Source organism: Buteo buteo, chromosome 26 (genome assembly GCF_964188355.1).
Source record: "Buteo buteo chromosome 26, bButBut1.hap1.1, whole genome shotgun sequence".
NCBI classification, from domain to species: Eukaryota; Metazoa; Chordata; class Aves; order Accipitriformes; family Accipitridae; genus Buteo; species Buteo buteo.
Window position 1 is genome coordinate 7,683,216 of NC_134196.1, and position 72,089 is coordinate 7,755,304.

Here is a 72,089-nt window from a genome sequence, read left to right on the forward strand (position 1 = left end):
CATAACACAGTTTTGACAGTTTAATGAAAGTACCAGTGTTACAAGCAAGGAGCACTTTTAGTGTGTCACATCAACACCTTTAAATTTCCTTTGAACTGGAGAAAATCTTGCACCAAAGTAATGTCTAGCACTGAACTTTTCGGTCTAGACCGTAGGTTATTACTTTGTGCAAAGACTTCTGGGTTTGTAATGAGAATTCATTTGCTCCCTACCTATCAACTAAAAGAGGAAAAATAATTACCTTTGATGTGTACATATTGGTCAATAAATCTGCTTCTAACGCTTTCATTTCCTCTTCTGAATCTGGGAATAAACCAGAAACATATGCTTATTGTTTCATCATAAATCATGGACATTTCAATTCAGCATACAGAATTTAGATATATCAATGAATTCTGAAAAACAAACAAACATGAAAAAAAGCAACTTAAGAACACAGCAAAGTGATCTAGAGAGACTGTAAGGAGTCTTCAGGTAACAGCAACATTATGTTAAAATGGATACTTACTACCTTTTTAAAGCATGATCAAGCTTATTGAAGTGAATGAAATGATTCATTAATCTCAGTTCACTGCTAGACAGGCCCACTAATCTGCAGCCCTTTCAGTAAACAACACTGCTGCAAGATTCTTCATTCAAAATCAGTATGATTTTCATAATCACTATTTGTCACCTCTGCTTACTTTGGAAGATTTTGGATATTTATTTTCAAACAATATTTATTTAAGTAGCAGCTAAGTATTTAGGTGAATGGCAGTTATGATTACTTGACAAGATTTAGTCTTGATTATTCTTGGTTAAATTACGAGTATTTTTACTGATATGAGGGAATTGAGCTTGACCAGTTTGTGATACAAGCTCTTGACAATACATATACCAAAAGAAAGTATTCTGACTGAAAGTCTTAGGATTTTCTTTACTAATTTAATTGACCTTTGATAGCTCAGCAGACTTGCAAGACCTGTGATTTGGTGAATAGGGTAAAAATTGCTGTAGAAAGAGAAAACACCCACAAACTTTTCTGCTTTGTGCTGCACAGAATGACAAGGAAAAATCTGATGTCTTGAAAATGTAGCAGCAATCACAGCTCAAAGATGAGATGTATACAGAAATCAGTTAAGTCTTCAGGTGAAATAAAGTTCCACACGGCTTTTAGCTTTCCTGGAATACCAGCAGTCCAGAGCCAAACAATATGGTTACTTATATTTAAAACCAAACTAAACAAAAATCTACACCATATTCATATAAGTGATATCTTACTTCCATTAAAATGATCAATGCTGTCGGTATGTAACACCCTACCACAGAATCTGTGGATAGATTCTGCCTATGCCTTCACTTCAGGGATCATCACCAGGTTGTCACTACCATTCACAGAACACGAGACTGTAAGGGACCCTTTATACAAATATGTGCTAATCAGTCACAGATTTCTGCTAGCACAGGAAACCAACCATTATAATGCTCTTAAAAATCAATCATGTTCAATCTTAGTAACAAGATCTCACCACCACCACCACTATGTTTCTTCTCTGGGGCATTCTTCCAAACTATCCATGGTTAGTCACCGTCTTCTAATTTCAAGCCTAATTTATTTCTAGTTACAAATTTATTAATGGTTTGTATATAACTTCCTTCACTATAAATTATACATTTCTATTTGTAATATTTACCAAACTCATGTATTTTTTGAGAGCAATCACAGCCCTTCCCAGCTTAGATTTTTAGGGTGTGCTTACAGAGTGATTAGCAAACAAATGCAAGCTCACTGTGCCTTTTGGACACAAACCATTCCCCTGGAAATCCCATAAATACTTCATTGAAAGGCTATGCCCAGAGCTATTAGACTCTCATCTAGTCTCCTCTCTTGTAATAGCCTTGTATTCCCCAGCCCATCAGAGCAGCCCTCCTCTGTGCCTGATGTGATCTCAAGGCAGCACAGCATAGTACAGTTTGGATCAGAAGCCTCAGTACTTAACCACCTTAATGCTTACCATTAGCTACAGAAAGTAGCTCTCTTACACATTTTTTCATTTTGTTTGTCTTTCATGGCTGAAAAACTTTAGTATCTCATTAAAAAAAATTAGGTCAAATAATATGACCAAGTCTTTTATCTCCTCAGACGTCTCCAACAGCTGTGCTTCTGTTAAAAGGAGCTTTTAATAGGAACTTCTGTTATTTCCTAAGCTGCTGCATTTTGTACTGTTGCACTGCTGCTCTTTTCTATTATTCAGGTCATCAAACACTTCTGGGCGTTATGCCGATCTTCCTTTGTAGTGATGCTCCTGTTCACCTTTGCGTTACCAGCACACTACATTCATTCATTCATTCATTCCTACTTTTTGCATTGAAGTTGTTATTGAAAATATTCAATAAGACTGGTTTGTAGATCAGTATTACAGCAAGTCACCAGCAACTAATCTCCAACTTAATGCCTTTCAGCCCTTTCAGTGCTACTCATTATCAGTGTTACCTAATCTCTTAACCGTTTTACCATTAGCCAAAGTTCTGCCGGCAGCACAGGATCACCTCAGCTGAATTTCTACTAATGATAGCAGCAGCTCCTGTGAATGGGTGAGATGCATGACAGCATCATGATTTTTTATGTCCTGGGTTGTACCAGCTGAGGACAATGAAGGTTGTGGTGTCTGGTTAGCCCCTGGTTTTTAGATTCTATAGAGGATGGAAGATAGCTTCCACACCATCGAGGCTGGAAGATAGCTGCAGACGTTGAAGATAAATAGGTATTGAGATATTATTATTTCTCATTTTGATTGAGGAAAGAAGTCTGGAGGATATTATTTAGGAGGCTGGTCAAGTTTCCTCGAGTGAAGAATAAAGCAAGGCTTGGAGGAGGAGAAGGGAGCACGTCCAGGTAATTCAGGAATGAAAGAGACAGATGAGGAATAAAAGCATAAAAAGAGCAGACTCTCAGAAAGCAGTGTATAAAAAGTCTGGTTACACATTATTGTTCAAATCAGGACATTCACACAGTTTGATGTCCTCTTGATTCACTTCTTATTGACAAGAAATATAGCTTCTATTCAGATATTCATGTTCTACAGGAACAGTTACAATCTACAGGTACACACTTTCCCCTGAGGGCAAACATTTTCAAAAGAAAAGTAAAATGAATGATTGTTTTCTTTATGACATTAACTGTCCATAGTAGTTCAAACTGATTTGGCCCCTCCACACAAGCTTCTCCATGGCATCTCTCATTTAAATATAATTTCAAATTTTCAATGAAATAAACCATTATGTCAGTTAACACATACAATTTTGTTTCTGTTTTTTTTTTTTTTAATAAGCCTATTTTAATTTCCACTGAAGTTTTTTACTTTAATGGGCTTTCATTCAGGCTCTACAAACAGTTGAATTTGAAACTGCCTCACTGAAAATACTAGCCAAGTATTTGTTTAAAAAGCTTCAAATATACAGGGAGAAAATAGGAAATATTAAACCTTGTCACTAAGATTACCAGTTCTCTATGATATACAAAATGACTATGTTTAAACTGTGATAAATTGCAGGTATTACGTGTTCTACATTTTTCTTCTGCAGGGGAATACAAATTGGAAACTTTCATCTAAAGTGAGAATTAGGAATTCTGAGTCCTGCTGAATACAGAAGGTGAATAAATGAAGCTACTTGTAGATTTACTCTGTAAATTTTGTGGCGTTAAAAATTCAAGTAATTTGCAAGTTAGTCAAGATTGGATTTTGAAGCCCATTCTGCTTCATGTTTGTGTGCGTACACCTGTCTCATCGCCACCATACCTATTTTTGGTCATAAACTTAGGGCATAAATGACACACACTTAGCTGTGTCATTTTGCAAAGGAGCAGGCAATGCATTTTAATGTATGGTCCTCTTGGAGCAGAAATGCGCTTACATTTAACCTTCCTATTGTGTGCCCTCCACCTGATTCAGCATTTTTTGGTCGTAATTTCAGATCAGATGCTAGCACTTTTTCCCCCCGAATACAAAAATTGCACTTCTGTCAGTAAAAAGTGACTAAAGCGCATTTATACCCGTGTTGATTGGGATCACGGCAGCCACGCACGCGAGTTGCGGAAACTACAATTGCCGTGACGGTTTGGAAATACCTGGTATGCAATCAATCACCAACGCGGCAGCGTAATCAGGCAGACGGTCTGCACTGATTCATCTTTGCAACGCCTAGTCTCCGCTAACCGCCATGGCAGGATGCTGCCCGGGGGAGCGGTTCCTCCGAAGGCAGAAAGTTACGGGACTCCTACAAAACCCCGTTCCCCGGGGCCAGCTCCTCGGCGCACCGCCGCCTAAGAGTCGCGGTGGCCCGAAACGACTTCACCTCCTTTCCGCGGATCCGGGCGTCCGCGGGACTTGGGCGGCGGGCGGCCAGCGCTCAGCCCGCTCTGGGGGGGGACGGGACTTACCTGAGCAGAGGCTGCAGGAGGCCAAAGCCAGCAGCACCACGCACACCAGCTGGGCTCTCATCCTTGCCGCGCCTCCCTCTAGAAAGTAAAGTCCATAAATCCTGGGGAGAGACGGAGAGACAGACAGACAGACAGACACAGAGACCCCCCCCCGCCGCGCCCCCCTCAGCACGCTCGCTGGCACCAAGACGGGGGGACCCGGACCCTTCCCCAACTATATAAGCCGCGGGGTGATGTCACGGCGGTGCCGCCATCGCCTCCTGATGAAGTTCCCTCCCTCACCCCCCCCGGGTGCCCCCTCCCCGCCCGGTAGCGCTGACGCCACTCGCCGCCTGACGCACGCGGAGCCCCGCGGGGCGCGCGCCGGTGGGGCGGGGCCGGGCGGTTCCCCCCCCCCCCAGGGAGCTGTCCCCATAAATAATTCTTTATTAGTAGTAGTATTTAAATAATAATAATGGGGGGGGGGAAAGTTAGCGGAGTTGCTCGGCTCCCTGGGTTTGGGGGGGGAATCGGTAGCGGCACTCCGCGGAACGCCGGCTTCTGTTTTACCTTGTCCTACCTGCAGCCTGGGGGAAAAAAATACGGGGAGAGAATAACACACGGGTCACGGGTGTCCTACCGAGCAGGGACACGGGTGTTAAACTGGGGATGGGTGGGGGGGGACGGACATCGGGCATGGGTAGCAGAAAAAAAAGAAAGAAAGAAAAAAAAAGAAAAAAGAAAAGGAAAAAAAGAAAATAAAAAAAAAAAAGTCGCCTGTGGGGGAGAGAGTGAGCTGGAGGAAGATAACGGGAAAGTCACTTGATAGAGGTTTTTCACAGATGCGCAAAAAATTGTGACACCCGCCCCGGCGAGAGTCCCCATTACTCGCTCAGAGCGCTTGCCCTACGCCGGCGGCTCTGGTTTCCCTTCACGTGTACTTTTCCGGGTTGAATTTTACAACAGGTAGCTTTCCTCAAGGACCAGCAAAGACCGGGCTCCGCGAACAGCATCCAGAGCTCCAGAGCCAGTAAAAGCTGAGGAAATGCCCCAAAAGCGGAGGGCAGAGCAGGGTAAACTTCAACGTGGGAGTATGGACGTGTGTGTAAAGCTGAGGACTCGCATCAGCCTCCATCGCTCTCCTGCTTTTACTGTGCTTTTTTTTCCCTCAGATACAGACAAATGCTCCATCTGTTGAACGCAGATACTACAATGCGGAACATTCTGAGCTCTGTGAATACGCTGAAGGACGGATACACATGCCACCCATAGCAAGAAGGCACTCCGCGAATGGGAGATGCTGCCAGAGTGGAGGTTTTCTTCACTGCAGAAAAGTTTCCTTTAAAATGCAAAGAGCAGTGGCGGGTGCTGCTTCCCTCCTGCCCCCCCGTGCCTATCTGTGAGGCTGAATAGATGCCGCAGATGAGAAAACAGGCAGAATTTTCAAAATCCTGCCACGAGGAACACCCGGTGAGAAAAGTTTAATTGACTGAATTCCTTCTTCCCTGAATCAACTTTTGCAAGCATAACAAAATTGAAATGTGAATGTTGTTTTGGCTTATGGTCAAATAAATATACGCAGAAATAAAGGTGGGTGCATTCCGGTGGTATTAGATGTTTTAAGAACACGGATTTTTGCATACAGTTGGGAACACATATTTCTATCCTACTAAGAGAGAATTTAAAAACAAACAAACAAACAAACAAACCCCCCAAAACACCCTTATCACATTGTATGGGCTGTGCTAGTCTGCCAGAAAGTTTCAGCTATCGCTCATCTGCCTTAGCACGGAGGTTAGATGAGATAGCCTCTCACACTCCCCTCTAGTCCTATTTTCTATTATTTCCGTGATGTGGAAAGACCAATCTGCAGCTGATTTTGCTCTGTGGGTGTTCTGCAGTTCAGAAAGCTCTATGAATGAGAATCATATTTCATAGATATTTTCCAGTGCCTACTCTCTGTCACAAATTTCTTCAATAGTGTAATTGCCCATATTCTTATGTAACTGGAATTTATAGGAATGAAGTTTTATTTTTTCCTCAGGAAGAGAGTAATTGCCATTTTTCCTGCCATTGAAATCTGTGATCACCTAATTGTTCCTTTTTTTTTTTTTTTGTATGCTGAGATACTAATGATTAGTGATTTCAAGAGGATGAATGTATTGTGTGTTATGGACCATAATCTTTTTTATCATTGCTCTGGTTTCACCTTTTCCCCACCCACCCCACCACTACCACCCCCTCCCGGAAAATGACAAGGCAGAAACATCAGTGTTAAAAATCTTCTTTGCTTTCTTATCACACTGAATGTTCTTGACATATTATCTTCAAGTCCCCAGGATCAGGCACAACTGAGCTTGGACAATTATAGTTTTTTCTCAGTAGAACTGAACTGTCTTCTGTGTCTCAGATGCTCCTTTACTTACTTTTTCTACCTCTTTCCTACATCTGTAGCTTCTACTGCTCCATTAAGAATTGCATACTAGAAATTTTAACCCTTTCAACAATTAATTCCCTAAATCACCTTGTCTTCCTCAAGTTATCTTCATATCACATTTCTCCTAATCAGAAACGTGCTGCAGAGAAGCTTTTATAAGAAAAAAACCCTCTTTGAAGATCTGTCCCTCTCTTTCTCTCCCTCTCTCTTTTTAAATATTCCTCAGCTAAAGAAAACATTTATAACTATTCATTAGTGGGAGTCAGCTTGGGAAACTCAGTTTATCTTTACTTGCCCTCAACATGTGATTTAAACAGCCTGTCCAGGCCTACAAATCGGGTCTATTCACAACTGTGAGGCATCTGAAAATAATGAAACAATCAGGCAAATGGCAGATTCATGAAAGAACAGATCCATGAACCTCCATTTACTTTGTCACTGGAACATAAAACTACCATCATAACATATGGATGACACCAAACACAAAAGCTGTAATCACCAGACAGACGGAGAAAACCATTCTGTTAATGATCCTGCAGTAGAAGGTACTGGAGACTATAATAAGGAACAGTCGATGTTCCAGTTAGCAGACTTATGCCTTGAGAACAGAAATAAACACAGTGAGAATGAATGGAAGGCAATTCAAGCTGTTCAATCTTGTCATTAAATATATTAATGTCTGAGAATTTTTTTGTGGATTTTTTTATTTTTTAAGTTTTTCAGCCAAACCTTGCAGTAGTTACAGACGTATGGAAAAGAGAAGAGGAATCATTCCGGAGGTGGTCAGCAAGACAAAATTTCATACAGTAAACTGGCTCAAGAGGCTTACTCACAATCTCAAATTTGAATTTAGTTGTGGTGATTGAGCTGCTTTGCCCTACAACAGTTTGGCTATCAGCAGTTTAGGTTAATATGCTGGGCAGAAAACTGGTGACTCAAATTAATTTATATCATGTGAACTCAAGGGGCAATAAGCTCAAGCAAAGCAGTAGGACAGGCAGGGAAGGGTATTCGAAGCACGTTTAAAGCATAAAGCATAGTCAGACACTGCAGCTGAATTTCCCAGGTATTGTGAGTTCTCAGCATCTCTTTCTCTCAGCTTAAAATAGGTCTAGGGTTTTTATTCTGTTTGGTCATGACAGTGATGCTCAAAAATTGATGGTGTATTCACTTGCTGAAAATCCCAGAGATCACCTGTGCTGCAGAGGATATCAGAAGAAAATTTCAAAAGTAAAAAGGAGATGATGCTTAACACACTGGATCATTCCTAAGCAAGTAAACCATTAAGCATCCTCTAGCCATTCTGTGACTTGATTTTTTAGGTTTGTGAGGTTGTGCACTCTAAGGAAACCTTGAGGAGTCAGCTGAATAATATTCAAAAACTTACTGCTGTAAAAAAAAACCAAACCCAAACGCACAGGCAACCACATTATTATCTGAATCAGAAATGTTCCTTAATAACACAGAAAATCTATGCCACATTTTGTAAGGAGCTGCAAATCAGCAGAAACTTCTTGGATGTCTAATGAGCTATTTCTTTATATTTTAAAGTTCCAGAGTCTGAAACTGTGAAAGCAGCATTCTGTGTAGCCTCTACATACATGGCAGAGCTTTTTCTCTTGATGCTTTGACGTTTCAAACAGCAACAACTTCTCAGTACCCCAGGGCATCATGATTCTCAAATCACAGAAAATTTTAAAGTATCATCTCAACAGAATGATCTGAAGTAGCATTTCTTCTTTTGAATTTTTTTTTCTATTAAAGCACAGCCATCACATTTTTTGGACTTTGACATTCTCTAACCCTTCTCATGAAAAAACAGACTCTATATTTCCATTACTATAAAGCAAATACAGCATGTATGCATCTACACACCTACAGTTAAAACCACTAAAAATACAAACCTTTTGGTCATATATATATATATGTAACTGTTTGGTAACTGTTTAGGAAAAATAATTTTGGTTTAAAAAGGCCATAAGAAAACAATATTCACTTCTAATTTTCACTTCCTTTTTTTCACTCTCCTACTAGAATCCTCCTATCTGAGAAAGCAAACAGTGCAGTTAGAAGTGCCACCACAGTGTGTCATGGGAGTTATGCTTTGGGCACCTCCTCCTTACCTTCACCTCTCAGCAATGCATTCCCAGGCCAGACTGCATCTCTCTCATTTCTCTGATTACATGTTTTCCCCAAATACCTAAGTTAATCAATTTTTCATTTCTCTCCAGTGAGCTATGAATATTTTAATTTAAGTTTCAGGATATAATATATACAATGGACATGGGTGAAAAGCCTGATATAACTTTGCTGAAGATTGCATATTCATGTAATCCACTGTTCATCAGAGTGATCATGCTTTGAAATTCTGTGTTAAACTGATGAAATAGTTACAGGATGCAAAATTATTGGTTTAATAGTGTTGCTGTTGGACTGATCAGATAACAATGATTATCCACAGTTCCTGAAAGAGCAAAATGAAGTTCATCTGAATTCAGAGGGGTGACTCTCTTTTTCTCATGATATTCAGTTTTTGTCTGCAATTCTTCTTCAGTTTTCCCTGGAACATGGTAACTGAAGACATGCGGTATGCACTGTTATATTACACTGGTTTAATTATGTCACGTAAGTAGGAATTGGACTCCACACTATGACATTCTTGAAATCATTCTATTTTGTCTTTCCTGCCACCTTCACAAATTTCTTAAATTTTCATGCTGTTCCCTTGTACCCAAGAGACAATTTCACTTTGACTAGTTATTTAGAATCACACAGCCACGAAAAGATTTTGGGTTAAAAACACGGAGGAATATTTCCTCTGTGCACAGTAGAGAGGCAACATGTTATTATTACTGTAAATCAGTGAGATTATGCTGAGACCTTCACCTTGGCCAGATACAGGTTCTTTGCCAGGAGTCCTTAAGAGGTTTCCTAACAACCAGTAACCTCTTTTTTTTATTTTTTTTTTTATTTTTTTTTTATTTTTTTTTTTTTTTTTTTTTTTTATCAAAGTGGGCCTCAAGAGTCATGGACAGTCTGTCTTACACAGTTGTTCTACTGCGACATAAGAAAAGACTGAGAATCACTGCCTCATTTTGTAGAAGTGTTTCCTTTATTCAATTTGTTAGTTGTTTTTCCTTCTTCGGAAAATTTCATTAAGCAGGGCAGAAGCACTAGTTTAAAATTTATTCTTCATATACAAGGTGCTTGGTTTGACCATTTATGAGTAGACCATTTAAAAATCATTGTTAAATCTGATTGTTTTTGATTTAGGAGTAAACCTCAGAAGCAAAATATGAATTCAAAGACCTGTGGTTTCAGCACTGTGCCAGCCTGCACATTCCAAGTATACACCCCTTCTGCAACTTCCAGCCTTTTTACCTATGAGGGATGGAAAGCATCTATGTAATTTGCACATCTGTGAACTGAAATTTGCATGCATAGCATTTAAGAAATTCCTTGGAGATTGAAAAGCAGACATCCCAATAAAGACAGACAAAGTGGTAATAAGAATACATGTTACAACAGCAAATACAGGCAACCAATCATTTACAACATAAGCAAAAACATAACTGACAAAGAAAGAAAGCAGTCTTTCTGAAAAATAAAATAAGGCTTTGCATCTGAAGAATATTTTGCATTTGCATAACACCTTTCAATTTCAGTGCTTTACAAACATTAATTAACTATAGCCATGTCTAAACTAGAACACAGCTTATAAATATACACTGCTCTGGGAAAAAAAAAAAAAAAAGTTTGTCATCCATGGCAGCCTATACCAGCCTTGTTTTTACTGGTAAGGCTTATCACGGGGAATGCGGAAGAGCTGCAACCTTCGCCTCTATCCCTTATCAAAAATACCCAGAGCAGTGCATCCTCCTGGACAGGTGTCATGGCAGTAGTTCCACATCTGTGATTGCCATCCATATCGTAATGGCATCAAGCCTTGGTTTACTCCCTCCTCTCTCTCTCTCCCCCCTCTTCCTCCCAACAGAAATATGTTAGACTGGCAAGAAAACAGTTGTGCTGTTATAACTGCAGGTAAACTAGGGGATTCAGTGAGCGCAGAGCGCTCACACCCCAGATTAACACGGTGATGTCAGCCGTGCCTTGTGCTGTAGACATGATCTCAGCTTCAAACCACCCCCCTGGTGCATTGATTTGTGCTACTGGAGCCATGTTTAATTGAGACCCAGAGGGGACTGTTTTCTAATCACTCGATGATGTAGCCCCAATCCTGCAAACACCTCCATACATGCCTAATTTTAAGAAGATGAGTAGCATGACTCAAATGCTAAAACTCAAGCTTGTCTGTATCTGTAAATTTCATGTACCTGCACTGAGGAACATGAGTTGTTGATTTAAGCAGCGAGGCCTAGATTACAGCTCTTGATTTTCATGAGATACCTATGGAATACTTTGGGCATCAACTGAAACTATGTTAGCAGTCAAAAACTACAGGTAGGTTTGAAGAGCATTACATTTACCTGGTGGTGACCCGTCACATTTCACATTGTTGATTTAGGTAAAACTGAAACTTTTGAAAATCAGGAGTAAATATTTAGGGCAGAGACAAACTTCAGTTTCTTCCTCCTTTGCTCCTCATTGTCCCCAGTCTCTCCGGGATGAACAAGTGCTCCGGCTGTACTCACTGGTCACTGGTGAGAGAGCTCGATACTCACTGTTAGGGCCAAGAAGCAAAGGATAGCTTTGCATAGATGTAGCTGCAGTGGCCTCACTCCATAGGGCCCTATCTTTACCAGCAAGGTAGAGCATTGGAAGTGAACCTCTCTGCCCCTATTTCAATGAATATCACCAAAGGGAAAAGGTTTGTTTACACAGACGAGGTCCCTCTGCTGTGCGAACAGCCAGCTGAGGTCTTAATGCAGAAAGAATAATTTTAGATAGTATCCCTATAGAGCTAAGGGGTGTTAGAAGGTGTGAAGGAGTTCAAAACCTTAGCAGGTGTGGCAGGTTATCTATGGCAGGCTTACACACGTACAGCAAGTATAGGTAGCTCCTGCTTCCTATAGTCTAAAGCCACAGAAGAAGGATGTGCATCACGGAACAGTTAAACCAGCAGAAGCATTTGATTAACCCTCTTTATGGGTTTTCAGATATCCAACTCTCATTGACCTTAGTAGAGAACACAGGACAACACTGACCAGCTTTACTACTCTCCAAAGTTTCTCAGAAACATAAACATTAGAGATAAAGAGTTGGCTATTCTTTACACATTTGTTTATAACAGGGAGTTCAGCTGTAATGCTGACTTCATCAGATAGCCTGTACTGGGTGTTTCTGTACATTTTCTTTTTGTGGAATAGGGCTTGCAGTTGTGTTTTGAAATGCTTACAGTGTGCAGACACCAGCACCATCATAACATAGCCTACAGCCCTCGTACCAGGATCAGATTCAATATTTCTAACAGTAATTTTCATTACGGAGAATAGGACACTTCTCTGCCGTGCGTAACAACCATGCCAGCTCCCCTCCGCCACCACACGCTGCTACTAGCTCTCATTCATATTTGCAGTGCTGAACCTGTGCTTTTGCATGTATAATTCGATGGCAGCAGTTTCTTGCCAGATCATACCCTTTGTGGTTATGTAGCTGATGGTATACCCGTCCCAGTCAGAGACTGATGCACCCAACCAACTAGATCTTTTTTGAGTAAGGCCTTCAAGCCATCACACAGTCACAGTCACAGCGAGGGACTGACCCTCTTCCCCCTAATGCTACATCTTCTAGCACAAGGGAGCTAGGTTTAAATAGTAAAACTATCCATACATATTAAAATCAGTGGGAGTTAATTATCTAAACAACTTTGTGGATTTGGACTGAGGCAATGCTAAGTCAAAAGCCTCTATACCTTTTTATGAGATAACTGTATTTCCTTTACACTGCTTCAGAAATTAGGATACTAGCAGCCAGCGGGATGGGGAAGAAACCAGTACAGTACATTCCTTTTATCCTCTAGAGTTTAGGTGCCTGGGCCTCAGGCAATTTTCTTGCTGAAATAATAATTAACAAATTAGCTGGGAAAAAATATATACCTGACCAAGAGGCACAAAAGAGTTTCACAGAAGCAATCATTTACAAGGAGGTAAGTCTCCTCCATTGCGAGGAATTATACCCCAGTTCAATACATGATAACATCTTCAGGCGAAGATGTGCATCCTGACATACATCTCTCTGCTTTGTAAACTGTCTCATCCTGCTGCTTCTTTTTGGTGAGATGCAAGCATGTATCCCACATGGCTTTTCACCCTTTGAAAATCTTCCTGATGCTAGCTGGTCTGGAATGCCATCTCTGGCATCTCTGTCAGAAACATTCAGGCATGTAAAATCCTCCTAAATCTTTCATTAGAGACCTATGTTTCTTATCGGCACTAATGCTAAATCTGTGAAAGAGCAAATGTGTCAGACTTCTGAAGGACGCAGATAGTTTTGATTGTATTACTATATTTGAAATAGACAAAGACACTAGAAAATACAATATAAAGTATTCTGCCCCATGCGGAGAGTAAGCTCAATACAGTTTTATCTTTTTTTTTTCATTTCTGTGTCTTAAATTGGTACTGTTTGAATTGCTTTATTCTGAAGTTAACACCAGGTTTATTCTTAAGTTAATGTTCTGTGCAATAAATCTGCATTCCAGCTAGGATGAAAGTAAGAAATTCTTTTGGATATGAATTACAGAACAGTCTCAAGAGTTTGTTGGGTTTTTTTTCTTCTAAAGGAGACAAAACACTTGTGATTCACTGTCCCAGAGATCAGTCTTTCCTCCACACATTTGCAGTTGTTCGTTTGTGTAAGAAGGCCTTGATCAGACAAAACTCCCACTACCTTCAATGAAAAAGCTTCAAAAAAGCACACAGAAATGTGAATTTAATTGTCTCCAGGTATTACATCATATGCAGATTCCTACTCTGTTGATTTTTTTTTTTAAATAAGAAATGGAGTGAGAGAAAGATTTAGAAGCTGCTTCAGCCTTGAATTTTCATATGTTGTGTATTAGAAGATTTCTTATTCTTCATGATGCCCTAATTTCCTTTAAAAGTAATTCGTGAACTGGCACTGTGCCAGGATAGGATTATGAAACAGCAGCTTTCTGCCACTGTGGAGTCATCTGTGATACTTTCCATGTTCCCCTAGATGAGACGAGATAGGGGTAGGGGGCTGTAAACATTTGTTTCTGTCCTTCCTGAAAATAGAGCGCAGGGATGGAGTTATTCTGCTGTTTAGGTAGGGTTTGAGTATTTTCCATGCATGACTGGAATCTAGGAAGGGGAGAGAGCTTGTACCCTAATGTTTGTCTGGCCCACATGTGAGCTGACATCTGGAGAAGATCTCTCTCTCTGTGCAGGAAGACGAGAACAGGCATGCTGGAAGCGTACATCAGGAAAACAATATCAAGGATTTTGGTGTAAAGTTGAAAAGTGATAGGCTTAATGGGTGCAGGTACTGACAGGATCTCAGGGACTGGCTTTAAAGAACATAAAAACTCCGTCGGTAATGTCTGGAGTGGTGCACACCTCCAGGGAGCATTTGTTTCAGATGTTTGTCTCTAAAAGATGTTCTCATTCAGCAGACAAGCACAGTCAGAAGCTTGTTTCTTTCTGAAAGTAATTTTCGATAGCAAAGGTCAGTTCTTCTAAATACTGTAAAATCTATTTAGATTACCTAAAAATGAGTTCCTTTCTTGAAATATTAAATAATGACCCAAAGTTAAATAATGAACCAATTGATCCAGCTCAGCTGAGCAAGAGGCTTCTGAAATGCAGCCACAAGAAAAAGAAAATATTATCTCTGTATGTGTGTGTGTTTGAGGAATCAAACCTGACCATGAGCATGTCAACAGTTTATCTTTAATTCCAGTGAGAATGTATCACTCTGTTAGGAAGCAATTTTAAATACAACATTCAAAAAAAGAGGTAAACTCTATACATAGGGCATGAAGACTCCTTACCTTGGAGGCTGTCTGGTGGGTGCACGGTCTTTGTCCTTCTTAAAGCTTACGTGATTAAAATTTGGATAGGAAGAGGAGGAACAATAACGTTATTCTCCAGTTTGTGGTTTGAAACCATTTATTCTCCTACTGTGTGAACCAAGATCTTCAGAGAGTCCTAACTAAACGTAAACCTCAGAAAAACATGAAATATGAAATTAATGGGACATTATCATTGCGGACCAAAAGGCATACAATTAATACTCCCTTTATTAGTCACATAGTGGAGTGCAAAGCATATCATCATTAATGGAGGTTTAAAGTTAGGGGGACTGTTCTCGGAATATTTCCATAGATTCTTCCTGTATTCCTTTGCTTCCTATGTGTTCATAGTCTTCAAATCATTGAAAATAATACTGTCAATTGCTTATCTACAAATCCTATGCTCATCTTTTCTCATTTAGTGCTGTAGGGACTGTCATTGCTTATCCTTGGGTGTAGGCAGCATAAGAATAAGCAGCTTTTTTCAGAACATGGGAGTAGGTTACAGTACATTATGCAAATTTAGCATATGTCTTTTGAAAGGAAAAATTGCTATATAGAAAAAGGTTTATTAGAGATATTTAGAACCCTATATTATATTTGTAGCAGGAAAGTATTTTTGTCATACTTTTAAATAAGGAAAATTACTTTCTTTGTGTTTCTTCAACTTCTAAATCCTTCCAGTTATAGGTAGTTTCTTTGGTGTACCTGGTGTGTTTCCAATGTGCCTTTTACAATGGATGCAGTTTGAGCTAGGGCTGCTGAAGGTGTGCTCAGATCAGTTTTAAGTTCTGCAGTAAATCCTCCACACCAATTATTGGTGACCCAGGTATGGCAGCTTGGGACACAGCAGTTCATCTAAACTGCTCTCTTTGACTTAAGATGCCACAATAGTCAGTACTGTTACTAAGTCAGGCACTTACATCAAAGAATAGAACCACAAAATACTATTGCAGCATGCTGCAAAACTGTTATGAAAAGAAATAATATGATAGGTTGCGTGAGAGGATTAAACAAAGAAAGCAAAGGGGGGTATTAGACAGATCATTTAACCCTGTCTGCTGTTTCCATGATTACTATGCAAATCTGTAGGAGCTGAGAATTTAGTTCATGTCTCTTAACACATTTTAATCAAAATCCCAGAGTCAGAAAAAAGGAGGGCTGGAGAAGAGACACAAGGAGAGGAGAAATAGTCATGTTACATCCAGTGACTAACAGAAGAGCTGCTCTACTAGATCACACCAATTTCCTTGCTGGCATCACAGCCTGTCTCTGGTAGTGGGCACTAGCAGATGTTTAGGGAAGAGTATAAAAGCAAGGCAAATATGAGGCAGTCTTTTTACTCCCAGCACCAGGTAATCAGCAATTCAAGGATTTTCGGAGTTGAAAGCTTATTAGGACCATTATATTTAATAGTCCCTGCGATAGACAGAAGGATGTTCTTTCATAAACCTCGATGCTCACTTAATTTGCTTCAGCCTCTTTATTGCAGAGTGTTCCAGTACCTAACTGACAAGCATTTACACTGTTACAGAAAGCGTGGGAACGCATAAGGGAGGAGAAAATGGTACATTCAGTCACAGGACATTGTCTCAGTACCTAATGAAAGCAAGGAGAGAAAGAGATTTGGGGCTGGATGAAGAATGTGCTGATTGGGACAGTCACGTGCAGACAAAGAAGTCTCAGCATCTGGAGAGTTGCTCCTTGCCTATGTTTAGGACTGATTGGGGCTTGTAGAATATAAAAAATAGTTCTATATCTGCAATTTTGAATAAAAATCTGCTTACAGGGGGACAAGGGGCCTGTTTTGTTTACTGCTGTATTAAAGCACAGGAAAATCTTTACATGGAATTCCTCTACAGAGGTCACAGCAGCTGAGGTGATACTACATCTGGACCCAATCTGCAAGTCAGAAGTAACCTGTGAGGTTTACTGGTTTAGGGCTATGCCAGTAGCTAGTGAGCTGTAGCGGAAGGAAAGGAAAAGAAAAAGAGGTTTGAGAAACAGCTGGACTGAGGTGATAAAGACCCAAGAACCCAGTGATTTTTGTGACCTCTATTGGCCATATACTCCATGGTTTTGCCTAATCCCTTTTTTAACTCATTCATACTTTTGTTCTCCCTGACATTTGCAGTCAGAGGGTAGTTCTGTTGTTTACTTACAAGTACAATCTTTTTGTGTGTGTATTTTAACTTTGCTGTCTGATTATATCTTTCAGCGGGCCCTTGTACTTACACTGTGAGAAATAACTGTTTCTTATTTATTGTCTCCATGATATAGATTATTATAGGCCTCTTTCATAATAATCAGATATTCACCTTTCTTCAGATTCAAGACTCTTACCACTCTGCTTAATTTCTCCACACATATTAAGTTATTCTGTATACTAAAGCTCTCTTGCTGCCATTTGCTTCCCCCCGCCACTATATAAATTTTCAGAGGCTGTACCTGGGGTATTCAAAGTGTCAGCTCAGAGCGAAAGTTTACAGTGGCATAATGAGCTTTTCCACTTCATTCTGTATTCCTTTCTCATTACTTGTTAACTCTCTCTTTTTGTTTGATTTGTTTAGATTTTGGGTTTGGTTTTACCAGTATAGAACATTAACCTATGGCTTTGTGTGAACCGCCCCAAATAAATTATGTTTCTGAGATGTGACAGTTAATTTAAAGGTTTGGTTAGATTTTTTTCTTGGTATGTTACTCTGCACTCACCAACATGGCCTTCACCTGCCAGTTTATTATCAGCTAGCAGTCTTCTGAGTCCCTTCTGCAAATCTTCTCAAGTGAATAAGTTGAGCAGCACAAATCCACAACTTCCCTGAAGATGGATCGCCCAGTTTCCTGCCTTTTAACCAGTTATAATCCCAGCACTAACCTTTCCCTCTTACTCTATCGGACCATCTAGTCTAGCCCCTTGTATTCATATACTTGGTTGCACTTAAAGCAGACATAAATATTTATGATGGCTTAAAATGAGGGAGTCAAGGTACCAGAAGCAGCCTGTGCACAGTAATCTAGAGCAAGGAATGGGCAATTTATCTTGCTTCTAAGGTAGCTTTTGCTGCCTCCATCGAGCTGCTCACCGTCGCAGCCAGAATGAAGTTACACAACGTGGCTGAGCCATCCGGCTGCTCGGGGCCGCTCAGACGAGACGTCTTCCTCCCACATCCCTCTGCCCACACTCTTGGCCACATGGTCCTGTTTCTCTCCTCACATGCCAGTCCTGCCAATTGTCTGACACCTCAGTAAGCCGATTTAACCAGTTAGCCCAACAAAAAGCTGTTTATTCACTTTCCTGTGGCAAGTCCGTTTTCCATCCGTTTAAAAAGTTGAACGGTGTGAGCACAAAGCCTGTTGACAACCAGACCTGGCACAAGGAAAGGGTTGGGAGTCTGTGGCCAGTGGGAGAAGAATGAGACCTCCCCACTTTTAAGGACAGCAAGCCATTAGATTAGATGAAGTCATTTTTTGTCAACCCACTTGTAGAATAGGTTTCATGGAGCTGCCAAGCTGCCCTACCGCACAGCCAAAGGAGGAGGGCTTGCTCCCTCCCCCTGTTTCCAAGCCCTCCTTTCACTTTGCTTCTTTTTAGTTCTCTTAGTCCTGCTTATAGTTCAACTCCTCCCTTGCATCAGCTCTGGAAATCACACTGTCTGACTGATCTTGTCTGATCTCGAGGTAAGCCAGCTCACCTCACCGATCAGCCCAAAACAGAAGGAACAAACTTCTGTTGCTGGGTTGGAATTTGAATGAGTTACGTCAGCTTACCAGGAGATCAGATGGTATCTCAGAGACTGTGTAAGATAGGCACTGGAACCAGGTGGTGGGTAAGAGAAGTAAGAAAGGGAAGGAGAGAGCGGTAGCACACCTGCTCCTTGTTGCATGTAAGAAGTTCATTTGAAACTCTCTCTGCAGACTGAGATGGTTAAAGCTGGGGTTTAAGGCATTGCTGTGCTGCAGTATTTTTGTCAGAGATGTGTACAACACTCAGTGCGAGTTCCTTCGGAAGATGGCAAATGAAACACTCCCTTAAGCTTTCTGATCAAGCACCCAAGATTTGCATCCAGATTTATTGTTCAGTAAGCTTACCCAGGCGGCAGGTGATACCCTAGTGTTTATAATTGCCTTTCCTTCTCCTTTAAATACCAGAGTGAATTGTTGACACGTCTTTCTGATGATCTCAAGTTCAGTACAGACGTATTTTATGGAGTGTTTTCAAAAAATGAGTCCTGCAGACTGAACTATCTGCCATTCATTCATTACTTCTCCTAGGGGGAAGAAACTGTGTCAGAGAATACTTTGGCTGAGTTTAAGAGCTCAAGGATGAAAAATGCGACGTTACCAGCTATCTGCCTTTTAGATTTTTGCATGTTTAGAAGGTGATCATACTCAAGACTTGAGCGGTGGTTGCTTTTCATGTCCACGTGGCATGCTGGGAAGTGCCAGGGCGCTGGTCTGGAATGTTGGCCCAATATTCCTGGAAGATCAGAGCTGGAGTTTAAAGAAAACTAAAGACGTGTACATACAGATACAGATAGTTTGAGGCACTTTGGAAGTTTAAGGCCAAGCTAACTGAACTGTTGTGTCAACACTGCCTACAAAATTAACCTGTCCCTCTGAAATGTTTTGCTGCTATTTCTACTCTATTCAGAGACTGGTTTATGCGCTGAGGAATGGAAATTGGTGTCGCTTCTGTTACCAAAAGAAATATCCACATATTTTTATGGTTTTGTGTATGTCTTTGGATAAACTCAGAAGTCTTTTTCCCCCCAGTGACATTTTTGTTTGGCTTCTACACATTAATTGAATACCAAGTGAAACAGCATGTATTCTATGGTATACTAGATGTCCTTTGGTCTTGTTTTTAGTAAAGAGCAATGTTCCTCGTTCTTAGGATTCTCTCCTTTATTACTTTGTAAGACTTTATCATACACCCACTTACTCTCTTCCTGGTTTTGGTTAGCCTAATTGTGAAAATGCACAGACTGAAAGCCTTCTCTTCTCCCTCAGCCATGGGGAAAATGCCTGCTTGTTATGCTGGAGTCTTTCCTACAATTCTTTGCATAGCTACATGAATGTAACAAGCATTTTGATTTACTTGCGTAGACGGACCCCGTTCCCACATTACATATCTTTGGTTGAAAATAATTTTGCATTTGCTAGTAGAAGAGGAAGAATTTACACGGTATTTTAATATTTGAATAAATTAAAATTGTGACATGACTATTCAGAAGTAATAAAACCAGCTGCAAATATTGTCGAGTTACTATTTATTTTCATAATGAAGGGAAAAGTGAATGTTATTCTGTAGATAAAGCTATTTAATTTTACTTCTGCCAATAAAAATAGTAATTTGAATATTAATTATTCTCTAGGAAATTCTACACTGATTTGATTTTTATGCCAAATACACCTTGAACATCTCTTAGGGACCGAAAAAAATTCCGGGTCCTTTAGATATAAGAAAATCCCCTCTTTGTGACATATAAAACCTGATTCAAAGCAAAAGGAAAGATTCTATGGAATTAATGTGTTTGGGCTTATGTTCATAATGCCCAAATCAGACTACTTAAAATCTACCCTGGCAGTGGGATAAGAAATCTGAAAATGGTTTTGTTTCAGCTTCCCTATTTTTGTGTTGTTTGGATGATTACCCAAACAAGGCTTTTAAGAGGCTCCGGTCCCTCTCTTTGTAGTTACAGCTCAGAGAATTTAGTGGCGTGGGACTGAACTGAAAATATGTGGGGTATTCCCAGAGCTGCCAGTAATAGGTAACCCATGGAATGGGCCTTTGCTTTGTTTTCTTCAGGCTGCTGTGACTATCTTGACTAAGGGAGGAAAGGGGAATTTTAGAAAAAGAAAAAGCCTTTTTTCAGATAAGCCCTTACTCTGGTAGGCTCCTATTTAATCATTCCCCCTGGTTAATAAAACAATTCCCTATTGTGCTGCACCTTTGGGCGGCCGGGTAAAGAATTTGCGCCGTAATATGTGAGAAACAAGAACAAAAAAAAACCCCAAGAGGAGTGATTTATGTCTAAAATGTACCTGTTAAATTAACTGCAGAATGTAGAGGGCTAGATTGGGCTAGGGCTGCACTGGGGACTTACCACTTGACTCCCGGCCCCAGGACCTTCACCCACCAGCATCAGCCTTTGGGGCGCAATGGGTCCACTTTGCCTTGCTCTGCTCCAAACTGGAGTACAGGGGGAGGGGAAAAAAAAAAAAAAAAAAAGTTTTTTTCCCTTCTGAAGCTTTAAAAAGTTTTCCCTTCTGAAGCTTTACTCCAAATCTCTCGTTCCCAGGGGGTTGCAGCGAACAGGAACTGTAGTGTGCGTTCATTTCCCTTCTGGCGAACCCAGCTGAAAATAATAACAAAAAAAGGTCCTGCAGCATCGCAGGACGAGCTGAGCCTTTCGCCTGGCTGCCACGCTCGGTCTCTGCTAGGCCACGCTTAAGAGGTTTGCGGAGGTGCTTTTAGTCTGCGAAGGCTTTCACGCAAATAGCTCGTTTACTTAAAAATCCGGGGAGGGCAGAGGGGCCACAGAACTTTTTTTTTTTTTCCCCTTCATCTTCCCATTACTTGTCCGACACCTTGTAAAGAGGTACTGAGAAGGCAGGTTATTATGCGCTGGGAACTGGTGTGGCAACTGTTGCTTGCCCTTCATTAACGCTGCTGTTTAGTTGAACGACTTGACCTGAAGTGGCTGGAGCCTCCCGGGAAAAGTTTTCAGTCCTTTTGTTGTGTGTTTTTTTTTTTTTCTTTTTCTTTTTTTCCTTTTTTTTTTTTTTTTTTTTTTACAGAGTTCCCCACCGGAGCAACCCCCCTGCTTTTCCCATTTGCTGCCTGCTGCCCTGAGGGGCGACGAGGCTGAAAGTTTAGCGAGTTCTGTGCATAACTTCACATCAGAGGAGCAAGTGCGTATTTCCACCCCCCTTCCACACACTCCCTCCTTTCTTTTTCCTCCTCCTAAACGCCTCCTTCAAGTTTGCAGCTGGGCAGGACTCCAAAGGTGCAGCAGCAGCAACAAGCCGGAGTTCAAAGTTAGCAGTAAATTGCACAACTTCCAGCTCATCGCTACGCTCGGTGACTATTAACAAGCTGGAAGGAGCTCAGGGAAAAAAAAAAAAAAATAAAAAAAAAATAGGGGAGTAGGGAACACCCTCGACTTCTTTGGGGATCGCTGATGTTATGCTTCTGCCGCTGGGATCATGGCTCCCTTTGGAAGGAATTTATTAAAAACCCGGCATAAAACCAGGTAAAGAGCGTGGGTACGCGGAGGAAAAGGGAGGGAGGGATGGGATGGATTGCTTTTGTACTTTTTATTATTTATTTTTTTTTCGGTTCGGGGGGGGGGGGGGGAGGATGCCTTGCTGCGGCCCCACGCCGTTCCCGGGAGCTGGAATTTGGGGACTCACCTGCGGCTCCGGGGAGCCGGACCGGAGGGAAGGAATGTTCCCCCCCCCCCAGCCCCGGGAGTCTTTCCCCTCTTCGCTCCGGCTCTTTGGAGCCCTGGGCAGTATTTGGAGTGAGGGCAAGAAAGCTTTTGCTGACTTTGCCCCCCCCCCCCCCCCCGTCCGAACCCCGGCGGACCTGGGAAGTGTGACCGAGGTGAGGCTCGGCCGGGACCGGGAGGGAAAAGCTGGCGGGGGGGGGGGGACGGGACACGGTCCCGGAGCCCCTCATCCTTCTTTGGGACAAAAAAACTGCCCGTGTTTCTCCCGGGAGGGCCGAACCGGGCCGGGCTGGGGTTCCCCGGGAGGGAGAGCCGCACCCCACAGCCCCCGTGGATCAAACCCGTCCCCAAACTGGGGGGGTGGGAGGTGGGAGAGCATCGCTCTTCCAGCGTGGGCAGGGAAGGGAGGATGGTTTTTGGGGGGTAGCCTCTAGTCTGAGCCGGACTTGACTGCCTATGGGTTGGTTGTGGGGTTTTTTGCCCCCCAAATATTCAGGGTGACAGCTGGGGGGGTCCTTGGGTTGGCCTCTGCCAAGTTTCTGGATGGGGACTTTGCCCCTCGGGTTGTGGGTGCTTCCACATGCCATCACGCACACCAACTGGAAAAAGAAGGAAAAAAGAGTTATCGGAATCATTTTAAGGGCTAGGGTGGCACTGGGTTTCTTAAGAGTCAGTTTGCTCAGACCCTATGGAATTTACGGTGGGCTGAACCCGCCTAGCTGAGTCCGAACAGAAACAGATCGCTGGAATTTTGGCTTGGCGAGAAACTCAAAAATCACTTGTGATCTCTTCCCCGCTTTGACTGGTGCTCTCCACTGAATTCATGTTTAAGGGCACGTAAGGGAGAATCTTTTTCAGAGGGAATGTAATTGGACCCTAAAAAGTCTTGTAAAAATGTCCTGAGTTTTTCCAGGTTTGCCTTTTGGTTTTCCCATCCAATACACTGAAAGTTATTCAGGGGTGGTTGTATTTGTTGGGATTGTGTGAAAATATTAACTTAGCATATTACGTGGAACATAAATCAGAAAGACTGTAACAGTCAAGGTTTAATAAATAGGATACTATTTTAGAATTATTAATATTGTAGGTTACTGATTAAGCAGTGTATATTGCTAATGTGTCTGGAAACGGGAAAACTTTGGTGTATTTCCCACGTGGCCATTTTATGCTTAGAAGATCTGGAAAAGTAGACATGAACTTTTACATGAAATTGCTTTTACATAGAGCTGTAAATGTGTTACTATTAGAAGTTTTGCTACTGCCATCAATTACCTGAATAACTGTGTTAAATCACAAAGCGCAGTTCCACTCTGTTCAATGGTGAAACTGTTTCTCTTTTGGCTGTTTAAAATATCTTCACACTATTTGCATCAATCTCACTGTGTCTGCTGATGGGACATCTTATTCCTCAGGAAAAGAAAGTCATAATCCAAAGCTTTAAATAGGCAATAAAAATTAAAATACCAAAGGAAGCATTACTGTGAACATCTAGTACTTTCTTCTCATTTCACCCTTCCCTTCCCCTCGCCCCCTTCCCCCCAAAAAAAGAAATTAATGCCTTTAATAACAGAGAGCTGTTGTGGCAATAAGAAGGGGCTGAAAGTCTTGTGACTACAGAAATGGGGCGGGGAGGAGGGGTGTCAGGAACAAAGCAAACTACATAATTCTTCAGATGTGTTATTACCTCTTAAAATATTTAAATTTCTGTGTATTTAACATTAGCTTTTGGTACTGAATTTTGAGAATTAAACTTTGCTTATGCCATTAGTAAAAGGGTCTTGTAGTATGATTGAAGAGCTGTGTAATAACTCTTTTTTCATTATAATTGTATCTTTGTGAAGTCATTTGAAACCTTGAAAAGGAAGTCAAGTGAGCTTAAAATCCTTGACTCTGTTTAGGGCAGTAGTTGGGGAGTCAGAACTTGTGGCTTATTACTATGTCTTAGTTTGCCTACCTGTAAAGAGGGACCAAAAAGGGACATGCATATATGTACATATTTAATCTGCTGCTTTGTTTATTAGGTCTAGTGCTTGTCCATCTTTTTGAGAAGCTCAGGTTTCTTGCTTTTTTCACTGAAAGTTTTTAATGACCATTTGCTATATGGTCATTAAATGCTATATAAATATAACTCTTGAGAGTTACAAGATAAGCAAATGAGGAATAAAATCGATGTTTACAGGAGGAGGACATAAAGCTAAGTCAAAGCAATGAAGGTAGGTGGAAGAAGAGCCAGAAGGAAAATGAAGGCGTTACAGTCATTTGCTCAGATAACAAGATGACACCTCTGTAATTAGTGCTTGTCTTGCAGCATTGCCCAGAGGTCCCAGAGCAGGGCCCTATTTCATAGTAGACTCTTCACATCCAGATCACAAAATGTCAGTCTCTACCCCTAAGACCTCAGAGTTTAAACAAAGAGGTTAGTTACTCTAACTGTATCTCTGCGTATGAGGTATTTGAGCAAAAGCCGGAGGATGTTGGCGGTGATGCCACGAGCCTTTAGAGAAAGAAACTGAGATTAAACCGCAGGAAGACAAAACCTGTGTTGAGCTGCTTCTAGTATTTGAATGATCTTCAGTCGGTATTACGCTCTCGGGCTGCTGAAATCTCACTCATGCAGAAAGACAGCACAAGGCCTCGGTAACCATTAGATCCCTGTAAGCCCTGATTTGATTTCAGAGGAGCAGCTGCTAGGAATGTGGCCCCAACGTATTTTTTCTTGGCCAGGAAGAGAATGAGTGATATCTTGATATTTTTTTCAAGAGTTCTGAGGAGTTTTTACACTATTCTTCTTTGACCACCCGTGACAACCAGAAATAATCATAGTCCCTGGAGCATGTATGTGCTTGTCGGTGTGTCCCTTGGAGAACAATACATCCAAGAGGTAGCAAGGCCATGCCCCACCCACCTACAAATCCAAATGTGCTCAGCAAGGACAGGCTGTACCCTGTAAAGCAAGAGAGGAAAAAGGACTTTTTCCTGCAGGACTAAGCCTCCGTAACATAGATACACTCAGGGGGATTTATTTTTATGCCAATCTCTTAAAGATGCTGTTCTCTGGAACTGTGAGGAATGCTCAGCTCACCTCACACTTTGGAAGTGTGGCGATGTGAGGGAATGCTCAGCCAAAGATGAGTAAGAGACAGGGCACCGAGTTCTTCGCAGGTGTTTAGTATTGATCTGGCACATGGCACTCCGCAGAGACAGAACAGCTCCCTGTCCAAATATGAGCAACAAATACAAGGCATATATACTCGCAGTGTTTATGGACCAGGGTTTCACATTGTATACGATTTCCTGGTTGCTAAGTAGAGCAGGAATCTATGTCCCACTGATTTTCTGTAAGATTAGGACTTCTCTGCTCTTGGCTGCTAGATTTGGTCACTTCTGAGAATGGCTTTTTAGGTTCATTTAACTACTTCAAACGTCACCCATCACCTCAAGGATACCTGGATCTATCATTGTCTCATCTGCCCAGTGACCTCACACCAAGAAAGCCGAGTCCATTGCTATTTCTCTTTCATTGAGGCCACTTCCTTGGGTTTTTCACATAAACCCTGCCAAAACTTGTTGAAGCTCTACTGTTCCATGCAAGTTGTAGCCAGGGAAGTTGCAAACTGAAAGGGAGAGGGTACAGATAATTCGTTTTCTTCACGTAATTGTCCTTGATGCTGTAGGGCTGTCCTGTTAGGCACAAATAGCTTGAGAAATATTTTTGCCGGTGTAATTCATACTGGTCCTAAGTTTACCACAACCATTTGTATGCTCTGTTGACATGCAACACATCTGAACCCTGAATACTGTTTGATGATGAAACAGTTGTCTTACAAATCTGTTATTATTTAAGTGTATTTATTGCTTTTGTTTTTCCTTCCTGGTTTTTTTCCACCTTTTACTGTCAATATCTCAGTGCCACAGTGGTTAGCATGGTGTTTCTGTACAGGAGGCAAAGATTTCCTTTGCCTACTCTTCACGTCTGCACGTCTGCTCATCTCCGGTTCAGACGTAGAAAGAAAACCCATATATATACATTCATTTGTATGGATATAGAGGGAGTTCTTCCTGTCCTGACAGTCAGAGGCCCCTCCCCAGTGAGAGAAACATTCAATTATTCTCTCTGGTTTTATATTACAGTGCAGGGTAATGAATTAGATTAGAGACTTCATCTATCTGATACTGACCTAGCATTACCGTGTTCCCTCCCTTCCTCCCTCCAGTAGCTTCTCATCGCACCTAGTTAGTGCAGTGATTTGAGCGTTGCTCTGAACATCTCTACTGCTCTACGGTTGAGTACACTGCTGTACATTTCAAGCCTTGGTGAAGCAAAACTGAAAATGCTCAGCATTTAGGTTTGGACTGGAAAAGCTCTTGGAGATCAGCTGCTTATCTGAATGAACTGTGTATGACCCACAGTGTAAGTCTCATGGGATCATGTGAGATGTCTAATAGTTCTCCTCTTGGATGAGCGTACCTGGAGAAAAGTCTATAGGAAGCTATAAAGGTGCTTTTTGATTCAAGACCGCCAGGCATTTGGTATGTATGTTGGAGGGGGTAGGTAAAAGCTTATTTAGAGTTAGTGGTACTATCTGTGTTAATGGTGCTTGTTTGGTAATGGTGGAACATGTTCTTCTCCATATTTTTACTTTTCCTTGAACGTGAGATGTATTCGTGAACTATCAAAGACGTTGTTCCTGTTTGAGCCAGAGTTCATACATTATAATTTATTTTCTGGTCTGGCTTGTCAGCTTTGTCTCAGGTCAAAATGGTTGCATACATTTTCTAATAATCTTTGTACATATTTGTTCACTTCACTTTCAGGAAGAGCTTTTCGTCTAGCAAAACACTAACCTTATTTCTAAAGAGTTAATTATCTACTATTCCAGGAGGGCAGACAGCTATTTCATTCCAAAGGAGTAAATAAAATGAGTAATAGATGTGTGTAATACTACACCATCTAAGGGAAGAGCATTACTTAGGTTAAGTTGAAGCTAATCTGAAACACTAATATAATGTAGAGTCAGGCTGAGAAGATACATTTCAGACAAAGAAACAAGTTTTTAGTAAAACAGAGGAAAAATCTTACTGGTCAGTGGTGATTTCATATTTTACCGATGAAAAATTAACATTTTACTTGCAGAGAAAAGACTCAGACATGTTGCTAAATGTATAATGATTTCGGTAGAGAGATGTAAGTTTTCAGAGATGGAGATTTTTAAAAAATTCTAATAACTTTAATAAAAAGTCAGTGATAATCACAGAGTAGTACTTCTTGATTGACTATGCTCAGAAAATCTTATTTTTTTGTTTTGTTTGTTTCATATGATGAATAATAACATTTTAAAATTAAGGTCTTAAACATTATTATTTGCAAGCATTAACATCACATATGCTGTACAAGCCTTAATTAGTTCATCTAAATTCTATATTTAGTATGTAGATAAATCCTTATTAATGGTGACAGAAAGGATGATGCAAGATAAAGTTTTTGTTTGAGACCACACACTAAGTGAAGCCTAGAACTGAATGTTGGACATATTGGGACCCAGCCATGTTCATGGGTAACTGAGCTATTATTGTCACTTGTACTGTTTCTCTTATGTGCTACGATTCTCTCAAGATGGTGACTTTCTGTCTTCTTCTGTATTATTACCGTGCTAGCAATTCCCCAAGTATCACACAGGACACACCAGAAAGAGTCAAATGGTTTCAGGATAAACAGAAAGAAAGAGTGACCAGTCAAATGGAATTAGAGGGGAAAACAGATGACTGAACTTATTTGTGTATCACAGGCCAGAACCATCCCCTACAGAATGTTGGTACTAAACAAATACAGTTCAGTGTAATTTTCAGGTAGGCAAGATACTGTATTACAGACAAATGTCATGCAGGGTTCTCTGAAAATTTCTATCAGATCAGTTTGCATCTGGTCTTTTTTTTTTATCAGCTATTTCATGCCTATGTCTCCCATTAGAAAAAATTACTTAGAACTGAGAGCAGTAGTGTTCCTGCAAATTCTGGTGATGGCATTTTACCTTCCAGGGTTGTAAATTTTCTGTGGGCCTGCAAACTTTTTGCAATAAAAATGAGAAGTTTTCATAAATCCTTTCTCATGCTTATGTGTTACACATAAAAATAAAAGTCAAGAACTAATTAGTGGGTTTGGAAGCTGCATTTTTTGGGGAGCCTTGTCCATAAGAAAGCTTTTTTGAGCACCTTTCTGGAACTTGCCTCAAATAGGCACCAGTATGACCCACTAGTTGCCTTTTCCTGTCTTGACCTATCCAGAAATGCACTCAAGGTGCATGTGTTGTAATAGTGATAACGATACCGACTTGTGACCTCAGACAACTGATAAGCATACTTAGTTTTCCTTAGCTGTAATTTGGGTGATAATATTTACATGCCTCGGGAAAATAAGTAGGGCATGACTAGACAGTGTAAAATCTGTAGAAGTGCAGAGTGTAAAGGCAGCTGGTGGGAGAGGTATGAATAAAATCTGGGAGTTCCTTGTTTCTAATTCTTGTACAGTCCACTAGAGCTGGCTGCCACGCAGAGAAATGAGAATACTCTGTGGATTGTTTAGGTTTGATTTCATATGATTCACTGGGGAATTTTCAACGGTCTAAAGTCTTTCATAATGTTACAAATGGCTTGTGAGGAGGTTTGTAACATCACAGAAAGGGAAAGAAATAAAAAAATGCCATGTGTATCTTAACAGATTTTGAGGTGGTTTCATGAGGTGAACATAAGGAAGGAAAGTTAACTTTTGAAACCAAAAATCAGAAGGGAAGGTTTTCACTGGTAATGATAATAAAGTTGTCATGTAATTATATTTTTAATACTATGAAACCTAAGTCCTGGTATCATGCGGACAGGAATAAAAGACACTAAATTTGAAAGAAAATTTTCCAGTGCAAGTTTGGCACACCTCTCAAATGCACTTTATTTAAAGATGTGTTTCTCTTTCACCAGCTTTTTCCTATTTCCCTCTCACTCCTGTCTGCCTGAATACATGTTTGTCTCTGTCAATTTGAACCATTTCATTTGTAGTTTAGATGCTTTCTAGACATACATTTTTTGAGTATTAGCATTAGAAGAAGCCAGGCTACCAACTTATTTCTTATGTTGTAATCCTGGAGGTGATGTAAACCTCTGTTTTCCTGGGTTGGGTTTTACATTCATCAGTCAGCTGCAGAGTAGTGATAGGAGGAAGATATATTTATACAGAGGGTAGGTGTTTGCTGTGAATGAAATACCTAAATATAATCTGTCTGTTTTGAGGGTCAAAACTGTCAATCTGATTAATTTGCTTTCTTTATTCTCCACCCCGATCTGTTCTCATTCATTAATGTTAAGAATTCTGAGTTATGAATTTCCAATCATAATGGAAAATATAGCCAGCTCTCTTGAAAAGCACAAGATATTTATTTTGTCCTTCTTTTAATAATACAAAATTAATAAAGCTTAAAATAAATATGCAAGAGCATGTTCTTATGTTCAGGGAAAAAATCAGGTTTATAAAAATGTAATAATCTATTAGACCAAGTTTTGTTTTGGTCAGGTATAAGTATGTTTACCTTACTTTAACTTGTAAGGATGCATGACCTCAGTGGAATAATGTAGTTGCGTGAAGACTACTAATTTTTAAGAGAGTCTGCCCTTGGGTCTTTGAACCTGCAATTTGCTCTGTGTTAATAGATTCCTTCATCCATGTGGAACACCTTAGTTTTCTTTCCCCAACCTCCTCCGAATTCAAAAGGATTATTTCTACAGAGGGTAGTTTCCACTGTGAAAGCACTTTTAAACTACAAAATTTTTCAGAACAACAGTTGGGGCACTGTTTTGATGACATAAAGTATGCCTCATTTGTCATAGGAAATTATCAGATTCTGCTCGCTAATGAAAGAGTGGCTTACTGATACTTTTAAATGCTGGATCATACGCTGATTTTCAGCTGCTTTTGTTTCTGTTGGCTTCATAGCTGGTAAGCTGATGTTCTGAACTGTTGCTTCACTTGAACGTTACCTGTTGACAGACTTCCTCTTTACTGATTGCTAAGGCACTAAGTGTACTTGTTTAACTCGACTATTGCCTCTATTTCTCAGGGCCACTTTGTTGTAAGTATCCCGTTTTACTGAAAAGCTCTGTACAAATCAGTTTTCTAACAAAAATTTAGGATTGGTATTGACTTTACTGCACTTTCCCAGACTTCTGGTACTTTAAGGTCTAGACAGATAACTAATCATGTTTGTTTACCCATGAAGGCCACTACAGGTGTCAGACAAATATCTGAGTTATTTTTGGAACTGCAGTTGTGGATGGTCACAGTACTTACTTTTACTGACACTCATACTGTTCATAGGATTCAGGTACACAGTAAAACACAAAAGCGAAGCTTCATCTTACTCAACTTGAGCCATTGAAAATTTAGGTATCTAGTCATCTAGGTACTCTTTGTAGTTAATGGATACATCTAAACACTTCCAGAGGGCAATTCATTCAGCCTTAGACAGGCTTTCAGTATGGGATTAGTCACCCTTTTGGAGGTGCCTATCTTATGCCACTGATTACAGAGGAAGGTCAGAAAATTATCTTTGACTACACATTTACATTTTAAATAGCTTAAGGTACATGACATGAGCTCCACCCCAATCACTTTCAAAGGGAAGGTCTCCATGGAGCATGCTCAGACTTTGTAGAGCACCTAATTAACCATCTTTTGTACCACTCATTTTAGAAATTAAAAAGGGAATAGTGAATGGAGAGAGGTGAATTAGAGGTGGGTAATGTATTATTAAGGGAGAACCATCCTAATAGCATGGATGTCTTCTCTGTCCCTGCCACAAAATTTCTATGTGATGCTGGGCAAGTCACATAAACCGCAGTTTACAAACGTGGTTGCTCACTGCGTGTTCCTCATTTGCTAATTCAATGTCCTGTAATCTGTTTTGCACAAGGGCTGAGGAAAGGAAGTTTATGGATGTCCTGCTTTGGACATCTCTGTAGATATCATTTCAGTTAGCCAGAGTGGGAACTTAAACAAGTGGATAGCTTTGGCCTAAATCTTTTTGAGCTTCGGTTTGTAAAAGGGAGTTCTCTCCCTACAAGACTATGCGGAGATAAATTCAGTAATGTGTCAGCTTGTGAAGCAATTGAATATCTGGTGACAAAAGGCATATAGGAAAGATTAAATTAAGAAATGTATCTTCTATAAAGGGTACTACTGTACATAGGAGAGAAGATATAAAATGGACACATACTGAACAAATGTAAGTAATAACAGCTAGATTTATGAAGGAGACTTTGGTACCTAAATGTCATTGTGGTCACCTAAGACAAGCTTTAAGATCTTCTGACATTCACAAAATTATGACAAAATCCTGAGGTAGTAACATGTTGACTGGCAGCACTCCCCAGCCACCTACACTCCTATCCTGTCTTACATCGGTCCTGAAAACCCTGCAGCTATGTGCCTCCCTCACACCTTTCCAAAATTAGGGCGGCAGCAGTCTTTCAGCTTTTTTCAACCACGAAGTCCCGTCCAATAGCTCTGCACAGAGCATGTGCAACACCACACAAAGTGCAGCCAGGCACGCCGCTGGGCAGAACACCCCTGTGAGATGCCCACACTGGTGTCCTCAACAAGTATCTGTCAGGAAAGTCCTGTCAAGCTGTTCTAAACTGAAATTCTCTCAGTATTTCCCATTGCAGCTGTTCCATTTTGTGCTGGTTCCTATGAGTTACAGCAACCCAGAGAAAGACAAGGATTTGTGTTGAAGGCTTCAGTGGGAGAAGCGAGATCAGGCTTTTGGTTGCTGTTTTAATTAATATTGTATTTTTTGTGCAGTGAACACCTGAATGTAGTCTAACAGACTTAAGTCCTACCTTTTTGTTCATTTTTTTGCCTACTTTAGGTCAGCTCCTGCTGAACTTGTTGGCTTCAGCAAATCCCATTGTTTGGAGTTGAACTCTCCTATAGCACTTTTTGTGGAAGTTTAGGTGTCCAAGAGGCGATTATGAATTTCAGCAGTGGGGAAGACACCTGAAAGTTTTAACACTCAGTGTCTGCAATATCTCAGAACCTTCTGTGGTTCTGCAAAACTGAATATTGTCTATTGTATGCATTCAGGTGAGGCAGGGGTCCAATGTAGTGGAGAGAATACACCTTGCTATGGATACACTGAATCAAATTCATTTTTGTTGAACAAAGTAGCATGGAAAACTTTAACTCCAATGCTTAAAATTTTTGAGTTCTTGACTGCAACTTAAGCATATTTCTTTCTGCTAAAGCGCTTGTGCGTGGTAGGCACGTATTCAGTATATAAATGCATATATGACAGCTTGTGTTGTATGGGATCATGTAATGCATAGCTATAGCACATAAGATATACTGTCACATATCTTATTATAGATCTAACCTGTATCATCTACATCTAACATACAGTAAAATATATTACAACCACCAAAGGATCGTATATATAAACAATGTGCCAAAATAGCCACTTCTGTGGATTGCGTACACATGTACCTACGTATTACAAAACTGGGTACACACCAGGGTTCTTTAAAAGGCAGAAGTGACAAACAGAATGTGAATGTGTCATGGAAGAATGCTAAATATGTACATTTCTCCAAACATCACAGAGTTGTTCGCATGGCAGAAGGAAGAATGCCTTCATTCAGCTGTCACTGCGGTATCCATTCAGCTTATGAAGTGCCTTGTTAGAAGCAAACTGCCTTTTTATCCTCCCTGAGCTGTGAAGTCATCTGACTTGCTCATATGTTGAAAGGATCCCCACCTGCAAAGACATTTGGATGTATGAAATAAAGAAACATTGGATTAATTTGAATGTTGACTCAGTCTGGCTTTCCGTGAACTAAAGACAACAAGTAGTTTGCAGTGTCTTTCTGGTGTCACAGCCCTCTTGGGATAATCACCATCCTGCTGTAGATGTGTCTCGCAAAACTAGCCCCATTATTTCTTGGGCCTGCCTTGGTCTTTGGCCACAGACACCTGGGCTTGTTTGGCTTCAGCTGTGCCCACTGCAGGTTTTTGGCCCACACCTGCTCCCACTGTTCATCACAAATCTTTTGCCATGGGTTACCATCTTCTCAGCTGCATCAAATTTTTGAATGATATCTTCCTAAACTGTTCAATCACATTCAGGTGGGTTATCTTAGATGGTTTAACAAGGCCTTTATGGTCTAATTCATCACGACTCATATGGTTTGGAGGTCAGCTCAAGCAGCTCAGTTCGAGTGGGAGGGATGTGATGGCCAACTGACATGGCTATGAGCCTCTTCAGGTGGCCCCAGCTGGAAACTCATTATCTGTACTCATTAGCTCTGTTCTAGAACAGGTTTGCAGCTTAAGTCATGATCATTCAAATATTTTAGGTTTCACATGGCTTTTTATCTGAATCATGGAATGTCTTTCCTCTGTAGTCAGGTTCCTTCATCTTCTCACAGCTAAAAATTGTGTGTCTGCTGCTGGACATCATTCTCTGTACCTCTCTCTTGCCTACGCTTTCTTCTTTACATTAATCCAGTGAATTTCCCATTGCTCTTGATCTTTATGATCCAGCATTAACCTTGCTTCCAGACAGCAATTCCTCCCTTCTTGCCTTCCCTCTCCCTATTCCCCAGCTGGCTAGAACTAGTTTTGCAAGCTCCTGTGCCCTCTTTAGCATATCCCTTGCCAGGGCAGAGCACAGTTGGTAAGGTTAACAATTTATTTCATTTGTTCAGTAGCTTCTTCAGGGAGGATGTGATGATATTTCAGAGACCCTATCAGCCTGTGTCTGACTAACTACATATTGAAGCATTCATTGATAAGCAATTTTAGAAAATTACTTGAAAGCATAAGCTGCACAAATCTCTCAGATTGTCAATGGACACTAAAATGCTTCAGGTTTCTTTTTTTTAAAATTTACGTCCACTCTTCTTGTTAGCATAATTATGTATCTAGTACTTAATTTAGCTCTTGAGAGTGAAGATTTATGTAAGAGTCCACTTCATCATCTCATCTTTTTTCCTTTCAGCTCTTCAAATACTGTAAGTAATGGAACACATTTGTCACTGAATTATCTTTCAGAAAGTTTGAGAGAGAAATTTGGAAAAAAAAAAAAAAGAATTGATTGTAAATGAGGTCTTGATAGAACCCCTTTTGAGGTGACATCTTCAATATAATTTAATGAAAGCAAATGAAATAGGGAAGCTCATACAGTATAATTTCAAAGTGGGGTGGTTTGCTCTGCAAAATTTATAGCAATAAATACAGAAGAAAATTAAAGCCCATCCTGCCTTTCTCACTCCTGGCAAACTGTAAAGAGATACTCAAACTAGGTTTTAGGATATACAAAAAAAGCTATTTTGAAAAATCATTAGATGTCAAAAAGTTAAGAAAGGGTGATGTTTGATGAGATGGCTGAACACGTGTAAAGGCTTGCTGTTGCACAAAGGGCAGTCCTAAGCCCCCTTTCCAGGCTCCTGGCCACTCTCCCATTTCCTGTGCACTGATACTATTCTCACCTGACACCACAGAACCCAACTTAGGGAGCACTGCTCAAAACCAAAAAAATTTTCCTTTTTTTTTTCCCCACCTTTCCTTTTTTTTTAATTTTTTTTTTTTTTTTTTCCCCCCCGACCCTGGGTTAGGTTGCTGTCAGTTTATCAAGCTGGAAACCTTTGGTTAAACCAGCATATCTGGCACAAGCAAGGAGATGGGAATGTCAGGTGGTCATCAGATTGCCTAAATTACTTAATGATATTTGAAGTCATATAATTGCAAACCTATAAGACTAGATATAGTGATAAAAATAGTATTTAGGATGATCACTTTCCTACGGTAGTTATCTTGTAAATAATTTTATATATTTGGGGGATGGGTCTGGGGAGTGTTGGGGTGTTTAAAAAACAGAAGATAAAAATACTGATTCCTACAATGTTTCTTTTCAGAATCAGGAAGCACAGTGTCCCAACTCTGAAATTTGCCACAGGCTGCTGCTAGAGCAGCTACAGAAGCAGTTACAGTAGGTAGCCACCAGGAAAAGACTATAAGGAAGAAATGCTTTGCTGAGCCTGAGCTCAGCTTGAGGATTGGTGAAAAGAAGCCAAGTCCATCTGGACTTTCTTTCCTTTCCTTGTGAATGAGGTTAGCATCTGCCTCGCGCGGTACTACCAGGAGTAGAGAAGAGGTACCCTGAACTGTTTAGGCCATGTACTGTGTATGTATAAGGGTTTATGAGAAGGCAGCCATCCCAGCTCCTTTAGACCAGGGACTATTGGGAAGGTGGCACGAAATCTTATTATTTCCTTGTCTGTATGTTGCTCCTCTAGGAAACTTACCTTACTATCAGTGGTTTATGTATAGTGTGCTTTGTTCATGTTTTGGCAGTCCAGCCCCAACCTCAGAATGCTTTGTGTTTATTTCTTCACTGGGCAAGATGTCAACAAACCCAGGGGAGAAAAATAGTATACGTTTGCCTTTCAACAAAAGCTGAACTGAATTTCATGGAACAACACCACCACCACAAATCGTGCTTTCAACCCTTGGAATTCCCCTCACTTCTTTGATCTCAAAAGCTCATAAACAACCAGGGTGCTTCTAAAAGGCAGTTATAAAAATTCTAGTGGGAGAAGTCAGATAAACCAAATTTCTATTAGCTGTAATAGCAGCTCTAACTTTGTCGTTTAGAAGCCTATGTTCTAAATGAGCTATAAATGATTCTGCTTCCTCTGTATTATTGAAAGTGATGGAATTTTAGACACATTCTGTACATTATTAATAGAAACCCCATAAAGCTCATATAGTGTTACCGTGCTTAAATATGCATAGGCACTTAAATAGACACAAGAACAATATAGAGAATTGTATTTTTGCAATGTAGCAAAATTCTTGTGGTAGATAAAAAGTACCGGTGGCATCTTTATTTGTCAACTAGCGAGAACTACCCACTGGCCAAAATCAAGATGTAGCATTTGGTATGTTGATATTCCTAAACTTTGCATGTTGCTTACTAACACTGAGGAATTTGCAAATGCCCATCTTCCCATTCCCCCCCATGATGGTCTAAAGAATTACTACCACTGAATATGTCAGTGTTTGTTTTGGCTCTGGAGTTTTTCCTGGATCTTCCGTTCATGTACCACAGCTGCTTCCTCAGTAGCAGTTGCAATATACACATCAAAGCATGTTTTCCCAGTAAAGCAAATTGTTAATGTTATTGTTGCTCATCTTGGAAAATATTTTGGTGGACAGCTAGCTCTCCTCTGTTCTCAAACCTCCACTGTGTCAGGCCACCACAAACACAGACCTGATACGATGAACGTGTTACCTCTCATGATGCTTTGTGTACACAGCCCACTTGTTGATGTTACTCAAAGCAATTCCAAACGTTTTTTTGACTAATATCCACTTACCGACCTTATGACTTTGAATATACAATGGGGGAATGATGATTTGTCTGACAGGAAGGCAGATTTAAAGCATAGATGTAATTTATAGAGAATGTGTACCCTTAGGGGAGAGGAATAATTTCAGAGGTAAGACAGGGGAAGAGGCCGGGGCCGACGCAGTCGTCGTCTGACTGGAGACTGCAGCCTCTGCACTGGTCTGTAGGTTAAGGGATTGGGAGCGTAAACATCGTATAGGGCAGAGGGGGAGGACTTAGTAGCCTTTTGGTCACCTTTGCTGAAAATCTGCACTCGGACTTTGCAAATGAGATTTTGCAAAACAGTATTGGCCACCGGAGCAATGACGCAGAGTTATGTCGTTGTTAAACGGGGGGCAGGGCACTGTTCAGGATAATCCACCATAATTATCGCTCTTATCTAGTGAGCAAGGTCTATCTTTCCTCTTAAAATGTCTTTTAGTTCTTTCTTTCTGTTAGTGCAACATTCTGTGTTAGTGCAATTTCTTGGCTTATTTTCTACATAGTACAAATTCTGCTATCCATCTACTTACCAGATGATAGAATTATTACTCTCATTCCTTCTTGGTTCTTTTTGTTGGTTGCTTTTATTTCTTTTACATCTGTTTTAAATACTGTCAGGGTTTTTTTCCTTTTTATTTTTCTTAAATATTGGTCCCTGTTCAGGTACCTGTGTCCAAGCAGTACAGTTATTAGAATGAAGTGCACAAGTAAGTTCCCATGGGATTTTTACTGAAGTCTGACATTGCAAGTCAGGAAGAACTCTGGTGTGAATGACTTATTTGCAATAAAATAATTATCTTAGAGAATTATTTTTTTAAAAACTATCATATCTTTCATGTTATTCTATGACAGAGTAGTACTAACCCATTCCAATCCAAAATTATTTAACTGAAATTTGTCATAGAGCACTAATATAACATAAAATGATTGGATGAACAGAAATTTCAACCATATATCATTGCTGAATTATAATGTATGCATTTTTGTACAGTAGCTAACTGAGGTGATGGCATTCCTCTGCAGAAGGGATTAAGGAACTAGTTGTAGTTTTAAGTGCAGAAATGATAATTGATGTAGGACATAACTTTCAACAGCTGTTGCTAATTAAAATGTTTCATCAAGGCTTCCTGACAGTATGGGAATCTTGCTGAGTTAAAAATTTATGCATTTAAAAAGGAATTACAAAAAGAACATAAACTTATACTAGGGGAAATGTGTTGTGCATAGCTAGTTAAAACAGCCTTTGTTTAAATAGTTTTCTTGTTTCAAATAGATGAAATATTTCAGTTAGAAGATCCAAACTACTGTGTACATGGGTATGTTTGAAAAAGTCACATGAATATCTAGATGCCTAATTTTATTTTATTTTTAATAAATGCATATGTACATTTCTGTAAAGGAGGAAGATTTATCACAGAGTACCATTGAATGGATACAGAAACAGATGGTAGAGAGAAATTTAAGTTATTTCTTTTGAAAGAATTATTTTGTTTTCTTGATTTCTATGGTGTTCTTTCCAAGTCTTCCTGCAGCATTGGGACTACTCTGTCTATAGCGATGGTTTTTATTCTTTTTATAGTTAAAGTACCAGTCCTGCCTTGCTATACTTTTTAGCTAGACATTGCCCTGACTTCCATGTGATGCAGAAGGGAAGAAGGACCAAGTTCCGGACACGTCATGTATGGAATTTTTCTCTCCTACGTGATATGGACGTTAATATGTGCCTCCATTAATACTGTTTTTTTAGGGATAGGTGAAGGGGAATGAGAATGCACTTAGTTAATAAGCTGTCTTGAATCCCTAAGGCTTTGGACTAGTTCCAGCTTCATTGGGTGGTGAGAGAGTAGATACTTCCTCATTGCTGCCCTTAGGAAACTCAGAATCATGTAATCTACTTAGGCAGGAGGCATACCGAGTATAAGATTTGGCCTTTATTGCTTTTTGAATGACTTTACAGAAGGTGACAGAAAGTTGAGAAAAAAGGTGGATTAAATGTGGATAATCTGAATAAACTTAGTATGAACTTCTAATATGATCCATTTGTACCTGAAAGGTTGAAATACTTCTGACCTTAGCTTTCATATGGGCTGTGTATTCTTTATAGCTTTAATGTTAAAATCACTGTCAAAAATCTGTTTGGATCAAATTAAGTTAGAGTTTCTTCCAAGCAAGGGCTGCAACACATGGCACCAATAGCTTTACTTTTTTGCAAATTTCACAGATAAAAATCCCACAGAGCCAAAATATGTTTTGTTCTTTTCTTTCAGAATTATCACCCACTGTCTCATATGCTTTTATTGAGAGAGAGATATATATGGTAATATGCTGAGATTTTGAAAAATAAATAATAAAAGCAATATTATCATTTCTAAATGGAATGTGGTGACTGATAAAATAATTAGCCCTTATATACCTTGACATGTAAATGTCACTGGTATCAGATGCTCTCAAATGACATGTAGCATATATCCTATGCTACAAATGCAGGTTGTTTGTATCAGGTAGGTATCCCTGTAATATTGGCCTCTTCTTATTTCCAGCAAGGAAGTATAATTAAAAGCCATCAAATTTCTTTAATAGGTAGTTATGGCTGGGATCTGAGACACGGAGATAACAAGGTTATTAGCGAGTGCTTAAACAAGGCATGTGCTCTCTGGGCCCTTGCACATGGAAGAAACATTTTTGGGTGCAGAACAAAGAGAAGACCATAGCACAAATACACACTTGCCAAAATCCAGGTGGGCAGATTTGCGTGCCCCAGCAGCACGCAGAAAACACGGGATTATTAAATGCTTTTGTGGCAGATGTCTCTTGTTTTCTTAGGATGTTTTATGCCATTGTGTCACAGCGTTTTCAAAAGAGAGCAAGTGGCTCAGCGGTTGAGCCTGCTTGGCTGGGGGATCGTTCCCCACCATGCAGTGTGGCAGGTAGAGGAGGCAAGAACGTCTCGGTGAGGAGCTGGGAGTTTACAGCTCGAGAAAGAAGGGAGAGCCTGCTGAGAGGTGCAAGGAGCACCTGCCTGGGTCTGCCTGAAAGTTTTGTGTTTCTTAGTGCTCTCCAGGGAAGCCCTGAGATGGCGGACACCGAGGCAAGGACTTCACTGCAAGGATGCTGTGGGCAGCAGGAGGGTTGTCTCTTAAAGCCTTTTTTTCCCCTGTTCTGTCACTTAGCCACTTTTTGTTTCTCCACTGAAGAAGTGAATTGCTCTGGGCGGTATCTTGACATAATGTAGGGGTTTGTTTCTTAGGAGTTTAGCTTTGGTCTTACTCTGGAGAGGCCATGACAACATCATACCTACCTGAGAGCTCTGGCGAGCTGAGGACCCCATCACGGCAGCCAGTCAATCCTAAATCACGGTTATCGTCTGATTGGCTGAAGATTAGACTGTATGTTCAAATGCGCTATTGAGAGGGTTTATACTGTCAATAGGAGGCTGTTTATAAATTATTGTTCCGTTGCTTTTTTGCATTGCAAATGACAGTTGTGTCATGTGGCTTTCTGGGTTTTCTGTATGCTGGAATGTATTTATGCCAGCACAGCATCAAAGAGAAAAAAATAGATGAAGAGAAGAAAAGATCTCAAAAATACAAAATTTCATTGATTTTCTACACTAAAATGGACTAAATTAGTTTTATCATCTGCAGCATAATACTAGAAACAATCCTTCTGACATAAAGAATAAATAATTACAGATTATGTGCCACTTGCAGATGCAATGATGAAAGAACAAAAGGCGACATTATTACACTAAGAAGCACAAGAATATTCCGACAAACATTTGTACTAACAGATACAACTGTATGACATCTGATTAACAGCAATTTAATTCATACACAATGAGTATAAGCTCTTCCATCTCTGAAAAATGAGATTATAAAACATGATTTCCCCAATAAATTGGTGAAAAAGTTACTAAGCTATTTCACACAAATGGCTTTCCAGCATGAACTCTTTGATGGCAAATTTATAAATTATTAAGTTGTATATATTTTCAAGCAAAGGATTAATGTATTGCTTTGTGTGCCATTTATTTTCCCCTGCAGATTTTTTATTCTGTATAATTTATTTCAATCTCTGGGAGGAGACAACTAATACAATTTTTGATCATAAATATAATCTCAAGTTTTGAATCCCTTTCCTAACACAAAAACTTTCAGTTGGTTGCTCACATTGACTTAAAATTGGTTCAATTGTTCATGTTGGATTAAAATTAGTAAAGCTTTAAACTAGCAAGGGGTTCACAAAAATGTCCTGGCTGTGAAATTTCTAGCAATTACCTAGGTATTTTTTAGTTACTCAGTCTGGTTTTTCCTTGGGGTGGGTACATCAAGAAATATGGTAATGTTGAGAAAGGAATTACATTCTATTTTTCTGCAAAAGTCTACAAAGAATTTATTACAGTGAAGGGACAAAAGAGTTTTATCTATGTTTTTTTCTCAAGAATGACAAAATTACCTTTTAGTGTCAACGATATATCAGAAACACTGTATTAAACTGATAACAAGATGATACATAAATGATCTAGTCCCAACAGAATGTCTGCTGAAATTAGTAAGGAAAAATGAGCATCTTGTAGGCATAAAGGTGAAATTCTAAAAAGTAGGGGGAACCCTTTATTTTGCATGTTTGGCATGTTTGCTTATAAAGCTATATGTTGCATATTTAGGAAGAATGTTAAAATTTTCAGGAAGGCAAAGAATTATGTGTTTGAAATGTGCCGGACATCCCTTAAAGTTAGTGAATATCAAAAGTGCTGCTTCCAGCATTTAAGCTATCTCATATTTTAACTTTGTGCAACATACGTACATGTTTTTGTTTTGTCTGTACATTGCTGGAATGTATTACCTTTCTTCCCCTAGGCCTGAATAATAAATTAATGAAGTGTCTATCTGACATGTAACAATCAGCTTGGGCTGACACAATCAAGACTTTGTGTGAGGTCTCTAGCATGATTAGAATGTTTTTTTGGGTCATGATGAAGGGAAGCAAAGAGCAGAAGGCATGAAACTAGCAATCAAAACAAACAAACAAGACTGGAAATGTACTTTTGACCATTCTTAAGCTTAAATTCCCATCTGTTTCTGAGCAACAAGTGACTTTGCAAGAAAAGATAGACTTGCCAGTTGTTGTTATCATCAAGGCTTTAAAATCATAGGTGGGTAAGTAGAACATTTCAGTGATTAATTCAAAGAAACAGAGTTCAAGGCAGACCTGAAAGCTTTAAAGCCTGTTTACATCAACAGCAAGAAATTTTCAAAAAACTTAAGTAGTTGCCTAGCTAGTTTTGAAGAAGTTGCTACTGAAACTGTTTTTCAAGAAAGCCAAACATTAAACTGGAAAAACACCTTAGCTATTACAGATTCATTAATTGATAGGTTATTAAAAAATGATAGCTCTTTTGTTTCCTTTACAAAAATGCAGGATGTGATGGCCAAGGAACCAGTAAATATGAGAAGCTTGCCTCTTCATTAAAATGATTGTCTAAAAGCAGATCTTATGGCTGAATATTGTGATTTTTAGTATTACATCTCAGAAAAACAAAAAAAACCCCAAACCACTGTGAATAACAAGCTTTTATTCCAGACAAGCAGTTACAAACTGCATTACATCTTCCTTAGCATTGAAATGACTTAATGGATTTCCTTGTAAATAAGAGTAATAAATAGAACAGTAAATGGAATAGTCAGCATCTAAACTAAGCTATGAAGTCATAATGTGTAGGTCCCATGTTTAGTTATTTTTATTTAATCTACTGCTGTCTGAACCATTCTTGCTACATTTCTCTTGGACAATAAACCTGAATCTGATTGGATTGTCTCACCTGTATTTAGCTACCTGAAAATGAGCTATTTAGTTGAAGGTGGCCACATAGGTCTCTTGTAGCTAATGAAAGAGAGAAATAGCTTCATTTGAGGATTTATCCTAATGATCATAGATGGTTTAGGCTCTGGTGACTCTCCTTGGAGGTCCACTCTCCTCTCACGACAAAGAGGAACTTTGATGGTGAATTTATACAGAAATCTTAACTTTCAGATGCCTAAGAGAGATGAATTCCACTTCGTATATGTAGAATCTGCTCTTCCCTTTCTATGAGTAAAGCACAGCTTAACAAAAGACATTTCCTAATATTAGCATCCTCTTGCATCCTGAAAGCAAGTCTTTAATAATGGTTATGATATGACTGACACGCTGAAGCTTTATTTTTGTTTGGCACTACCTGAATTAACTATGATTAAAGAATAATACAATAAATTTTACTTAAAAGGTCCATGGTAGGCCACATCACTTTACCATTTTTTAGTGAAAGATAATCAGGAACACTTCTGATTTTTTAGAAGATATTAGAATTCCATGGCACTGTAAGATTATAAATGACTTGCTAATTCTTTTTGATTAAAAAGAAAGATCAAAAATGTAATGAGGCTACTGAATACAAATGAAGATAATATATGTTGTGATGAACACATGGAAAATATAATGAAAGAATTTGCACTTTACAGTTCTGGTTTGATCTAAGAATTACAGCAATCTTCAGGATTTCTTTTTTTTCTCTCCTTTTCTGTAAAAGGTGACAATGTAATTACAAGGTGTATGTTACATAAGCTATACTTGCATATGTATATTTGAGTATATATATTCATGTGTAAGCTACTTGAGTTCTTTGTGTACCTGCATGTGCATACATTATCCATTTGTGCAGTGCTACTCTTAGTTATGGACTTCAGTATGTTAAATACACTGTAGACAAAGTAAAGAAGAATTCTTCCCAAAAAAACTCAATGTAAAGTCCGGGTAGGCAGGTGCATCATAACTGAAAAAATAACAGGGGGTGATAAACAGCCACAAAATGATTGAAAACAGTAATTTAAAAATGTTATTTTACATCCATATTGTTTGCAGAGATCCTGTAGAGATTGCTTTACAATAAACAATGCATTTCCATCAGAAGCTTGCTTAACTCCTGCTGAAGTCTGTGGGAAGTCCGTGTAAAAAATGGGTATAGCAAAAGTATTTATCAGTATCCTAATACTATGGGGTACATAGGGCTTTTCAAATTTATCTGAAGATTTACTAATATCACAGAGAAAAACTGTTTTCATAGAAAAGCTTTAAAGGAGCCAGGGGGAAAAGAGACAGTAAGCTTCTGCTTAACTCACATAATCTGTTACGCGTGGAAAATATTGACTAGGAGAAAACATGGCATTCAACCAAAAACAAGAATGAGGGAAAAAAAGGGGAAGAGTTTCAATGTGTGAACAAAATGTACAAGACTCTCAGAAGAATGTTAAAAGACTGAGATAACACTCATTTCCTGAAATGTATTTATTGATTACAAAAAAACAACAGGAAAGACATACTCTGAATTTACTGCCTTAAAGTCCCAATCTTCTATTTCTTATATTTTTATGCCTTTCTTGTTTTTTCTGTCAGTACTTTTCTAAATTGAAATTCAATGACTGGTAATACACTTTTATTTCTAGGTCAATTATTTATGAATCACTAGTGAACATGGTTTGAGACACTGTATTTTTGATAATTTATTTTGCATAATTTTATGCTTAACACATAATGTAACTGTAGTTTATCTGTTTTTTTCTTTTTATATCTGCAGTGTAAAACAAATACTAAGTTATTTTACAGTCACAGCTGACTTATGTTGCAATTATCTATTTATGTATGTTTGATTTAACTACCAATCTGCAAAAATATTTCTATAGCATCCTGTATTCTGTAAACCTAACCCCACTTACAGATACTGACTTTTTAGCATGTGACATACTTAACAGTAATGCCATTTAATCTGGTATCTTCTTTCATTCCCCCCCCCCCCCAACTTGAATTTTTCTGTTTCTTTGTGCCATTTTGCCATTTTCTATGCCTGTGACATAGGCTTTCCTATTTTGAGAAGTAGTCTGAAAACATTATTAATCTTCTGAACACCAGTTTTAAAAAATAATTACTGTAAAACGCTGGTCTGTAAGAGGGAGCTATTGAAGTGGGAAAATGATGTCATTACTCAGAGTAATCCACCAAAACACAGATTTTACAGAGGAACGTTCCAAGACCTGGAGCAATGGAGTTGGACAGAGCTCTCCTGTGCGATGATACTAATAAACTCACTCTTGTAGGTTTTATTAGTATTCATTTGCAGTCTCCTGTCTTTTGAGGATTATTGCCTCCTGGTCACAGTGGCACCTAGAGCTGAGTCAATCATAGTTCAATTTATTGGACTGCAGTGTGTCTGTTGTGTTGTGTAATAATTAAGAAAAAGAAACAAGTTGGATTGCTTTAATAATCATAGGGTATAACCCTAATTAAGCCAAGTAAAACTCCATTTCTACTACATCTCAGAAGACTAGAAAGGTACTGCAAATAAGTAGTCCCAGATAGAAACAAACACCATGTTGAGCCCTTTGAATCTTGTCCAAATTGTCATTTTCATTTTCAAGCTTTCTCTGTCAGACTGGGTTAAATCTCATTCATTCAAATGAACTGGAAGTGATACGAGAAAATCCAAAGAAATGCACTTTTTCCTCAGGGAATTTATCTTTTTATCATTTTAGGCAAGAGGCCAAATCACCAGGTCTGGGCAAGCAGCAGATTATGCATGTGGAGGCTAGAGGACAAGAATATCCTGGACAGGTTCCACAAGGCCACTCAGCCAGTGTAGGGCTACTCAGATGGGGACAAACTTAAGAGTTAATTGTTGAAGTGAACTGTAAAGTGAGCTGAATTGCTCTCTAGGCTCCACTGATTGTATTGATTAGACAGCTACAGTAGCCATAATGGGGTCTTAGACACCCGAAGCTTGGTATCTCAGTGTATAAGGGAGTACCAGCCATTAATGTCAGGTTAATAGCACATGCATTGGAATTCATAAATAAATTTAGAAAAAAAAAAACTTTTTACATTTTCTGGCACATCTGTGTCATTACAAAGGTTTTAAAACACAGACCTATGTATCTATTCTCTCACAGCTGGTATTCTCTCACAACTCACTCGAATTCAGGCTATTCGGTACTTCAGGTAAAGCAACAAATTTCTTGAGACTTGTTAGTGAAAAATCACAGCGGAAAAAAATAGTGTTTATGCTTGTGTGGGTGCAGGTGTGGCGAAAGAGCTAGAGATTTATCCTGTCATCAAGTTCTTTTAACTTGGGTGATGTTTAATCATCTTTTCTCAGTCCATCTATGTTCACTGCATATTTGGAGGCATGATTCTTCCCTTCAGAAGCCTCGGTGATATTAAGAGCTTACAAATGTTTGCACAATGTCTGTGTGATGAGAACAGATACACAGACCTGAAAGTTATGTTATCCTAGGACCTATCCTAGTCTGGAAATGTAATGCAGATTGCCGAACTTTATCACTTACTGTTAATGCACACTTATGTGTACAAAACCGGAATTTAATAAAAGACATTTTGTGTGAGATTCCCATTCAGCTGGACTAGTAATAATGGTAAAGCAGTAGCTGAAATGGGTGTGTGCTTCTGTTACTTAATCCAAAGATATTTCTTCATGCAATTTAAACAAGTATATTGTCTTGTACAATAATACTGGAATTTTTCGATGTGGTAGTCATTTCAGAATTATAGTTATTATTCATACAGTCTGTGCCATTGATATGTAATTTCTATTTGGTCTCTTCTTGTTTTCCAGGTCTCCCAACAAGGACATGGCTTCAAATGAAAGAGAGATTGTGGTTTGGGTTTGCCAGGAAGAGAAGATTGTATGTGGCCTGACAAAGCGCACAACTTGCGCAGAAGTGATTCAAGCACTGCTTGAGGAACATCAGGCAACATTTGGAGAGAAAAAGGTCCTTTTTGGAAAACCTAGTGATTACTGCATTGTAGAAAAATGGAGAGGCTCGGAGCGAGTACTTCCTCCCTTGACAAAGATTCTGAGACTTTGGAAGGCCTGGGGGGAAGAGCAGTCTAATTTGCATTTTGTGTTGGTAAAGTCAGATGCTTTCCTCTCATTTCCATTGTGGAAGACAGCTGAAGCTAAGGTAGTACAAAACGTAGAAAAACAGTGGGAGCTCAGTCCAGCAAATTACATGAAGATGTTGCCAATAGACAAGCAAAAGAAAATTGTGAGGAAGACTTTCCGGAAACTGGCCAAGCTTAAACAGGACAGTGTTCAGCAAGAGAGAGATAATATGGAGACACTGATTCATCTGATCATTTCTCAAGATCATACCATTCACCAACAAGTCCTTAGAATGAAGGAATTGGATATGGAGATTGAAAAATGTGAAGCAAAATTCCATCTAGATCGTGTGGCCAATGATGGAGAAAACTATGTGCAGGACTCCTATTTAATGATCAATCCAAGTGAGGCGGAGCAGCAAGGGAGTAGATCTGATGATCAAAAAGAGATGCATGACTATTTCACCAAAAGCGAGGGAATTTTACAGGTTGAAGAGAGACTGAAACATCACAAACAATTGATAGAGAAGCTGTGTGCTGAAATTGAAAGAGAGGTACACGGTATATGCACAGAAAAAAATGGAGATGATGTTTGCACAGAAGGAGCTGCTAATCCTGAACTGGAAAACTCAAATTTGGAAAGTGTAAAATACGAGCTAGAAAAAAGTATGAAAGATGGTCTGAGAATCAACTCATACCTGAGCTGCATTCAGAAAGAACTTACATACAGGGACTCACTGCTTCAAAAGAAGGAAAAAGAATATGAACTTCTTACGGAAGAATTTAATTTACTACACGTTAAAGACAACACTGAAACTAGGCTGCCATCAAATGAAGAGCCATCCAAGGGCAGTGGCATCTCCAGTAACAGCATTGCTGTTCCTGACTTTGTTCACAGAGTGACTAATCTGGACATAAATGATACAGACTCTGACACTGGAATCAGCTCCACACACAGTCAGGACTCTGAAATAACTTCAGGGGACATGGTACTGTTGTCAACATAGTTGAAAACAGTCACACATTTACGAAAAGTCATATTTTGGAGGATATTTATAAGAATCGGTAAACCTTGTTGTCTTGAAAGTTCAGCCCTTCGAGATGTTAAAACTGTGGCACTGCTTTAGCAAAGTAAACAGCATCTATTTATGTGCTTAATAGTATACTTGTGCTTAAATGCATGGGCAGTCTCGTGGGTTAACTGCTAATAGGTGCAAAGTTGTTGCCTTTGCTAAACCAGGACAGACTGTTTAAACCTTGTAGTGTTGGTACTCAGTGAAAAAGAAGCATTCTGACTGGCTTGGACCAAAAGTCTGGACATTTGATATCCCCTAATCTTTGGGTCCACTTCTGCATCTCTCTAACTTTTTAGAAATGTGAATTAGAGATTAGACCCAACTAGACAGAGAGCTTGATTTTCTGCTCCGTTACATTAGCTTTATTCAGCTGGAGTTTCCCCGCCATGAAGCTGCTGTAAAGGAATGTATAATCGAGCATGTAATCTCTTAAAAAATAGTTTTTATGATATTATAGGACAAAAAAATGCAGTTGGATTTATGCTGTATCTTTAAATTTAGTTTTGAGTTATCAGGGTGATATTTTCAAAAACACCTAAGTCCCATTTAAAAAATTACCTTATACACATAGGGTTTTAATTTCCATTCTCTTTCGGCAGTGTTTAACTGCTTCTAAGATCCTTAAACCCCCTACTTATCTGCTGTTACCCTGTAGTTGCCCCAGTGATGCTTAAGTCCACACAGTCCCTGCCAGCGGGCATGTCAGAACTGCCTGCGTCCTGCTTGTGCGAGACGCTCGAATCCCAAGCTCCCGCCTAACCCCAGGGGCATTTTCAGCAAGGCTTTCTCCTGCCTATCTCACCAGTCAGATCCAGTGTCTTAGGCCTCCTCAGATCATGACTACCAAATAAAGCATAACAGAAGGGACAGGCAGGAGCCAGACATTTTTGGCTCTGGCTAGACGCCGTTTCCCAATAGCCAGGTAGTTACCATTTTCACGTAGCAGGTAAGTTGTCAAATCCCGTCTCACGCTGTTTTGGAGCGAGGATATGGACCCGTAAATCCTACTTCCTCAGTGAGGACTTTGGGATACAGCTAAAGCTGATCCACTTTCTATAGGTAATTACATATTGGGCCCCAGGAAAAAAAAAAGAAGGAATGCAAAACATGAGAATTTTCCAACTGGGTGGTTAAGTCAAATGATTTCACTTAGGATGTGGTAGTTGATATCAAATCTTTCTCCAGCGTATTGCTGTGAATCCAAAGCAACGGTGTATAATGGAGGTGCTCTCCTCAGTTACTGAGCAAGACTTCTGACTCCGAGCTAGAGACTCTGCTAACAGAGAGCACATGCGTAATTTCTGTGTTGCCATGTTTATATTTTTGCAGATTGATCTGTTTAATGCTTTTGATTAAATGAATTGAATGGAGAAATAGGTACAGTGTTTCTAAACAAAATTTAGCTCTAGGAAAATTCAAACAGATCCTGGAATTGAGATCCTACAAAGTAAATGAACAGACAGTACCTAGAAGGTATAAATGTAAAATACTTTCAGATACACTGCTTTCCCTTTCTGTATTTTTCTACTTTTAAATGTCTGTCAACCATCTGTTTTCTAAAAGGGCCAAAGTGCTAGGACTGCTGATTAGCACATATTTGATGCAGAAAAAAGAAAAAGAAAAAAGCGCCTTTTCTACGAAGGCAATATTTGTGGGGTTTTTTTAATATTTTTTTTAATCCTGGATATTATAAATAGTTTCTGTTCCAGGAAAGTGTGTTAGTTGCCTTAATATATTTTGTGTTGTGTTTTTGTCATACACTGTTATTTGAATACTTCAATAATAATGTCATATTTAGACTCATCAGCTCCTGATGGAAACACAAGTATGTATCAAATATCTTATCTTTGCAATAATTTATTAACGCAACTCAGCATCTTTTGAACTCTGTGGTATCACTCTGACAAGTAGTTAACACAGAGCTCTGAATGTTGAGAGTAGGCTAATGTATTCTATGAGTTCTTGTGAATTTAGCTAACAGTTATTTGTAATGAGTTGTGTTTTTTATATAAATACTTAGGGGATAAAGAATTCAAACAGAATAATATTCACAGCTGTGCAGGCTAGTACAAGACCTGTGGGGGAACTAATTTCCACTCATACTCTATCAGATTTATTTCACTCCTAGGAACTTGTACTGGTTCTCAGAACTGATCTTTGTCCACACTACGTGGTTGATTGTACATCCCCTGCAACGTATAGATCTTAAGAGTATTAATGTGTTTTAAGAAGAAAATAGGAAAAATAGGCTGCGAGAGAGTATTTCTTAAAAAATAAAATAATATTAAAAAATCCAGTGTTTTGAAGCTTATACTTTGATATCTCAAACTTATTTCTTTCAGATTTTAGATGAATGTACAAGATTATTAAAAACTGTGTGTGCTCTTTGCCGTTCATCTGCCTCTACACTTTTCATATACCTCTTCAACCTGGTTTTAGGATGCTAAAAGTATACTTTATGGACCTTTGTGCTCCTTACTTAACCATTCTTCCTTTGTCTCAATTATCTATGGTTTTTTGTTTTTTTTTTAATTCCCATAAGGAAATGCACAAACACTTTGGCTCATTTCCTGTCATTCTCTTAAGCCAATTCCCTTTCCATCTTCACATTTTTGTTTTGTTTTATAAATTTTTCCTGGACTATGTTATACTTACTGGCAAAGAGGAAGATCAAAAAAGTCCTGCATAGGAGGAGAGAAAATTCTACCCAGGGAGTGGAAATGTGAAAGTGAAATGAAAGGAAATTCGGTCTATTACACTCATCTGTACAAGGGTTTTTTGATAAAAAGACAGCTATTTCTTCAGAGTGAAAGGAATATCATGGTGAGTAGGTGCCAGACTCAGCCTGTATCATGACTGTTTTGGGGTAGGATAGGTTAGTCCCCAGTATGAATCCAGAGAGAGATCTCCAGTGACTGTCATCTGGGCTAACAGTACTTAAATGAATGGACTTGCCTCATACAAAGTTCTTTGGATCCTACATATTTAAATAGTTTCACATATATATTTATAACAAATATAACCCCAGCAATTTCCAGGGAAAGCAGTGTATACCCCAATCTCATGTTTCTGCCTGACTTTATTACATACTTTTACAAATTTGATGAAAGCAGATGAGTCAATTTAATTACCTGCTTCAATTCCTTGATGACTCTTTCAAATATAAAACATAATTATCATTTGGTTATATATAAATTTACAGTATTTATCATCCATTTATGTTCTTAAAAATTACCATGTAATTACAGAATTATTGCTTTCTTTTATTCCCTGCAAAACTGAGCAGTCCCCAAGAACTTTTATCACTTCAGATTTATAGATTATGTATTTGTCTTCAGATTGTGCATTGTCCTGCTGGCTGTCTTGTGCTCCACACATACTTATATACATATATATTGCTAACACAGGGTATTTGATTATAGGATACTGACAGATTGAAATTCACAGACATGAGAGCTTCAACTTGCAGCCTAAAGCCTAAGATTAATAGGCTTTACATTTCTCTACATGCCCGGAATCATCATTTGTTAGTTTCTGCATATTGCTAACTGTGTAAAGACATAAACAGAGGTAACGTAACAAATCATTATGACAAAATTGTATAATTTCTATTTCTGATTGCCTAACTGTGTTCATCACTTTGGATGAAGATTTAGATTGATGCACCTAATTCAGCAAAGTATTGATATATCCAACTTCAAGCAAATTGTAATTTGAATGATTTTGTGTGTGATTCCATTGGGTTTGCATGGCAAGATTTTGGTAGCGGGGGGGCTACAAGGGTGGCTTCTGAGAGAAGCTGCTAGAAGTTTCCCCACATCCAACAGAGCCCATGCCAGCCGGCTCCAGGACAGACTCACCGCTGGCCAAGGTCGAGCCCATCAGTGACGGCGGTAGCTCCTCTTTGATAACATAGTTAAGAAGGGAAAAACTGCTGGGCAACAGCATCCTGAGAGTGGAGTGAGGACATGGGAGAGGAACAGCCCTGCAGACCCCCAGGTCAGTGCAGAAGGAGGGGAGGAGATGCTCCAGGCGCCAGAGCAGAGATTCCCCTGCAGCCCGTGGTGATGAAGACCACGGTGAGGCAGGCTGTCCCCCTGCAGCCCGTGGAGGTCCACGGTGGAGCAGATCTCCACCTGCAGCCCGGGGAGGACCCCACGCAGGAGCAGGGGACAAGTGCGGAGTCCTCCCCCTGAGGAGGACAGAGTGGCAGAGACAAGGGGTGATGAACTGACCCCAACCCCCATTCCCCATCCCCGTGCACCGCTCAAGGGCAGGAGGGAGAGAAAATCGGGAGTAAAGTTGAGCCCAAGGAGGGAGGGGTGCGGGGAAGGTGTTTTAAGATTTAGTTTTTATTTCTCGCTATCCTACTCTGATTTGATTTGTAATAAACTAAGCTAATTTCCCCAAGTCAAGTCTGTTTTGCCCATGATGGTAGCTGGTAAGTGATCTCTCCCTGTCCTTATCGCGACCCATGAGCTTTTTGTTATATTTTCTCTCCCCTGTTCATCCAAGGAGGGGGAATGATAGAGTGGCTTGGTGGGCACCTGGTGTCCAGCCAGGGTCAACCCACCACAGTGATGCATATTATATTTTCTTTAATAATATGTGAGCATTCCTTGCTAAATTTTTACTATTCTTGTGACTGTTCATTCTGTTAAAAAAACCCACAAACAAACACTTATTATTTTCCATTTTCATGTCATGAAACACTGGTTTTGTAATAAAGTATCTTTGGTAATGATAAACATTTTCATTAGCAGTGGGAGTAGAACGTGCATTTAAGAATAGAAGTCTCTAATCCAAAGGGCTTTTTTCTAAACCTACCTTAGACCATCTCTTCCTGTCCCGCCAGTTTAGTTAGCTTGACCATAAATGACTGTTTTCTTCCAACAGTAGCATGCTCATAATGATTACGCACATAATATTTTTCTTTTTCTAGAGCTGTGGTGTTTATCCTTCTGGGTATTTTACTACAGCATTTAAAAGACAACTAGGTTATTTGGCTTTTTATAACTTCCGAAAAGAAATTGCTGCTTGCTATCTTTCTCAGGGTTCCATCTGACAACATAAGCATACTTCAAAGCAAATATGACTACATTTCCAGTGTCCATAATGTAATTTTTTTCCATATATTAAAACCATTAATTTTTTTCCTGAAATGTGTTTAAATGAGTATAGTTTTTTTAATATTATATTGTCTTTTGTAAAATGTAATAGTCTCATTCCAAAGTTTGTTGTTTTTTTAATTTAACAAGCCACTCAGAACATATTATACTATGCCAAAATCTCATAGTCCTTTCTCAAACAAAACTGTCCATGACCAAAATTATCATCTTTCAAAGAGAGGACTGCTGGTATATAAAATACAGACATCAAGATTTTCTTTCTTATACTTAAGAGATTCTAATATTTAGTTATTATGCCTTACATCAAACTTAGCTTTTCAGACAGATGATTACAGACTGGTTTTCTGGAGTCAGATTTGTGGCTGCCTTGCATCTCCGACAGATCAGGTCCAACTTGAATCCAGTCACTAATTTCAATGGGAGCTGTTCATAATGTTTTACAAACCTTCAGGTTTAATTCAGGAAACATTCCCAAATAAGAACCCATAGTTACGTTTGGGCAATATTTCACTTTTCCTCAATTATGAATTAAGCACTTACATTTTATGCTATATGCATTTTTCAGGTGCTAAAAAAACCCCTAAACAACACCAACAACAAAATCCCAAAACATCAAATCTGACTAGAATTCATACCAGTTTTCTATCTTATTCATCTGGAATTTGAGGGGTTTTGCATCGATGATTCATTCAAAAACCAAATGATCATTCCATTTTCAAGAACATTTACAGTAAGAACTGTTGCCTGTGCTAGCTTTGTCAGCTGAATCCCACATAAGGGTGGGAAAATGTAGTCTTTGTGCATGTAAATGCAGGTTTTTGCTTATGCAATGACTATATGCATATTTTGCTTGACTAGCCTGTTGGTTGAGATTTTAATTCACCCAAATATTTGAAAACTTAACTTGTGATATTCAATGCATTCACTGACATCCATTTTTCAGGAAATATTAATTCTTTCTAGGGACAAAGGAATTATTTTAAGAACAATACAGGGATCATCTTGCCAGGATCCAGTTAAGAGAAAGTAAAAAGCCCAGCTGGTACAAAAAGTTCACTGTCAGCTAGAAGTTCAGTTTAATCCTATGAAGTATAGAGGTTGGATAGATCATATAATACTAACTATGGAGAGAGTCATACAGTTACTTGCTATGATGAAAAATTTGTGTTGTTCCACAACGCAAAGCATTAGAGGAGTATACAAGATACAGAAATATCTGAGCACTTTACCAGTGCATTCCTGAGAATACTACATGTCAGCAACTCTGTTACAGATTATAAGGGGAAAGAGAGAGTTATTTGCATGAGGAAGTCACTGTTAATTCCTTTCTATCTGTATTCAGAGTTTTTGTTAGACACAGAGAGAGACCTTTTGATTTAGAGAGCTTTTGTCATTCATGACCTAGAAGTGGGGTGGACTCCTTTTGTATTAGACTATAGTGACAGAAAAATATACAGTGTTCATGGTAATTTTCATTCTTCTGCGGGTTGCCACTGACTGTGTGAATGTAAAGCTTATTTGACCATTTTCCCTGATTCTGATTTGACTCACCTCCACACTTTACCTAAGTAGTTACCAGTCTTATGTATTTGCAGCTCCATGCAACTTCCATTATGTTCATATCTGCACTTTTTTGAGTTATTCAGTGGTTACATCAGATTTTATTTAGAATTTCTTCCAACATCAAATATTATGCTTTTTTATTTTATGTTCATTCCTATTTTGCTTCAGATCAGCTGTATTTCAAGTTCTTATTTCTGAGTGCATGCATTTGTTTCAAATTGCAGATTAAGTAGCTGCTGCTTCATATTTTATTTTACTTAAATATTCATAAAATAGATATACGTACTTTCTTGGGGAAGAATTTACTGCTTAAATCTCAGTTCGCCAAGTTGATTAGCCTCTTAATAGTTGGATGTAGTAAATTGCCCTTGCTTTTGCTCATCTTTGTGTATGAAAAAATTTTAAGTGGATCAGAAAATGGTTTTATGTAACATAGGAATGTCTTGATTAAAATATTTCCTACGTTATTTATAGTTGCACTGAATTCTGACAGCAGAGGAGTTATTAAAAAAAAAATAATTCTGAACTGGTATTCCTTTTCTGGTATTTTCATGTCAAACAGGGCCAGGTCAATCATAAACCCAGGACTGTATTGCACAGTCACACATTTCTAGAATAATAGATTAGCAATACACGGATTAGCTAATGTTCACTAAGCTGTTCTGGTATGCTTAAAGCTGAGAGCTTGAAATAGTTGTTATGAAACTGTTACTGAAGATGACCCCAAGAGGCATAGTCTTCCTCTTAACATTTATTGTTTTCAGGGTTGCTTATTTTTGCCTTCTGGATGTTTATTTTACTATGCAAACAGTTTTGTTCTGTAAATTTGAACCCTCCCTTTCTTTGGGCAGGACTTTGTATTAACAAGCAGATCTTTAGTTGTTTTTCATTTCTCTTTTTTGCAAAAGCAGAATGATATAAACAAATTTTAGCTCGAGAGTTTTTTTAAAAAAATTGTACTATTCATTTCTGTAGAGATTAGTCACTTGCGTACTATTGCTGCTTTCAGTGTTCTTTCCCAAGACATTTCATATATTTGGTTTTGATGTCTAAAATTACAGGCTGAGAGTGTTTGTAGTTAAGTCAATATTTGAGCTATGCAACATAGGCATTTAGAGAAAGGCCAAATCCTGTGCTTGTGTAACTGTTTCATTGCTGTAAAATTCCACAGGATTCAGGAAGAGAATTTGTTTATATATGACTATGGAGTGGAAGCAGAGCCATCTCACAGCATCTGCTGCAACACAAATGTTCTGCAACTGCATCTTGGTGGAGATGGCAGGAAATGCTTTATGAACTATAATCTCCTGATAAGCTAATTCCTTGAATTTTGTGAATGCTTTGTGAACTATAATCTCCTGATAAACTAGTTTCTTGAGTTTTGTGATTACGTGGGACTCTGCTTTCACTAGGAGAGGGAAGGGGAATAAGCTTCCCGTTCTAGCTTTGCAGAAGACTGCCTGAAAAATGATCCACATGTAATTTTTGCTCAAACACAAGAAGCTAGTTCAAAACCAACAATTTTTTGTGATCTTTAAGCTAAATTCATGGTCAGGAGGTCTTGATAATGTCTTTTAATTCTTGGGTTGGTAAAACTGTAGTTTTAAATCACAGATTTGTCTCAAAAAATTATTCACACCTGGATTTAGTGAACCACAACAGACCCTCAGAGTAGTCTGTAAGAAAAGCGTCCACCAAAATAGCATCCTGACACCTGGCATCTGAGAAATTGCTCTGATTCCATCATTGGGCTCTCCCCTAAATTGTATTACAAAATGATAGGATTTTCCTCAGAAATATGTTATACTCCTTCTTATATTGAATTAGTGATACAGTAGTTCAATTTTTTGCTATAAGTAAATTCAGTGGAATAAAACAAGGGAAGAATATTGTTATCTGTTTTCTAAAAGTAGATTAATATTCTTACATTTCTGCATAAAAGCACAACAGTTTGTTGTGATCCCCAGTTAATTTTCCACTGTTCTATAGCATTCTCTACATGACATCCTTTTTCTTTTTTAAACATAGTGTGGTTTTTTTTATACAGTACTGGATTAACTAATCTTTTATGTTGCTAAGTAATAATCTTACAGTTTGTTTATATCTATACTTTGTTAATTAACATTTGCTTCTCCTTCTTTTTAGACTGTGACTCTCCCCAAATAGCATTTTGACCCATAATCAGTGCACGCAGCTTTAGACATTTCAGTCTGTTAGTACAGCTAGTACATTATTGAGTTAGACTTTTTATCAGTACTTTAAAAATTGTATTTATAAGGCAAATACATGTTTTTGTTAATTACAGTATAGATTGACATTGAGAGTGGAAACCCACCAACACATAACTAGCATAAGGAAACTTGATTTGTAGGATTTAATTGTGGGAGAGGTTGGGGGTTTTGTTCTTTTTTAAAAAAGTCAAAAGAGTATGGAAATGGGCTGGGAATGGACTTGTTATGACTTCTGCATTTATAGGCATCTTTCTCCAATTTTCAGGTTCCCTGTTACAGCACTAGTATTTCTGGCATTCGCCGTGCTGATGCTCTCTGTGTCCATGACACCATGTGCCTGATGCAGTCAGGTATGACTTAGGTATGACCAGTTGCATCTGGTAGTTGAGGTCCCAGCGTGATTTATGCAGAAGTTGGTAAGTTTATGCTTGGCAGATGCTTGGCTCACAAGGCAGATAATTCTGAGACTCACAACTGAATTGTGCAACCATAGTTTTTCTCTTAACACATAATCTTGTACGAGTAAAAAGCACCATCATCACACAATCCACTGTCTGTTACATCCCATGACATACCAGATAATTCCTGCCTTCTCTTTTCTGTGGCCTGGGACAGCTTTTGTGAGGCCTGAGAGAGGAATGAATTTAAGTGTGGTTTGGCACGAAATAGGATAAAAGTAAAGTAAGGGTTGAACTGGTGCCAACCATAACGTAAAACCCTTAAAACATAGTTATAAAAGGCCAGCAGAGCAAGGACATATGCACAGATATAAAGTAAAATATTTTGTCCCTTGTTGTGGGTGTGACAAACTCTTAGGCCATACCCACCCGTATCATATGGCAGCCCCATATTTGCTTCTGGTTCAAAATGAAAATTAGAAACAATTGTTCTGCAGTGATAGTAATCATCGATTGCCAAAGAAGAAGGAAATTCATCATGTCGAGGATTCCTTAAATTGAGACAGGATGTTTTTATGCTCTAGTAAACCACAAGTTATTGGGCTTGACAGTATTCACTTACATTTTAGGGGAAGATGATATGCCCCACTACAAGAATTACTGGTGAAATTTTATGGCCTGTGTTAGGCAAAGATCAAACCAGATGATCCTTACATCTTAAAATCTGCCCTTAAAATTTACAGCTGCTCAGAAACAAAACCTTGTCAGAAAATGATGAAGGGAAAGAGAGGGACTGAAACAGTGATCTAAAATGTTCTCCTTATAATAAAGCCCCATTGTTTCCAGAATAGGCAAAACTTCTTATTCTGGAATTATTATGTCCCCAGACTTGTTCATAGCCACAGCCTAACTGAAAATTTCATACACAAAAAAATGCAAACTGCAAGTTCTCTACTACTTTCTCTTCTGGCAGTTGAAAGAAGTATTGCCTACACCTCCACAGCATAAGTCTCTCATGTCAAGCCATGTAGAGATTTATCTGCCCATGCAATGACTGCCTAAGCAGACAAAGAAATAGTGTCTTCTTACATGTGAGAAACTAGGCTCAGGTTGACTGAGTCACTCAAAGTTGTGACGTTTCTATCAGAGCCAGAAAATAAATAGAATTAGGTGTGGATCTATCACTAATCCACTAATCTACTAATCCTAAGACTTTGCCTCCTATTTGGCTCCTGCCATCCTGTCTCACATCTTGGAGCACTTTACTGGAGGAAGAGAAGCAGAAAGGTCCTAAGGAACTAGACTGACAAAGCCCTGGCACATGGTAGATCTTTCCTACTTTCTCCTGCTGAAATTCTGTTACTATGCAGGGCTCAAAGAGTGGGAGTACTCTGTCTGCAATGCTTGACAAGAGGTGAAAAGAAGATAGGGAGACTGGATGAATGCAAAGGGAAAATAATTTGCCATACAGAATAAAAGAGGGGAAGCAATTTTTGACTCTCTTCTTCACCAGTGCAAAAGACAGAGAAGGGAAATACCATAGCTTAAAGGTATTAAAGTATTAGGGTATCTTCTGCTTTAGCTTTTAGCTGTATGCCACATCTTTTTTAGGATGAACTGTAAATTTCCAAACTAATTCACGTTTAATTCTTAATTTTCCATTCACTGTTTCAGTTTAGGCCTGAGACAGTTCTGCTACATGTGAGTGTATGAAGTAAAATTCTAAAAGTTGATCTTGGTCTTATTTTATTAGGGTTAAAATCTGAGGTGGTTTAGGCTATTTAAACTTTCCATCGTGTAATCACAGCCAAGTCACTTCAACCTATTCCTATAAAACTATAGCTGCAAAGAGGACTTCTGCATTTTTTTTCTTTATATATTCACTGTAAATCATGAAGCACACAAACAGAAGTGCTATAATTAGGTTAGGCTTGCACTGCCAGTTACATAGCTTAGTAAATTCTGAGAAGTTGTTTGTAAGGTTAAGGAATAAGAGGTACATTACATATACTTGGAATAAATGTCAAAACCATGAGAACGCAGTGTCATAGGGCTTGGTATTGACATCTACCCTTTTAAATCACAAAGTATTGATCTGCTCTCTTGAGCTCACATGGAGAAAAGAAACCTTGTGCCAGCAAGGGAAAAAGAGTTTTTCATCTTTTTCAGAATGTTTCCAGAAGTTTATACACAGTGAACCCTTCAGATGACCCCACCGCAGAAAACTTCTCCCTTTCCTTCCAGCTATCTCTACATCACAGGCTGGTTGTGGCTGGAAAGGCATCTAAGGGATATTTCAGAAGAACAGGATCTGAAAACGGATCCCTCATAAGAAAAGTGGCAGATCAGAACACTTAATAGAGAAGGCATCTGACCTAATGCTGGGCATGGTGAGAAACTTGAAAAAGTGATAAAGGATGAGAAATCTGGAGTGTTTGACAACCTTTGTTCACAAAAGCATGAAATATGAACGCCCCCAGAATCATGCTTTAAGATACCTGATGGGACTATGGGAAATGCAAGTTAGTCAATAAAAGGAACAGATTGAGACGGATCAATCTCTCTTTCAGTAATTTTAACAAAAATATTCTGTCCTATGTGGTATTCCTTACTCATGGCTTGCAAAGCATTTTATGAAAGTTATTTCACCGGTAGTGCTTTAACTGAAACTCATTTAGTATCAATACCCGATCTCACTTTCTTGGTCTTCTCTACTGATAAGTCTAATACCTGTATTGAAAGCAAAAAACCTTTAGTTAAAAGAGGCAAATTGAAGCAAAACAAAGCAAAAGCTTTTCCATCAAAGTATCGCTTCCTTGACCTCAAGAAACAGGTGTTAGCGGAGCCTACCCACCTTTAAATTATCAGCAGAACTTCATTGGGAGAGCAGGTTTTAGTAAACACTTTCTGATGTACAACTTGTGTTTATGCCTGTGCACTGAACCACAATTCATCATGTATTGTTCAGGTTCTAACACATGAAGGTTTCAATACAATGGCAGTTCATTATAAGAAATTGTCAGTATAATTGCGTTTACCCTGATTGACAAAAGTAAGATGAAGGATCTCATTTAAGGTGTGAGATTGCACTAAGTAGAAATGCTCCTGTGTGTTCTTCAGCTTTAGTTTAAGCAAAGGCATCAGCTAACAAAATTCATATATAAGACATCATCTAATTGCTGCACTCCATCTTTTGTAATGGGAATTGGATAATTTACTATATAACAAAGTTGATAGACTATGGGTGCAAATGTGCTTTTTTGATAGCAGCCTCTGGAAAGTAATTTTTCAAATAGCCTTTTATTAAATAAAGTTATTTGAAAACAGCCTGCTTCCCTGCAGAACAGTGTGGATCTCTGAATATACACACCCATGCTGAGCAGCAAATTACATGTGAAAGCATAAGAACATCTGCAATTTAAGCTCAATTTATTCCTTAAAGGAATAGCTATTTCATATGAAGTTGCATGACTTTCCTCGCTAGTAAGTTAAATACACCTCTCCTCACCTAACTTGGCAAACGATACAATATTCTTGGGAACAGACAAGTAGAGAGCAAAAGAAGAACTGGAATTGCTGCTTTGATAGTCTCTCGGAAACTGTACCGTAAGGCCTGCAAAAGCCATGGGGCATTGAAAAAAAAAAGGAAGAATTGCTCAAGGGTTGTCAAGGTGGAAATAGTGAACTGACTTCACATAACTGGCAGGGAACTTGGTACACTAAGTTCTCAAATAGGCAGGGCTGAATCTTCAGCAAAGATTATGCTGCATCTTAAAGCAATTTCAGGGCTGATACAGCAAATACAGTCATGATGAATTCTATATGATGCTACAAGCATCAAGAAGCAATTTCTCTGTTATTCTGTGTGAAAGCATCATGTGTTTGTGCAGGATGCAACACAATGCTCTCCCAGTTTGGGATGCGAGTAGTCCAGAACAAGTAATTTATGAAATTGTGTCATTCGCAGGCCTATGCTATGGACCTTTTGCTACAAATGGAAAACTCTGGTAACTTTGTTCTTTTTTTCTCTTTTTTAATAATGAGTTCCTTGTATTTGCATAGACTGTTGGGTTTTTTTAATAAATGTCAGAAAATTTACATGTGACTTAGAAGTGTAAAATTTTGCAGGAACATTGACAGTGAAGTCATTCATAGCAAACTATTCCTGCCAGGCAAAAGAATTAAGGAGCATAAGGTATTTATAAATACATCAAAGGGAGGAAGTGCTAGAGAGAAAGTTGATCCTGGAATAACTATTCAAAACTAGTTATGGCAATGCAGATTTCTAAGAAAAAATATTTCACGGGAAAAAAGTAAAAATTGTAAGATACTGAAAAAGACTCAGTTTAAAGTCTGCCTAACCTCTTCAGTTGCTACTCACTTTAGACATACTTATCTCATAGAATGAAATTGTTTAATAAAAAGGTACTGTGCAAAAGTTTATGTTACAAATTCTGGATCAGTTATAATTCAGACACCCAGCCGAGCCAGCCTCTGTCGGAGACTGCTTGAGAGTTGATTTTGAACCACAAAGAAGAAATGAGAAGGAGGTCGGGGAAGATGCACCAGTAGTGAAATTCCCTCCATGCTTTCCTGCTAGCACTAGGATGTGGGAGAAGAAGGGAGAATAAATATGTTGCACATGGATTTATTTCTTTAAAAATGGACTCCCTCAGCTCACAAGAGGCTGGGAAACTGTGACTGGGACTTGTGTGTAATGTGACTGGCAATGCCCCCTGCTTCAGAGGAAGAAGAATCCCTCTCTTGTCTAGTTTCCTTCTAGAGCTCAAGCTGGCGTTTCTCCATCCGTGGAGTCTAGTCCCTGCACCACGGCCGATCGTGGGCCCCAGGAAAGCTGTGCATTGAGTATCGATTAAGTACGGAATAAAACAGCCCTCAGCTTTACAGCAGATCATTGCTTCCTCATGCTGAAGGCACTATTGTGCAAACATTTTCAGTGTTTACCAACAGTCATTTTCCAAAAACAATAGCAGGGGGTTTTGCCAAGTGTGCAGAAGTTACGCAACAGCCTCTTTATTATGTTTGTAGAACTGCTTAGTTTCGTACTGCAGAGGACGTGCTGTGTGTATGAGTTAGGAATAGCATGTAGGATTCACTTTGAATTTTCTGCCTTATGAAGCATCATCTGGGGCATGGTTAGGAGTTTCCTACTGCGGCAATAAATGACATATGGTCTGCCATTGCTACCTAATATAATAGGGTCTCATGGCTTTTGTTATCACCATGGGATCACCTCTTGAAACAGTCTGAGAGCAAAAGCAAGAGACAAAGCTACTAATGTTAGAGTCCTTGCCCCTTGTGACCATGACTTGGGTCTATTAAGCAGTGAGTCTAGAGGATATGTTCTGAAAACTTTCCTTCTCGTATACTCGCTGAACAGAAAAGCCACATTATTCAAGTGCCTGCTAAGAAAGCTGAGCTTTTTTGTAGTTACATACTGGGGAGGCCATTTGACCCACAGGACTGTGGGGATGGATTCATAAGCATGTTTTTAGACATTCAAAAGTTATGTGTAGGTGTGCATTGGGCAGGAGGAATGAGGAAAAAAAAGGTAAAAATGAGAATGCCTGAATTTTAAAATAACACGCAGCAGCAATTTAATTACATCTGACCATTTCAGTACAGCTTTTAGGAAAGCGTAGATCTTCTAATGCTTTTCATCTTGAGATCTTACAACACCGTAGGAAATATGTTAGTATTACTATTACCAAAGTAAAGCAAGGCGGAAGAAGAAAATGGAGTTGGCCAAGATCATTTAGCCAGTCAGTCAGTGGTAGAGTTGGGATTTTTAATGAGGTCACTGAGTCCTAGAGTAGTCCTCTGTCCATTATTTTCTACCAGTTCCCATTTAGGTGAATGAAAAGAACCACAGTAATAGTTATTGCTAGGACGAGAGGTTTTTAACTCGGCCTTCTTTCTGGAAGATTTTTTTTCCTTCTAATCCGGAGACACAGCTAAAGGCAAACAAAACAACAATAGCTTTTGGGGGATTTCTGGGATTATATAAAGTAATAAATAGTTGTCTGTAAAGAAACCCAGGATTTCAACATAAAAGTTTCTTTTTTTCAAAAAAGTAAAATTATTTTGTGCATATTTAGCAACAAACTCATGTTAAATAATAATTTATAGCATGTATATGAAAAACAAAAGAAATACAGCATTGCTTTTCCCCTCTGTTGATGTGCAGGTACTGTATATGGAAAAAGATTTGTAACTTTTAAAGTGACATTTCCCTTTGTATAATGGAAATAGTTCTTCAGTCACTAACATCTAGAGTATTTCTATTTTTTTTCATATTTGTGTTATTTCTGCATGGAGATTACAGAGGCATAGCTTTTATTTTAAAATATACTATCTAAGAAAACTACTTCAAAAAAAATATAATTTAACTGTGATATTAAGCACTCAAATGTCAGGGTTAGTTTCCTTTCACAAAACGAATTCACTTCCTTTGGCTTCATGCATTATAATATGCAGGCACCAGCCACATTAACATATGCTATTTTTCAACAGGCCCCTCCTTTATGCAGTGCAGGAAAAGTTCTTATCACATAATGGACCACTGTTTCAGGTATTATTCTCTCCTGTTCCCTGTGTGGCCTTCTGCACTATGCGCTGCACACTACTCAGACGTTAAGAAGACTTATTAATTCCCTTCTGGATTTCATTGTGGGAAGCATCCATGAAGTAAAGACACAAAAGATTCACAAACACTTACAAATTTCTTGTTATAAGCCGCTCTTGGAAGACGGGAAGCTGGAGCAGAAGGAGCTTAAGGTCAAACATTTCCATTAGTATTGCGTGTTTAACAAGAGTTCTTTAGCACTTGACTCACAGCATTACTGTACAGCCTTCAATGACAGGTATGAGTTCAAAGTCCTGGCTCGCATTGATTTCATTTACATTTCATTGAGTCTTCAGGATGCCCTTCAATTAGGCGTTGGGTTCTCAGTGGAAAAAGTGGTCCAGCTGGAGGGGGAGAAGAGCAATGCAACTACAGTACTGCAACCATATGTGATGTATAGCACAGGGACTAGGGACTATGTGGGATGGTACCATTTGTCAGGGAGAGGGTAGACCCATCAGTCTTCTTCCTATGGAATCTCTGTCTGTTTAGAAGTCAAGGAATGCAAAATCAGTAGTTGTCCTTGAAACGTCCATTTCATCATCATGTCAGAACCCCAGATTTGCTGATCTTTCAGCCAACTGCTTAGAAATTTTGCTTATGGTGAGTTCCCCAAGGTTTTTAAAGTAAAAAAAAATAAAAAATCTAACCAAATAAAAAACTCAGAGCAATCCCATCAAGTCTCTAGTTATTTTAGGATTAGATACTACAATGCATATTTTTTTTAAAAAATAAAACAGAAATAAAAACAGACTAGAAGTAAAACCCCCACATTTTCTTTGTCCACTGTGTCCCTGAAGACAGGTCCTAGCTTGCTGTCAGTCAATCATGCAACAAATGACACAGTCCTTGCTGGTCCCTAGGTATTTTCTCTTTCCATTGTCTTAAAGGCATGTCTGTCCATTCCCTGCTCTTCATAGTGGTTTGTGCTCCCAATTTCTTGCTGTGGTTCCCCTTCTTTCTTGTTTTGCTCTTCTCTGCAGTCTCTAGGAAACTTTTCTCCGTGTTTGTGATCTAAGGAGCAACCTCTTATCTTCCTGAGGAGTCGACCGGACCCTCTCACCCTATGATAGGGAAGATAACATGCAAGCTGGAAGCAAATAAATCAGACACACATGTTTCTTCACAGTCATGTAGAAACTTGTAGGAATAATCTGGGTTACAATCCAAAATTTCAGTTCTCTATTCTTTTCCTGAGGTTTCTTGTTTGGTTTGCAAACAGTCTTTTTTGTTTGTTTTATTGATGGTCTCTCTTTAATATATAATTCCTATTCCTCACCAGGAAAAGTTTAGTTAACAGCGGGAATTGCATGGTCACAAGGGGACAATTTCCTAGATCTGCCCCTAAATCTGATTTTTCACAGGTGAAATAATGCTCTTTTATTGGGGAGTCAGGAGGCAGATGAAAATTGTTTGAAGAAGAAATGGGGAAAAATGAAGTTCTGTGATGTGGTTTCATATTGACACCTGTATGGGTCATTGAAGTTGGAATACTTATATCCCTCATTTAAGACAATGGAATAAAAGACAGGATTTAAGCTTATCAAAGCTAATGAAGTCAAAGGAATAATTAACAAATTTTTATCCTCTGCATGGACAAGCCATAGAGGAGAATGAGCAATTTTGCTAGTGGCTTTTATGGCTATTTGCCCACAGGAGGAATGAACAATGAGATTATGGAGCTCAGGGCTCTTCTCCAAGCTCCAGAGAAGGTGATGCTGCAACAGCCCAGGCTGTTCCAGCATTATAGCCCATCCTCACGTTCCAGCTTCTCTAACCTAATGCCTGTTTTCCAGTTCTGCATCTTTCCCATTCATGGTTTCTTGTACCAGTCATATTGTCCTACCCATAATATTTTATTCCCAGCTCCTCAGGCTTGTCCTTTTTTTAACATACATTTCTTGATTCTCTCTCTTAGCTTCTCCTTGTAGTCCTAGATTACTTCAGCCACTGCCAGTCCAGGTTTCCTTTTCCAGACATTCCCAGTCCCACTCACATTGCCTGGTTTCCCTGTCCCAGTCTTCTTGCCTAGTCAGTCGTAGATCTTGAAAAGAGCTGAATTGTTTTGTTTGGAGTTTTCCAGAAGAATTCAGCCTGAGGCAGCTATGAAGCATATGGAATTTCAGTCTAAATGGTTAAAGTCTGGCAAAGTTTTATGCAACATAAAAGAAGGTCTTTAATAATAAGCCGTGCTACTAGCCAAATCTGTATAAATCCTAATCTGGTTCCCTTTGAAGTCAATGGTAAAAGTCCCAATGGAACCATTAATGTTAAAACTTTGCAATACAGTAAGCAAGTAAGTACGTGCTTAAAGTGCTTTTGTGGATTGGACAGCAATTAAAAATGAGACTGTACCTCTAGTTACTATGAATATGAATATATTATTTGGATTTACTACTTTCACTTCCGTTTTATGAATGTATCCAGTGAAATCTGTGCAATTTCTCATTGAATAATGTGGTCACATGTACTGGACTTCCAAACCCATGGAAAATGAGGAAAATAGATAAATGGATGTTTCTGCACGTAACACACTAAATGGCTTTCCACTGCACTTTAAAAAGTACTGTTCTTTGTTGTGGCTGTATTGGGTAGCAGTGTTTCAGACTGTAAGCATTTTGAGCATGTGTTCAAAGGAGCATGGGAGACAGGAACATGATCTTTTGCCTTTGTTTTCATTTGTTATTCCAAAGAACATGAAGGACTCTTTCATGCTTTTCCTATGGAGTACAATGCTTTTGAAATTCTCATACAGGGCAGGTTACAGCCTTTGGCAATATGGCCAGGATACAAGACCTCACAGAAAAAAACTAATGTGAAGAAAATAATTGATGAGGCTGGAAAAAAAAAAAGGCAATGGCAACACGTTGTAAGATTTTGACATACAGGCTGTTCAGAGTTAAAAAAAATACAAAGGCAGAGTTGTGTGTGTCTCATGGATGATGTAGATGCAGAGTCTCCTTTTGAGGAGAAACCCTTCATTCCCTACTATGCTCTGTACACATCCTATTTCACAAACTAAGTCAGAAGCCATGGGCATTGACAACCAAAATTTCCCCCTTTTTAATGCAGTAATGAGATCTCCAGCTGTGCTATCTATCGAGTTTGTGGTCTATTACCTAGAAAATCATCCTGTGAACCACATCACTTTAGGCTGTTTTGGAACTTTCCAATTTAAAAAAACAAAAAACAAAAACCCACCACCTCTTCATGTTGCTTCTATCACGTTTACCTCAGATATCATTTTTTTGATGTATGTAAGTGAACATGCCTCAATCAAGGTCATCATGAGAAATAAATTATGTGGGCATGGAAACAGTATAAATAGTAGCTAACAACTTTTTCTTTTTTTTTCCTGATAGGAAATTCTGTTTCTCTGATGCCCTTTGGGAATAACAAACTGCCTTTATTTTTTTATTCCAAATTCCATAGTGACTCTTCTGAGTATCATAATTTATAAGAATAGGTAATTTTCTTTAGTACTCACTGCTGACCTCTTTCAGGTAGGTCTTGAAGTTTGAATGACTTGTTTGTGATCTGACTTTTGCACTGGAAAACTCATTAGCAAGGTTAGTCTTATTCATATTGGTGTAATTAAAATCAGAACTGGGTCCAAAGCCTTTGCTGCTTGTTGTAGTGTCTCAGTTTCTCATTAATCAGAACATAATCCTCTCCAGAGCTCTCCTCAATACAATATTGGTTCATTTCTTTCTGCCAAATGAAATTGTTTCCAGGTTAAGTTGACCTAATTATATTAGACAAATTGTTAATTAATTTTCTCGTTCCAGTTTCTCAGGTATCAGGGTACAAATTGAATTACTACCTACCTTCTATAAACTGACCAGCTGATTTCTGACATTTGCACATATTTTTTTAATACATGTAAATGTCCTTGTTGCTTTTTTTAAAGGACTGTTTTCTCTGTTCTGTTTTTCATTGCCAGTACTTTCATATTCCCACAAACAGTTGCTCTCTTGTTCTGTAACAGGCTTCAGATTATTTTCCTAGCTGTGTAGCAGCTCCCCTCATAAGGTGTCTGGTCCAAAGTTACACAATGTACAGGGCTGTCATTCTCCTCTTTGGAAAGGCCCTATTGAAATTCAAACATGCTCACTTTCAACATTGTTCCCAACAGTGCTACCACTGTTTAGACAGCAGTAGCTTTTGGGGGAAGATTTTTTCAGTCATCCTTTGCTTCTGTGATAGAATTAAATGGAATGGTTCAAAAAAACCCTAGAGCCATGCCAGTTCATTTCTATAAGCTGATCCTCCCTCCTCTCTCCACCCATTTCTTTTGCCCTGAAGCTTTTTCCCAGCCATCATGATCTTCTCGTATTGCCACAATTCTGCATGTGTATTTTCCTGCATTGAAAGAGGCCTGCCTTCTTTATGCTTTTATACTGCAGGGCTACCATTGCCTTCTGATGAAGTGATTCATAATGGAAACAGATACTGCTTTTCACTGCAGTGTAGCATATAGGGGAAACATAAATGCTTCTTACACTTCTTACGGAAAGCCTGTCCAAGTAGCAGATAAAGCTGAACAATTAATTCTCAGGGCAATTGTAAATGGGACATCCTTAATTATATCATACTATACAACATTATGCAATTACACAGCCCAGCAATGAGGAAACATCACTAATACCAAAACACAGTAACATAAATGCATGCAAACATATAGGTATGTATCTCACATGCTAGTGTCCTGCTAATTTGCAGGACCTTTACTACAGTGCCATTAGGCAGGGAATACATGATCTGTCAGAGATACTGCAGAAGCATCTTCCCGTTGGCCTGCTGTCCATGAACATCGCTATAGGATTGCTCTAGCATCTAATGAAGCCAACCAGGGTTCTGAAATTCACTTCTCCAGAAGCAAAAGCAGGCCAGCATGTCATATACAGATAGCTCAAAGAGCATATTTAATACTAGGATTTTTTGAAGTTAGAAACTAGTATAAATCCTCTAGTAGATTAGACACACAGTAAAGCCTATTAAAAATACTGAGTATTTATTGCTTGCAAGGACAGGAAACTTGATCTCATAGTAAAGTCATGCAACTGAGACTTTTAAGACAGCAGTGAAACAAAAAACTGGTCAAGTGTTTATAGCCCAGATCCTGAAAGATATTTAGGGACTCAAACTGTTGGAAGTTAGATGCTGAAATACTGCTCAGGTTAACTACTAGGTGTTTACATTCCCAACCGCCTCCAGTTCCAATACAGGTGTGTGTACCTCTAAAAGGGGAGCCCTACAGGACTGTAAGACAGATCTCTTACATTCCAAGCAGTTTTCTAATTGATAGCCATCTCTATATAATCAGGTACATGCAGACTTGTCAGACAGGCAGACCTATGAAAAGCAGGCTGAGAGAGATCACATCTTTTGGGAGCTCCCAGGTTTAGTAGGATAGCACTGGTGTATGCAAAGATGAGTGCTGAAAACATTAAAGTCATTCTAGTAAAACCAGACACATCTGCATGATTTTGCATTTTTCTCCATGGGAAGTTGATACCCATTTAGATTTTAATATGTGTTTCAGCATTTTCCTTACTAGAGATATTTTCTTGTAGTGGGGAGGGAAACACCACAGGAAAAAAAAAACCACACCCCTCCAACCCAAACTGTTTTCATCAGTCATCTGAGCTTTAAAAATAACTTTTAACTTTACATTTGTAAGTTGGGAAGACACTTTAATGATATAGCTCTGAAAATGTACCATATAGACACAAAATTGGTTTTGGACCTTGTTTAATCTTGGTTATCCCTCAGCAATAAAAAGGAATAGAAAATGAAAACTCAATATACAACAAAACCAGAAACATTGTAAGAGTTGAAAAGGTACCATAGGCAGAAAACCAAGGCAAGGAAAAAAGAAGCAAGTTTAAAATTCTTCAGTAAGAAAGGTGAAGGGTTTACAGATGTATTCTGTCCTCAGAGACTGAGTTCTTTTCTATCTGTGGAGCCCTTGTACTGCTGTCTATTGTAGCCTTTATTCAGCTCATTTACCTGGTAGGCCTGTTTTTTCATAATTTTCTATAAGCCAGTCATTGGGATGTCAGATAAAAAAATATAAAAACTTCTAAGTCTCTTGTTCAGTTAAAAAAAAAATGTTGGCAATAAAGCTCTGCTAGTTTGAATCAAGTTATTTATTGCATGTCAATACACATAGCATTTCACCAGTCCTGAGTGTTACATTCCGCTGCTACAGTGCAATGTCTGAAGTTGAAAGAATTGAAAGGGAGAGGAATATATTAAATGAAAATGTCATGAATGTAAATACACTAACAGAAAAGACAGAACTGCAAATAAAGAAAAAAAGCTGAAGTAGAGAGAAATCTATAACGAGATGAAAATGGACTTCCAGATGAAATTAATTCTAGCTGTTATTTAAAGTAAAACTGAAAATGGCAGTATGCATTTAAATGGTTCAATAGCTGTTTCAATCATTGGCCAAATGAATCCACAGTCTAACAGTTATTTTTCTTGATATAGATCTCAAAATTCCCCTTACAGTTCATTATTTAACAGTAAGGTTAAACTGATTTTAAACATCATTGTTTAACAGTAGGGTTTGAGATAAATAGTTATGCTGTTTGAATACAGTTTTTCTTATTTGAGAGTCACAGAAGTTTTGTAGTACCCTAAAGTATGCAATGTCAACTTAAAACCAGTGCCATGTGATTATTTTTTTTTTTTGAGTTATCATTACCACAAATTTAATCTCTTACAGTAACTAAAACAGAAAGGAAAAAATCCTTTTTTAGAATTGTGTTTTCAGCTGTCTTAAATGGGAGAATTCCTTGAAAGTCAGTTGATTATATTCAGACCTCTATATATTGTATTGAGAACTCTAGCAGTGTTTCGCCCTTCCTGTAACATTCTTGTATAAATGAGTGAGAAATAGCACATACAGTTTCCTAATGCTGGGTTGCAAGATGCTAACTGTCTATACAAGTATGGAGAAAAAGTCAATGCTTTTTCTTCTACAAATCTTCTAGAAAAGGTAGTATAAATATAGTGCATATACATATATATATATATAATTTATTTTTTTTTTAATGAGAAGCTGGCCTATGTGGCCATTTGCAGAGGCCAGAGTGGCCCAGGTGCAGTCACCCTGGTGCCCTGTGGGTTTCTGCCCGTGGGAGCTGACGAGGCTCAGAGAAGCTGCCCAGACCCCTGGAGCTGCGGTGAGCCCGGAGCCCTGCAGCCTTTGCAGACGCTACTGCTTGAAGACTAACATTCCCAGGAGCCTCTGAGGAAATCTGCCAAAAACGACTGTCGGTAAAACTGTGTCCAACCTTAGTGACTCTCTGAAATATTTTGATCAGATCTCAACTGAGATACCAGGGAAAGAAGCTTCCTTTGATTAACAATGGCTGGATTTTACATAATCTACAACAGGAAACTCCATCCTTTATTTCAATGTACGTGTAAACAGAGCAGCAGTTGCTGTTATCTGCAGCTCATGGGGCTAACTTTTCAACAGTATTTTAATCCAAAATCTTCCAAACAAATCTTCAATCACACAGCAATAATAAGGAAGATAGTATTGTTAGAAAAATTTAATGTTTAATAAAAAGAAATGAACACACTTGGTGATTTCTGCCCTGTTTTACAATTATTTCAACCTCTACTAACACAAATGGTTAGAAGTTATATTCTAGCTTGTGTTTATTAATTTCCTTTTGAGAAGTATTTGGGTTTTAAGATATTTTCCTTTTACAAACTCTAGCTCTTCTATACAGCCAAATTCTTGGGTAAGGTTCTCCAAATCATAGAGCTCTAATACATTGCAATGTTGTTGCATTTTACCAACAAGTTTTATTGTTCTCCTTACAAGTTCTTTTACAAGTTTTAATGAAATATGAAATAGAAAGCATCTTTTCTTGGTCCTACATTTTTAGTAAGTGTGCAAGTGGAATGATTTTGTCATCCTCCTTTGTTATCAATGCAACCTAAAATGGTTTTTGAATGGGAAAATGTAGTGAAAAATACTTTCAAGAGATATTTTATTAGTAATGTGGTATATGTTGCACCTGAACCCTATTGATGGGGTCACTATTAGCTATCTGCATACAGACTGCCGTAGGGCTGTCAGGATGGAGGTTGCAATAGAGCAGCTGGGTGACGGGATGTTGATTTTTGTTGATTTGTATGATTTGTCTCATAAGGCTGGAAATTATCACAAAATTGTTAGGAACCAGCCCTTAGCTACTTTACGTTCACTTTCTGAAATCTAACCAACTCGATCCCCACTTTTATTGGATCATGACAGCTGTACCCAAAATATGTCCAAGTGAAATAACTAGGTTAAAGGGTAGAGAACATTTAGTGTATTTCTAACCTTTTATGACTGCAAAGCCCATTTAGTTTTGGGTCTAACATGTAACAC

The 72,089-nt window shown here is 38.9% G+C and overlaps 2 protein-coding genes across 3 annotated transcripts in view; one reads left to right on the forward strand and one right to left on the reverse strand.

The window, feature by feature from the left end:
• NTS (neurotensin) overlaps nt 1-4,691 on the reverse strand; it is a 14,377-nt gene extending 9,686 nt beyond the window's left edge. Inside the window, exons 1-2 of the mRNA XM_075057800.1 lie at nt 4,421-4,691; nt 242-303 (exon numbers count right to left, since the gene is read on the reverse strand). Coding sequence (XP_074913901.1) covers nt 242-303; nt 4,421-4,481 — 123 coding nt within the window. The 5' untranslated portion in view covers nt 4,482-4,691. The remainder of the gene's footprint in view (nt 1-241; nt 304-4,420) is intronic.
• A 16,538-nt stretch (nt 4,692-21,229) lies between these two features.
• Nucleotides 21,230-52,849, forward strand: RASSF9 (Ras association domain family member 9). Of its 2 annotated transcripts, none has more exons than XM_075057946.1 (2): nt 21,230-22,085; nt 46,377-52,847. In XM_075057946.1, exons 1-2 carry the CDS (start codon nt 22,039-22,041, stop codon nt 47,650-47,652), a joined length of 1,323 nt encoding a protein of 440 aa, XP_074914047.1. In that variant the 5' UTR covers nt 21,230-22,038; the 3' UTR covers nt 47,653-52,847. The 2 variants fall into 2 exon arrangements, with proteins under 2 accessions (XP_074914047.1, XP_074914048.1); XM_075057947.1 differs by lacking the exon at nt 21,230-22,085 and adding an exon at nt 26,502-26,813 and having other exon boundaries at nt 46,377-52,849.
• The last annotated feature ends 19,240 nt before the right edge of the window (nt 52,850-72,089 follow it).

Excerpts from the sequence above, each read along its gene's own strand:
- RASSF9 (XM_075057946.1), top strand. The coding sequence starts at position 22,039 with ATGGCTCCCTTTGGAAGGAATTTATTAAAAACCCGGCATAAAACCAG. Across the intron at positions 22,086-46,376 it reads AAAACCCGGCATAAAACCAG|GTCTCCCAACAAGGACATGG; the intron begins GTAAAGAGCGTG and ends CTTGTTTTCCAG.